The sequence below is a fragment of the Ceratocystis lukuohia genome (assembly GCF_044167205.1).
Source record: "Ceratocystis lukuohia strain C4212 chromosome Unknown Supercontig5_pilon, whole genome shotgun sequence".
Lineage (NCBI taxonomy): Eukaryota > Fungi > Ascomycota > Sordariomycetes > Microascales > Ceratocystidaceae > Ceratocystis > Ceratocystis lukuohia.
The window spans coordinates 2,818,975-2,887,883 of NW_027263524.1; the positions used below are offsets into that span (position 1 = coordinate 2,818,975).

A 68,909-nucleotide genomic window follows, 5' to 3' on the forward strand; every position below is an offset into this window, starting at 1 on the left:
ATAAAAGCATGTGCCACTCATGAAGCCACTAGCATATACATTCAGAATATTAATAGGTGACGCTCTCTTATACCACAATGCTTCAAAGCGTGATGAAACTGCGATGTATTCTAATTCTCTCTTCTTGGTCTTTACCGTTCGGTGACTCGGCCTATCCTATAGCGTAAGCACCGCTTCTTAGAACCCATGGCTAGGGCTATTAGCAGGACCTCTCTATAGAGTACCCTAGTTTCCCGAGAGCTTTTTCCAAGGAGTGGCCAATGTTCGTCTCAGACAAGACCTTCTATTGGCCCTGACCAATGCCTTGTTAATTGTCAAAGTCAAAGAGATATGACCTAAACGTCCTTGTGCTAGCTAAGTAATAAGCACAATACACTCACTGGCTTCGCGCATCCAAGTGTAAGAAATGTTGCAAACGCTGCGCCTAATCCACATAAGAGGACATTGTGATTTTGTAGTAGTATTTAGAAAATTGGGAGCTTCGATTTCTACACCGATAGTCTGCCTTCGCTTGGGCGGTATTTTGGGAAACTGGATATACTAAGGAACAACATCAGCTGAAAGTTCCATCCTGATGACTAAACTCCGGCATCTCCAATTTGAGCTTAAACATCCGAAGCGAAGATTAGTTGAATGACTGAGATGGCACCACCATGTGGACTCGGTAAACATTCTCCCACTGCCGTTGGTAACAATGGAAATATTAGCTTTAAGGCTAGAGATAGCATAACAGATATCAACTAAACAAACACAGCATGACAACTAAGCACAGGATAAAACTATATCTTCATCTCTTTTGCAGTCATTGTGCCTATGCCATTTGGTGAGTTTAACATGCTAAGTTGGAAATCCATCACCAGTTCTTTCAAGTTCAGTTTAGCATCTTGCTACAGCTTTCTGGAGTGTAGCTTGCTAAAAGCAAAGGTCGAACACAAGTCATTCAAAATTTCACCTAAGCATTCCAACAGCTCAACATCAAGCAATTCTTAGATACTGATATGCGTATAGATTTTTAGTAGTATAGCTTAATTCAAATATTTGCCGGAAAGATAGTTTATGAGGTTAGAACTCCTATTCATCACCAAGCTTATCCTTGTCCTGGCTATCTAGTTCTACCAAAGGCTGACTAACTCCTACTGCATGCACCACCCATCAGGAGCCGTGAAAGATACACCATCATCGCCAGTGCAAATACAATCAGAACCTGCGAAAGAGCAGATTATGTCACGTTTAGCAACACCGACATCGCCATCAAGGTTTTTGTTCTCGCCAACATTTTGAACGTTGCCAGAAGGGGCTGCCAGAACACTGGCAGCAAAGGCGAGAAGTAGGGTAATAGTCCAGCGTTGCATGGTTGTTGAGTTGTAGTTTCTGATTGGTGTTTTGTAGAGGGGACTTTGCAATGGCAAAGATATTGTAACAAAATTAAGGATTGAAGAAGAAGAGAGTAGTAAGAAGGGTCAAGAAGAGGTTGTGAGCCAAGTCGAGGTATGAGAAGTATGAAACCGATGTTCTAGAGAAAGCAGAACAGAAGATACAGGTTGCGAGGAGGCACTCTTATGTACTTTTTCGGATGCTTTTCAAGTAGGTCTAAACGCATTCAATTATGCCACTATTTCTACATCTTTAGAGCTACATCGGCATCAAGAATATGTAGCAGCTATGTTCACCTCGGCATCGACGCACAAGATAGCAAAGCTACCATAGCTCCCATATTATCTCTATAAGTCAGGTCTCTGGAATGTTTCCGAGAAAGTAGAAATTCAACTACACTGAACTTCTTTCATAGCTCGGCTTTTAGTCCGGCCAACGGAGGACGACGACTAACCTTGTCTTCTGTAGAAGTCCCTGCACCTATCTACCCTTCCTGTATTCTCTCCTGGCCTGAGAATGAATCTTTTATTTTTCATCATGTTATATCATTATTTTGTCACTCTTAAGCCATCTTCTTCTCCATCCTGATCTTCTCCTCGGCCTTCAACCATCTCTACCTCGCTATTTGCCTGATCGTTGTCCGCGGGTTCTGTTTTTTCCAACACCTCTTGACCAAGACTCCATGGTTCTTTGGATACATCATAATCCTCAGCCTGGCGCAATCCTTTCTCTTGTTTCGGATTTTTGGCTTGCACATTCTCATAGAAATACACTGATTCGGTAACGCCGACTTTCCTAGCATAAACGTCCCACAAGATGTATCAGCCATCAATATTTTCATCATATCACAGTAGCAGGGATTCACTCCCCCTAGGTCCATGTTTAGATGCTGTCGAGTGCCTAGTAGCCTGAAATTCCCATCTTCTGATGTGTTTCGTCCGTGGCTCGGCCCCGAAGGAGAGAAAATGTGGAACTCCCTGTCTACCCAATGTCCTATTGGAGATGTATACCGTCGCCCTCGCGGCTTCACCCCAAAACCTTTCACCAAAGTCGGTTTCCCACAACATCGTCCTGACGGTATCGTTGACTGTTCGGATCGCCCTCTCTGCATTACGATTTTGACTTGACGAATATTTAAGCGTGTAAGTCGGCTTAGTCTCGTTAGCCCTTCTCCAGTTCTCAAAGACTTGCTTCAATTCTGGGGCCTTGTCACCTCTTGTCCTCTTGATGGTTTCACCCATTTTCAGTTCAATGCCGTTTCTCCATTCGTCCTGAGCTCCTTGAACCTCGATCTTCTTCTCTAGTGGCAACAACCGCTTATATCTGGAGAAACAGTCGACAATTATGGCATACCAGCGATGACCGTTCCTCTCAATCTCATGCGAACCGGATACATCTATTCACCCGCTGTCAAGTGGCTCTTCTGCTCCCATAGGAACCGACGAACTCCCATGGCTTCTTGTCATTTTGCCTTTTGAGCAATACTCACACGCGAACTCTCCTGGTCTCCGGGGTGTTTTGTCTTGGCTAATGGCCCTCAGTCACTGACGTGACCAAATCTTCAATGCAAATCGTCGTATGCTAGTAAACATGTGCTCGTGATCGTGTCATCTCTTTTCAATGGAATAACTATCTTGTCCTTTCTGTCGTCAACTATGGCCTTCATGTCTTTGAACAAGACAGATTTTCCTTCCTTTAACAAAGCTATTGCCGATATTAGATTTTCCGCCAATTCTGACACAAATAAAACTTTGGATAATTCGAGTCTTTTAGGACACTTGCTGTATGGCTTGTCTTGGACAGCCTGGTTTGTCTTCTGTTTCTGCTTCTTTTTCTTTGAGATCCTTTCTTGGTGTAGCCTAAGCGGAGGAAAACGGGGTATTAAATATCCGCTGACGGCAACACTTCATCAAGCTATCTGGGTCTACTCAGACGGTTCGCGTGACAGCGACGGGAACACTGGTGCGGGCTGGGCCGTTTACCACGGAGGCAAGACCCTGGCGCAAGGCTCCGGGGCATGCGGGAAATACAGGGAAGTGGCGGACGCGGAAGCGATCGCAGCCCTCAGAGCAGTCAGGATCGCAGCAGAAGTTGCTCCACCACAAGCAGAGGGTCTGAATCTGTGCGTGGACAATCTAGGAGTAGCGAAGCGCATCAGCAAGCGAATGAGGAAGCCAGGCACTTCCCAACTCGAGGTCGACGAGATCCGGCGCATCCTTGCAAAGTGGGAAGGCGGAACGGAATGCCTCTCGCTGGACAAGCCGGTCGGCAGGGTACACTGGGTCCCAGGGCACTGCGAAGTCCCAGGGAACGAAGCAGTGGACCAGCTGGCCAAAGCGGGATGCAAGAGTTCGGATCTGCTGGTTCCAGAGAGGACGATGTCTCTGGCGGCGGCGAGACGCTGGAAGAACGATGCATTCAGGGCCGACTTCAAGGACTGGATGATAGACAACTGCCCAAACACCGACCACCTTGGAGGGGCGCTGGGAATCCCAAGGCCATACAAGCTCGACTGGATGAGAGGGCTGAACCGAGGCACCGTCGCGAGAATCTTGGCGGCGCGCTCCAAACACGGCGACTTTGAGGAGTACCATACCAGGTTCAACCACCAGGACGCCGAGACAAAGTGCCAAGTGCCAAACTGCGGCAAACCGAAGGATTTCAGTCACCCATGGGAGTGCATAGGCAACGCCACGAGACTGGCGGGGAGGTTCGTAAAGAAACTCCTCAGAGAGGATAGGTCCTGTAAGTACCTAGCGGAAAAACTAGACCCTAAATGGAGGGCGTGTCGAGTAGACACATGACAGGGGACGGGCTAGCACGGAGGGAGGAGGGGCGTTTAGACGGGGTTTTCATTTTGTTTTCTGTTTTATGTTTTCTGCTTCCTGTTCTTTTTTTTTTTTTTTTTTTTTTTTTTTTTTCTTTTTCCTTTTTTTTTTTTGTTTCTGACGACTACAGACGGAAGACGAGTAACAAGCTTGCTTGGGAGCATACGAGCTTCTCTCGTCCAAAACCCGTGGTCAGCCCTGCAGAAGGGTTAATTCTGTCCGGTAACCAATCCGGCGTCGTTTGATCTTAGTGATTCCAGTAGACGTTAAATAAATTCAAATTCAAATTCAAACTTCATCAAGCTCCTAGGGAAACTTGATCTTGGCGAGGAGATGATGGAAGACATAGACCAACGCATCCTGCATCTTGAGCTAAAAGCTAGGTCTAGACCATGCACTAATTGCGCAACTCTGTGTTTGTATGCTATATGTTTGCAATATATATGCCACAGCAAACTTGCACGTGCTGCATCATTGCTCACTTGTCCTCTAAGAGGCCTTTGATTTAAAGAGTAACCTAGTTTGTCAACTATAGGCAGCTAAACATACTAATAGATCTTCACCCTTGGCATTCCTACACTACACTGGAGGACACCACAACGGCCTGGACAATGACATAGCGCGGATATCAGTAGAAGAGGCATGTAGAAGCTACAATGTACACGCAGCTTAGGCGCCAGAGCTAGCCTCTTTTTAAGAGGTCCAAAAGGTTGAAAGAGAAATTCAAGGAGAATAACTCCTTGTGTGTTTGATAGGGCAAGGCAGCAAGTAGAGCCTTAGCTGAGGCCTTTCATTGAGCACGTCTATAAAGGCAATGCCCTTCTCACTTTACCTAGGGCAAAAAAAAAGATGGGAAAGCCTTGATGGAATAAAACCACCAAAATCATAGGCTAGATTCATACGCTATCATTCAACAAACATGCTCTTCCATATCCTCGCTGATGGGACCAAGGAGAACAAGAAGCTGGGTGCCAAGGCAATCAACGTCTCTCACCGCACTCACAATGGCGTCTCGAATGCTACAGGCCTCATCCAGCGGCTTCATACCTTCATTTGTACAGAACCTCACCGACAACCTGTGTGACATCAATGAGAACTTGGTTCGTGGGGCTGGGAGGCAGGCCGCCTCATTTCTCCAACAGCTTGAGTGAGTTTTAATGAGTTCATAGTGGCGCTTTCACATGTTATCTATATTAAGCATTTGATTAGTGGGTCAGGAAATCAGCGTCGGCTCCGAGGAGTGAACCCTAACGACAGCGATAAAGATGAGGCGGACGAAGACCTTGCCGAATCTTGCCTGGAAAGCAAGGCATGGAACTCCGTGGTTTATGCCCAAGGAGACAATACTAATGTGTTTGTAGGGTGGCGTTGTCCTGGTGGAGCACCATGATCTGCGGTGGTGTGACCCTATTCCTGACAACTACGATCCCGAGACCACGAGTTTGAACTTGCTAGCATAAACGTCAAGCCCTCGGTTATCTAGTGCCGCTGAGTAGAGCAAATTCTGAATAGGGATTTCTGCTATGCGAAGTACGAGTAGATTTCTGGGTCATTAACAGACAATGACAAAATAAGCTTCCTGTCGAGCACGCCCTAACAGAAAGCACAGAGGCCCTTGGTCACTATGCAGACTAGAATCACACTATGCAGACGTTAACCTTCCCAATAAGCGTATGACAACAGCGTTGAAACAATGAATTGACAGGGTCGAATAACAGTATAACAGTTCAAGACAACGAGATATGAGAACAAATGGCAATTTCACATGAAGACTGCTATGGTATTCGTTTTAGGTGAAAACTGGTGTATTTTGAATCCAGCCTTGCAGACCCCCTTATATTGTTCCTATTCTATCTTTGATCTCGAGAGTTGAAGAACTGTATCATCACATGATTGTATGTTGTGGTGATTTTGCATGAAGAACTTCATTTTAGTCTATCTACATAATTTTCTAGGACTCAATACAACCTGTGAGATGTGGGTCAGCCACATGGCGGTGCCACAGTGTGGCTGATACTACATATCACTATATTTAATTCCAAGTGTTTGTCTATTCCACTCAACACTAATTTTTTGATGTTTTTTTTTAGATGCAAGCCCACAGGAGATCCCCATTATTCAAGCCTAGATGGCTTAGATTAGGCAGATGCAACTGATAGCTGTCTGCTTACAGCCTATGTGATACCCTCTATGACTTGTAACTACAAACCCTCTTGAAACAACTTGGAGGGCTGGGGTCCTGGTCTAGAAAGATGCATTGGCATGTTCTATAGGTAAGAAATGTCCCCCAGCCCCTGTCTACTTTACAGGCTGTTGGCTTGATGGGTCTCACATTTTGTCTTGAATAAATCCAGCTTCTCAATGAAAATCTGTACTGTACCATAACAGTAGATATTAGGAGGACGTACTGAATGTCCTGTGAAGAAGAGGAAGAAGGATAATGAGTGATTGTTGAAGTTGTTCTATGTCTATCCAAGTCTAGTCCGAGAGGCGGATCTCGGCCGGTTTATATATCCATCACTACCATGTTCTCGGTCGAGCACCTGGGCCTTGGAAGACGACCCTTGATGTCTGATGCTAACCCTAACGTTTGCGCGAACTGAGGATTGTAGTTCGACAAGACGCAGCCTACATAAAGCCAATGACAACTAGGTTCTTAGGCTACATAGTTGATGATTAAGCTACCATAGTAGCTTATGGCACACAATAAAATACCATTATAGGCTTCTATAACCAAGTACTTGAGGCAATAAGTGCTAGGTCCGTGTAGACTATCAAGATGATGAAAATGCAGAGAATAATTATGCATAGGAGGAGCTTGTGGAATACAATATCCCAACCACGATCCTAGATGCTCGGGTTGTGATCCGAGAAGTAAACGGCTAAACATATGGGGTCATGGTTCCCCTGATGGAAACTATTTTGCACTGTGGTATGATCCTATTCCTGATAATTATGAGCTTGATCGGACTAACAAGGCTATCAAGCTTCATATCTGTGGGGCCCATCACTGCTAAAAAGCCAAGCAAAAATATCCTGGTAGCAGCAGCCAAAAACCCTCTCTCTACCCCATTGTCCGCAATCTCAAGTTACAGGCCTTTCTTTGTGTCCATGATATGTAGTAGATGAAAGCATGGGCCACTCATGAAGCTAGTAGGATATGCATTCAGTATATTGATAGGTGACGCTCTCTTCTATCACAATGCTTCAAAGCATGATGAAACTGCGATGTGTTCTATTTCTCTCTTCTTGGGCTTCACCTTTCGGTGACTCGGACTATCCTATAGCGTAAGCACCGCTTCTTAGAACCCATGGCTAGGGCCATTAGCAAGACCTCGCTATAGAGTACCCTAGTTTCCCGAGACGCTTTTCCGAGGACCAGTCAATGCTGGTCTGGGATAGGACCTTTTATTGGCCCTGACCAGTGCCTTTCCAAAGTCTAAGAGATATGACCAAAACGTCCTTGTTGTAGGTTTTAGGGTTCAGGGTCACATGACAATCGGACCCTGACCCCGCTCTGAGATAGACTTACGAAGCGCCAGCTTCGGAAGTCTGTCACAGAGTTTGCTTCCTTCTTCATCAAGCTTTTAGAATCAGAGAATCGACCTACATTTTAGGATAGCTATTCATACGAGACTCACGTATTTATACGCATCAACGTGAGTGATTATAGCGCTTGTTTACTGTGGTCAATAGTCGCAGGGTTACAACTGCCGTATCATAGACGCAGGCGTAACACCCACATTGTACTAAGTAACTAGCACAATACCCTGTCTTCTTGCATTCGAGTGTAAGAAATGTTGCAAAATCTGCGCCTAATCCACAAAAGAGGATATCGTGATTTTTTACTCTTTCGAACATTTTGAGCATCTATTCCTACATGGATAGTATGCTGTCGTTTTGGCGGTATTTTGCATTCTTCTCCTTCATCCTTTCTGATGAACACTAAGATTTCTTCAAGATTGAAACACGTCGACCTGGGAGACTGGGCATACAAAGGGGCATCATCGGGTTAAGGTTCCATCCCAAGGATTTAACTCTGGGATCTCTAACTTGAGCTTAAATAACCAAGGTTAAGATTAGTTGAATGATTGAGATGCCACCAACATGTGGACTTGGTAAACAGAAGGAACTAACATTCTCCAACTGTCGTTGTTTACACTAAACATATCAGGATTTAAGGCTTAGAGATAGCATAACAGATATAAACTGAAGAAATACGGGATGCCTACCAAGCATGGGATAAATACTATATCTTGATCTCTATTGCAGCAATTGTGACTATGCAACTTGACGAGATCAACATGCTAAATTGGAAATCGATCACCGGTCCTTTCAAGTTCAGTTTAGCATCTTGCTACAACCTGCTGGACTGTATCTTGCTAAAGGCAATGGTTGAACACAAGCAATTCAAAATTACACCAAATCATTCCAATAGTTCAACATCGAGCAATTCTTGGACAGTTATATATGAATTTATTTTAGTAGCATAGCTTAGCTAAAGTATTTGACGGAAAGATAGCTTAGGAGATTGGGACTGCTAGTCACTGCCAATCTTATCCTGGTTCCAGCTATCTCTATGCAGGGTAGTTCTACCAAAGGCTGGCAAACTCCTACTCTGCGCAGTATTCGTCCTCAACCGCGAAGGGGCCTGTTTCGTCGTCAACGCAAATGCAAACCCAGCCCACGTCATCAAAATGGGCGAACGCACAGCCGACGAGCGCACGTTTAGAAACACCGGCATCGCCATCGACGTTTTTGTTCTCGCCGACATTTTGAAGGTTGCCAGGAGCTGCCAGAGCACTGGCAGCAAACGCGAGAAGTAGGGTAACAGTCCAGCGTTGCATGGTTGTCGAGTAAGAGTTTCTGGTTAATGTTTTGTAGAGGAGGCTTTGCAATGGCAAAGATACTGTAACAAAGGTAAGGATTGAAGAAGAAGAGTGTGGTAGGAAGGGTTGAGAAGAGGATGAGAGAGAAGTCGAGGGATGAGAAGTATAAAACTGATGTTCTGGAGAAAGAAGAAAAGTAGATACATGTTGCCAGGCGAGACACTCTTATATACTCGTCTGGATGCTTCTCAAGTAGGTCTAAACACATGCTATCATGCCACCATTTCTACATCGCTACAGCTACATCGGCATCAAGAATGCGAAGAAGGGTCACTGAATCAAAAATGCCGTACGTCTAAAAACGATATATAGCAGCTATGTTCACCTCGGCATCGAGGCACTCGATAATAGAGTTGCCATGGCTCCCATATTGTCTCTATAAGTCAGTTCTCTGAAATATTTCCGGAAACGTGGAAATACAATTATACCGAACTCCTTTCATAGCTCGGCTTTTAGCCCGGCCAACGGAGGACAATGACTAACCTTGTCTTTTGTAGAAGCCCTTGCATCTACCATTTATGTTTTCTCGTCTGGCCTGAGAATTAATCTTTTTCTTGTTTTTTTCATTATGCTATAAAATTATCACGTTACTCTCAAGCCACCTTCTTCCATAAATATCGTCAACTAATTCTCACACAGCACAGCCCACAGGCGGGCAAACACAGTTCCGGCCCAATGCTTGCCGATGGGTTCTGGTTGGTGTTCTCGAAGGAGACGGACTGATCATCTATACCTTCCACACCGCTCAGTCGAAAGAGGGGGGGGGAGCGTCATGAATGCGGATTTGTGATAAGTGTGACTACAGGTTTTTCAATGGATAGAGCAAGCTTCACGGAACTAGCAAGAGTTTCGCGTTTAGTGCGCCGTCCATTCCACTCCCCGGTGTATTTGCGATGAGTATTGTAGAGTCTAGTAGCTTATCAGATACAGCGTTCTTGGTCTTGATAGGCTGAAGGACTAAAAGTAGCCTAGGCCCTGTAACTGTGATATAAGCTGCTCATGAAGAAAAGCACCCGTATTGAAAGATGGGCTTAGGACAATTATTCTTCTCACTCCTAATTATGCCTATGTATGATTGGGCAAATTGTCAACACAGCATCCCAAGCTAATGGCTAGTATACCTGCAGCAGAAGCCTGTAAGCTTCTTTGATTCCCTTTGATAGCAGTTAGTTGTGCAGTATTCATGAGCTACATTAACAACAATGGCAATTTTCCTAAGACATAAGCATGTGATTCTAGAGGCGCTTCTATACTTGAGTCTGAGCTCCAGCAAATTTGGTGCAGGCTGAAACTCAGGTCTATGTCATGTCCTGGAATAAGGTTGGTTGTGATTGAGGCAGCGCCTGTATGTAGCTTGATTCTAGAGCAAGATGATTTAATGCGACGGGCCTTTCTATGTCGTAGTTCCCTTCTCTTATTCGGGGACGCTTTTCTCAATGCCCGCCCTTAACTTCGAGAGTGCAAGCGCCTTGGCAGCATTCCAAAGGATCAAATAGATCATATCTTCTCGTAGGGTATGGTGATCTTGGAGAAAGAGGGCTAGTCTCAACGGGCTAGGCTAGCATCCGGCTCGCTTGGATGCAAGTTGTTTGTTGGGTTGGAGTTGCATCCCGAATTCCACCTCTAGAAAGGCTCGCAGGCAAGTCATACCGGGTGGGGGAGAGGTGACTTGTTGGACTGGTGAATGCGACATATTACTAATGGTTAATTATATCTCGATTCCCTTGTTCTTCTTACTCAATCCGTAGAGCTCCAAGCTTAGGGAGTCAGCCCCCCCCCCCTTAACAGAACTGCCACATCTAGTAATTATGGATGATAACACGAGACTAAGACACACATCTTCTTGCTATAGCCAGTAATACCACAATGTGCTCAGTGACAGTTGTGTTGACTCGCATTGAGTGCTGCTGTTGTAACGGGCATCATCAGGGTGCATAACATAGTAGGATGGATATATTAACAAAAGGGCCGTGGCAACGGAGGAGATGAAGCATCGCAAATATAAGTGAAGGCCAATAGTTATGGTGTGAGTGAATCCTTCCGCACCGGATTTCAACATACTATGAAGCTGGTGAATAGTTGTTAGGGAGATGTGCAATGCTGCATCCAGGTCCATGTTCCGTTGATTTAGTCTATCTGCTTCCATCTTTGCGATACAGAGCCTTTGATGGGTCTGAGAAGCCATATTGGGGATAGTCATGTAATCACTAGTTCTTATTAATGTGTGTGATAAACGAGCGACGGAGATAAGTGAGCAACGCACTTTCATCAAAACACACAATAGAAACGCCATAATTTGTCGGATCAATTAAAATTAATCACTACTCTATTCTCTGTTGACCTCGATTACCTCGTGACAAGTCCTTGCATTATATCTAGTGTTTCTGTTAATACTACACTGAAACCTTTGCTCCTTGTCACCTTCCACGACCACCTGTCGAGGATTCAACTGCTACCTGCGCATCAATGTCTATCTCATCAACCGCTTGTGATGCTTCCCCTATAGTCCAAGGCTCTTCTTTCTATGCCATAGTCCATTTCCCTCCTTCGTGCTGCCCTAATGTCTGATTCTGTTGTTCAAGTTACTGAACAGTTTCCTGAAGTAAGACCATCTCATGCATATTAACTGTTTTTGCCTACTCATAACGCTTCACCCCTTCATTTATGATTCTTAATCCTTCCGTCATCTTGAAGCTTGATGTGCAGCTACGGACTCCGACGTCTCCCTAGGGGTCACAATACCATCGACCCCTTGGACCGCAAGTTCACGAGGTAATCGAGGTCAACAGAGAATAGAATAGTGATTAATTTTAATTAACCAAACGCATTTTGGTATTTCGATTACGAGTTTTGATCAGAGTGCGTTGCTCACTTATCTCCGTCGCTCGCTTATCACGCACGTTATATACTGGCACATCCATATTATTGCACATGCATAGCAATTCTTACACCCTGCCTGGAATCGGCTAATAAATCCACCGCCAAGTAAGGCGCGTGCTGGCATATCGCGTTAGCTACTTGTCGAATGGATAGCTCAAGAATTACTCATTCAAATTCCCAGTATTGGCTGAGTTGGGATCTTCCCTTTGGCACTACACATACGCCTTATCACACTAGACTACTGACTGGATATTCCTTTAGTCTATCATGTGGCAGAAAGGCGAACAAAAGTCGCATGTAATTCTTAGCTTGGCAATCATGGTTGCACAGTTGATATCAGCGGCACCGTGGGCTCTGACGCAGTGACCTACGTAGTCTTGGACGAAGAGAGCATTGTCTAAACAGGATCAGTATCTCATGTCACAAAATTTACTTCTGCTCCCTAGATATGAAGCCTGACTAATGATATAGCACAAACCTAGCCGAGGAAAAACTCTTCCCCCCAAAGAAACGGAGTTAACAAGGCTTTTCAGACTAGTTACGAAAAGGAATCAATTGGCGAAGACTGCCAATGGCCTACTGCAGGCAGGTCAATGTGCTGTAGAGATTCTAACTCAGAACAACATGAGGTAAACCAGCTCCTGGCCCATATGCATGGTATTTGGTGCATGGGAGATGGTGCATTCTGAGATTTAGAGCTTGATCGTTGATTGATCAATCTACATGTCTATCTTTCCTAGCACCATAAAATAGCCCTAGATTCCAATTGCCCATGTTTTCGACATGGATCAAACTGTTGTACCTGAGCAAGGTTGCTTGGCGATTCTCTAGCGCCATTATCATTTAATCCCAATTTTTGGAGGCGCTAGATTCTATAGTAGCGAATTTAGTTTCGATTGTCTGTTCCTTTTTGACTTGAGAAATGAAAAGGCTTGTTACATGCTTAGTTACGTTCGTATCCTTTACACGATACGCATATCAAGTGTTCATCCAAGTGTTGTAGGGGCATGGATCTAACCTTATCGTCTCATGACTAGCTTTCTGACCCTATACTTCTGCTAGTTCCGTCAGTAGAATTGATGCCTGTTGAATCGGCAGCAAGTTGTGAAATAACATGTGTAAGGGTGCAGCTTTGCTTTCTACAGCAAATTGAGGTCCAATATTCGTTTAACCAAAGTCGATGAGCAAAAGATAATGGCGTATCAAGATTAGCTAATGCGTGACTATGTGCAGTACATGCTATAAAGCTGATGGTCTGCTGCTAAATCCCACATCGCCATTGCGGTTATCATGCATACCACTGCCATCTAGAATGGTTTCTCACTTTCACTTTGTGGTATTTGCCCGTCATGTTGACGTAAAGTCACGCGTGATTCAGTAGTGAGAATGGAGCACAAGCCTGTGCAAACACAGCTAAAATGATACGACTGTTTTCCGACTAGATGCGTTGGTTTGTGGCAATCAGTCGCTTTAACACACAGCTTGTCTAGTCTAGTTATCATCTGCAATGCTCAGAATGTGCTTGTCTTGTTTGATTTCGGTCTTCTCATCCACAGTCTTGCGTCCCTTTTTCTAAGAGAGCCCCAGTACGAAGGACACGACTTTGCATATTGAAGATGAAATAGGCCCTTTGCTCAGGGACTATCTACTTGGTAGAAAAGGATGTGCCAGGGACCGCCTTGCGGGACTTGTCACATTTCTACTTAATGGTGTCTCGAACTCTATGGCTACTAGCCACTGCCAACCACTCATGACGCCCTTCATGCAAAATAGAAGCCTTCGTGGCATCAGCTGTTCCGACGGTCAGTGTTCACGACCATAACATCTGCATTTACAAACGCGCAAGCTTCCACTGCAATTAGACCAGCGGGCAACAAGAGGCATATACACCAACGTAATGGTGCCCGTTGGTCATTCCTTGCAAGACACCGACATATTGCGCCACCGGGCAGCAACATCTATGTACACCGACCAAAAGGTGCCCGTTGGTCATTCTTTGCAAGACACCGAAATACAATGATATTTGGGTACCCTACCGGCGTCGTCCTTCTTTGGCGCGCAGACATGCACCATATAATAATTTACGCCACATCTATTCCCCGATACTAGATTCTACCTGGGCGTCGTCGTTCTCAACGTGGGAATACATCCGAACATAGCAGCGAAATTTATACAAGGAATAGTCTTGTTGACGATCTTGGTTATGGGTGACTGTCGGTAAATATATCGGAAAATGTGACAACGGCGAGATACATAGTTAGACCCGTCCTGATAATAGTAGCCGTGTACCATTAACGACAGTATTCAAGACCGACTTCCAACTCATGCAGTAGCTCCAGCTTCAATCTGTTTGCAAGAGTGTATTCGATGAATATTTTCGGTAGATTTAGCAATCAGCAAGAATCACAACTATCAAAAGTCCCAGACAAACACCCTGTACACAACGTAGTATCCTTCTTTTTGCTTAGATGATATCTGCACGATATGTCAAGAAATTACAATGGTAACCGCCAGCCTTAGTACTGTCAATGAAGTAGAAGCACAATAGTTTTTGTTTCTTTCTGTAGGATCTTGGCCCCAGTGTTGCTGCCAACTGCAGTATATTCTCTCATGTGTTTCCTCCCCTGCTTAAAATCCAATTCATCTGGCAGTTCGCAATATCTTCACTCTCTGTGCCACGATGTGGGCTGGCAAAGGGCGCTGGTGAGAGTGGGCTAAGGACCTATCATGTCAGTGAACTATTCATTGAACACAATACGACAAATTGACTAACGTCAATGATAAGCGAATGCACCAACTATGCGAACGCACCAAAAGTCTTCCAATCTCTCATCTTCGCATCTAATCGACTATTTGTCCACCAAAAAACATTGCGCAACCAAAATATGAGGCTAATATTGTTCTCGCTCTTCGGGCCCTTCAAACTAACCCGGAATTAGGTCTCTGACCTACCGCTAGATTATACCAGGTGGATTATCATGCCCTTCGTCGCCGACAGAATGGAATTCAATGTCGACGCAATACCATCACCAACTCACGCAGACTATCCGATCTAGAAGAGCAGGTCATTGTCAAGTTCATTCTTGACTTGGATTCGCGAGGGTAACCCCCTGCAACTACGTGACGTTGAAGAAATGGCCAACCGACTGCTCGCCGACCGCGACGCGTCACGCGTCGGCAAGCGCTGGGCTTCCAACTTTGTCAAGCGACAGCCAGACCTCAAAGCGCGTTTTAATAGTAGAAACAACTACAAGAGGGCCAAATGCGAAGATCCAGCTATTATTCGCAGTTGGTTCACGCTTGTGGAGAACACAATTGCAAAATACAGTATCGGCCTCACTGATGACTACAACTTTGATGAGACTGGCTTTATGATGGGTGTCATTGCAAGTGGAATTGTCGTCACAGGTGCAGAAAGGCGTGGAAGGGCTAAATCATTGCAGCCTGGAAACTGGGAATGGGTCACAGTTATTCAGGCGATTAATGCTGAAGGCTGGGCGGTCGCACCATTCATCGTGGTTGCGGGCCAATATCACCTCTCCAGCTGGTACTGAGAAAGTAACCTGCCAGGGGATTGGGCTATTGCCACGCTCCAAAATGGGTGGACCGACAATGGCACAGGTCTTAAGTGGCTCAAGCACTTCAATCACCATTCAAGAGCCTGATCAAACAGTCGCTATCGGCTTCTTATCGTTGATGGTCATGAAAGCCACCTCTCAGTAGATTTTGAGAAATATTGTGACGACAACCATATCATGACACTTTGTATGCTCACTTATCTGCGTCGCTCGCTTATCACATACGTTATATCTTCATCTCTTTTGCAGTAACAGTGGCTATGCCACGTGGTGAGATTAACATGCTAAGTTGGAAATCGATCGCCAGATGTCTAAGTTCAGTTCAGGATCTTGCTACAACTTGCTGGACTGTAGCTTGCTCAAAGCGAAGGTCGAACACAAGCCTTTCAAAAATTCACCAAGGCATTCCAACAGTTCATCAGCGAGAAATTCCTAGACACTCATGTACGAATATATTTTTAGTAGTATAGCTTGTCTCAAATATTTGTCGGAAAGATAGTTTAGGAGATTAGGACTGCTATTCATCGCCAATCTTATCCTTGTCCTGGCTATCTCGATGCTGAGGGTAGCTCTACCAAAGGCTGACCAACTCCTACTGCATGCACCACCCATCAGGAACCTTGAAGGATATACCATCATCGCCAGTGCAAACACAAACCCCCTCTTGGAAAGAGCAGTTTATGTCACGTCTAGCAACACCGACATCACCGTCAAGTCTTTTGTTCTCGCCAACAATGTGAACGTCGCTAGGAGGAGCTGCCAGAGCACTGGCAGCAAAGGCGAGAAGTAGGGTAACAGTCCAGCGTTGCATGATTGTCGAGTTATGGTTTCTGGTTGATAATTTGTAGAGGGGGCTTTGCAATGGCAAAGATGTTGGAACAACAAATTTTGGATTGAAGAAAAAGAGAGTAGTAAGAAGGGTCAAGAAGAGGCTGTAAGCGCGGTCGAGGTATGAGAAGTATGAACCCGATGTTCCGGAGAAAAGAAAAACAAGATATATGTTGCGGCAGGGCACTCTTATAGACTTGTCCGGGCGCTGCTCAAGGAGGTCTAAACACGTTCAATTATGCTACCATTTCTACATCGCTAGAACTACATCGGCATCAAGAATGTGAAAGAGGGTCACCAAATCAAGAATGTCGTACATCTCAAAACGACATGTAGCATCTACGCTCACCTGGGCATCGAGGCACACGATAACAGAGTTGCCATAGCCCCCATATTATCTCTATAAGTCAGGTCTCTGAAATGTTTCCGGGAAAGTGGAAATTCAATTATACCGAACTCATTTGATGGTTCAGCTTTTACTCTGGCCAACGCAGGACGATGACTAACCTTGTCTCCTGTAGAAGCCCTTGCATCCACCGTTCATGCTTTCTCGTCTGGCTTGAGAATAAATCTTTTTTTTTTATCATCATGTTATATTATTATTTCGTTAGTCTCAACCCATCTTTTTCCATAGCGTCACCCCATTCTCACATAGCACGGCCCACAGACGGGCAAACGCAATTGCAGGCCCAATGCTTGCCGATGGGTTCTGGTTGGTGTTCTGGAAGGAGACTGATCATCTATACCTTCCACACCGCTCAGTCGAAGCAGGGGGGACTAGGAGCGTCATGAATGCGGATTCCAGATAAGTGTGACTAAAGGTGTTCTAATGGATCCAGCAAAGTTCACAGAGTTTCGCGTTGAGTGCACCATCCCTTCTACTTCCCAATGTATTTGAGATCATTATCGTAGATTTAGTAACTTGTCAGATGCTGTGTTTTTGGTCTTGATAGGCTGAAGGACTCAAAGTATCCTGGGCCCCATAACTGTATCTTCATCTGCTAAATAAGAAAAGCACCGTTATTGAAGGATGAGTTTAGGACAATTATACACAGTGTTATAAGTCACGTTATGGCCATGTGATTCTAGACGTCCTTCTATACTTGAGTGTGAACTTGAGCAGTTTGGCCCACGGTTTAAACTCAGCCATACACACTGGAGCTTACTTGGCAGTACAGTATTTACAGAAAGACCGGATATAATGCAAGCACCTGTCAGGAGGCAAGCGAGGTCAACAGAGAATAGAATAGTGATTAATTTTAATTAACCAGACACCCTGCCTAGAATGGGCTAATGAAACTACCGCCAAGTAAGGCGCGTGCTGGCATATCGCATTATTATTGTCAGTTATCTGTTGAATGGGGAGCTCAAGAATTACTCATTCAAAATCGCAGCATTGGCCAAGTTGGTATTTTCCCTTTAGCACTACACATACACCATATCACACTAGACTACTGACTGGACATTCGTTAAGGCTATCATGTAGCAAAAAGGCGAACAAAAGTCGCATGTAATTCTTAGCTTGGCAATCATGGTTGCACGGTTGATATCAGCGGCACCGTGGGTTATGACGCAGTGACCTACGTAGTCTTGGACGAATAGAACATGGTTTCAACGGGATCGCCGTGTATTTCACGTTGTAAAATCTCCTCCTGCTACCTCGATGTGAAGCCTGACTAATTATGTCGCACAAATCTGGCCGAGGAAAAATGCAGACCCCTGAAGAAACGGAGTTAAAAGGACTTAAGACAAGATACGAAAGGGAATCAATTGGGGAAGACTACCAATGCCCATTGTTTCCAAGCGAAGCCTCTGATGCCTTGGTCCATTATAGTCTGGAGGACCTTCTACTCGAGGGACTGAGGTGTCTAGCCTCTACCTATGCGACAAAACCCAGCGTTCTAGTCATGAGCGTGCATGATCCTAGAATAAGCTGAAAGCTGGATATGTTGAGGATGAATAGAGCTTAAGTTAGAATCCACACACGCCGCTATGCCCTGTGAGACCGGTTTCCCTGGGGCAAGAATTCCTGGCGATTCTCTAGCGCCATTATCATCTAATCCCAATTTCTTGGAGGCACCACAGTCTATAGTACCAGGTTTAGTTTCAAATGCCTATTTCTGTTTGACTTCAGTAAAAAGGGTTGTTCCTTACTTGATTAAGTTCGCATGCTTTACGAGATACGCATGTCATCAAGTGTTTATCTATGTGTTGTAGAGGCATGGATCTAACCTTTTCGTCTCATGACCAGCTTTCTGACCCCTATACTTCTGCTAGTTTCATCAGTAGAATTGATGCCTGTTGAATCGGCTGCAAGTTGTGAAGTAACCTGTGTGAGCTTGCAGCTTTAGTTTCTATAGCATATTGAGGTCCGATGTTCATTTAGGTAAAGTTGATGGGCGAAAGATAATGCTGTGTCAATATTAGCTTATACGTGGATATGGGCAGTATATGCTATAAAGCCGATGGTCTGCTGCTCAATCCCACTTCACTACATTGCCTATTATTAACAGTAAATATTAGGAGGACGTGCTGAATGTCCTGCGAAGAAGAGAAAAAAGGAGAATGAGTGATTATTGATGTTATCCTATGTCTGTCTAAGTCTAGTCCCAGGGACGGATCTCGGCCGGTTTATCTTGATGTCTGATGCTAACCCTAACGTAAGGGCGAACTGGATCAGGGTCAACAATCTTGGTAACCGTGACTTAGGTTACTGACAATTATGCATACCACTGCCGTCTACAATGGCATCGTGTCGCAATTTCAATTTGTGGTATTTCCCCATCATGTTAACGTAAAATCACGCGTGATTCTCTAGTGAAAATGGAGCACAAGCCTGTGCAAACACAGCTATAATGATACGTCTGTTTCCCGACTAGATGCGTTGGTTTGTGGCAATCAGTCGCTTTAACACACAGCTTGTCTAGTCTAGTTATCATCTGGAATACTCAGAAGATGCTTGTTTTGTTTGATTTCAGTCTTCTCATCCACAGTCTTGCGTCCCTTTTTCAACGAGAGCCCCAATCGCTTTGTCTGAAGTGCGTGCTTACATCATACCGCCTACGCACGACGCGACTTTGCATATTGAAGATGAAATAGGCCCTGTCCTAAGTTGCTTATAGTTGTCTATGAATGTACGCAAGATTACCTCCATCTCTTCACACCTTTGACTTTCCAAATATACCTGTATGTTCTAAGTTAGGATGCTAGGCTGAGTTTTACTTGGCCACTTTCCCCTCGCTCCCAGTCCATGATGGCCCTTTCCTGATAGACCTCTTAACGGCTACTGTCTCGTTCGTGAGTTGATTTACGATACCCCCTCAGACCTTGATGCAAATGAATGTAAACCCACCACACACCAGACTCAGACTCTAATATCTTTCATGGAAATAGACATTGGCTTAATTTGCCTGCATAGAGACTATCTACTTGGTAGAAAAGGATGTGCCGGGGACCGCCTTGCGGGACTTGTCACATTTCTACTTAATGGTGTCTCGAACATTATGGCTATCAGCCACTACCGACCACTCATGACGCCCTTCATGCAAAACAGAAGCCTGCCCTCATGGCATCGGCCTTTCCGACGGATAGTGTTAACGGCCATAACATCTGCATTTACAAACGCCCAAGCTTCCACTGCAACTAGGCCACCGGGCAGCAAGAGGCATATACACCAACTAAACGGTGTCCGTTGGTCATTCTTTGCAACACACCGAAATAAAACGATATTTGGGTACCCCACCCGTGTCGTCCTGTCCAGAGGGTGCCGATTTCTTTCCGACTTCCTACGCACTTACGTTATATCCTGTGAAGGAGCACATTGTGTTATAGAAGGTTTCCTAAGCAGCTTGTCCAAAGCCACCAGAGCCGAGAGCTCGTTATCCTGCAACCATCATCTGTTGTTTTAGCTCCTAAAGGTCTTGGGACATCGTATAATTATGAACCTTTAGTTGCAAACTCCTGTCAAATACACTGGTACTAATGTTGTATACACAGCGAATCCCAAACGATGTATATATTCCTCACTACAGTATATAGACCGAACATTGAGCTTTGGCGCAAGCCTTTGGTATTTGCTTAGGACTCCCCTCGTAGATTGGACCAACAGAGAGCGTTGCTCGGGGCAGCCAAATGGAGATGAATTCATGAACCTACTTCATCTGATCAACTGCGCATGTGATTGTATCACACACTAGAAGTTGTTTCACTGTTATTTCTGTACAGTCCTAGTAAGTCCTGTTATTTGCTAGCGGGCAGCTCAGGCTATCTCGACATGGCATCAAACTTTGTCATTTAGGACAGTCACCTACGATGAGTTACTCCTAGTAGCTACTTCACCTCATCAAGTGACTATGCGGACAACTCAGTTTCCATTGCCACAGTTGCTATTTGGAGTTTCAGCAGGTGTGACTATTTGTTGTCGACAAAATCTGTGCCACGCAATCCAAGCAAATAGGCCCTTCAATCCACGCATAGAGACGGATTGACCCATCTAGACATATATGTGTACTGAGCGGATGTACATTAGATTTTTATGCCTCTATGAACCACATAGTGCACTATGGCCAAACGAATTGTGCTCTTTTATCAGGCAGTAAAGGTCCCCTATTACAAATGGGTTTTGGCGCATTAGAATTAACTGCATATTGTTGTGAATTGTTGTGTCACCCAAGTGCCCATCACAAGTTACACAATTACATCTTTTAGGAACACAACACCACAACTCATCAGCATTGTTCTTGTGCGCGATATTTTTCATCGCAATATATAGCATTCCTCTAAATAGATACCACGACAATAAGCAGACATATTAAATGTTTTATTTAGATGATGAATGCTAGGCAAGATGAAACTCTCCTCAAGGTTCGCAGTACAATCTTGACGACAAGGCCATTCGGCTAGGCATCCAATGCAGCAAAGCTTTCAGTATAACATTGACAAAAAAATCCAGCAGATTCTTGTCTTTCACAAGATGAAGAGAAACGAGTCGAAGGGAGTAAACAATAGCGGACGCGTGAAGCTATATGCTTTTTCCAAGCCACTACTCCCAGTCACCAGCATATGGACAGCATGCTGCGCAGCTTATAGCCTAGGTAGTTGTCGAGCGAACTTCTTCCTCATCCGGAGTAAATGAGCAAGGTGCTTCTTTTCAATACACGTTTCTTTTGTTTTGCTACGCAGACTAGGGCTTTCAACCAGAACTGTCTTGCTCTCTACCTCTAGCTTCTGAAGGCACTGATTGGTGTAGCCGACGTGACCACGTCAAATCACTTCTGGACCAGACACTTCTTTTCTCTCTACTCCAGCAACTCCTAAATGTGGCAATTAAATGCTCCTTACACGTTTCTTTAGTCTTAATATATTAAATTTGACTAACAATAGCTCTGGGCGGTATTCTTAGAGACAACCACTCACTGTGGCAGCAGATTCAATAATGTCCCAGAATGATTGAGTGACGATCGCATGAGAAGCCTGCAGATGGTACGGCGAACTAGGAAGTCAGCTGCGAGCCTATCTTTCCAATGTATTGAGCATCATTCTGTGAAACAAGGTGGGCATCTGTCATACTAATACGGCCAGACCATCCAGTGGCTTTTCCACTTCGCATCGTCCAGAAGTTATTGCAGGCCATTCCTTGCCTCACTACAGCAGCATAAACGAGCTACTGTAGAAATTCGTGTCTCCAAGTTAACGGCGGTTTAGTTCACGACACACGTAGATATACGCCTTACATTGGGTCTCCTTAGTCACCCAACCAGAGCGCACCGAATCTTACTTGACAATAGCCACAAAACACTTCGACCGTAGTTTTCGCATGCGTCCAAACTCATATTTCATTCGAGCAAAGTTCCGAGGCCCTGTTGAGCTGGCATAAAACCCGTTATGGGTATCAAAGATAAAACATTCTATTAGCACTGTACCTGCCAGACGCAGGCGGAACAGCAGAACCTCATGAATATAAACTCGATCTTGAAAACGAAAGAGCCCCGGAGGCTCAACAGATAGAATCCATTTTCATAAACCTCCAGCAATGCATTAGTGAAAAGTAAGTTTCTCAGGTTTCATAACCTTTCTAGAAACAGCAGCCAGTCACGATAGGAATCTGTAGTAACTGCAGTAGTTTCAGTTTCAACGGAAGTAATATGCTAAGCGCCCACTCCGCCCCGATAAAGGAGACTTGAGCCCCCCCACCTCGGCTTCTACCTAGGTATTCCTGCCTGCAGCTTTGATAGTTTGATCAAGTTCTCTGATTATCAGTAGCCCTCTGTAGCCTCCTAGACTTCATATTTGAGCTTCCTTATCTGCTGTCTACCCATCCACGTTCTCTTAGAAATGGGCCTTTGCGTATTAGCCGTGGGCCACCTTTGAAAACTAGTAGCCCCTCCTTCTCCTCAATTTTCTAAGAAACGATACTTACAACGCTGAAAGGTGTGTCTATTTTTGCTTCCCCTCTTCCGGTCCAAACATTCATTTTGTTAATAGCCTGTGAAGCCTCGACTCCGCGCCCTCTCAACTTTGAAGGAAATCTCGCCCGACGATTCGCCCTCTTTTCACATCTTTCCCAATTGCCTACCCCTCGTCGCCACAACGATAATCCGGATCAAAACCCTGCCCTCACAGCCAGGGCTGTACTCAAGAGTTTTCTGTCCGCACTCTTCTTTCTTCTTCTTCGTTCTTGATTTGCTGGTACTTTTCTGTCCACTGACAGACTGGTCACTAAAACAGGCCTACCTTGCGTTTCACCCACACTTGACAAAACAATGGTACCAGATGGTGGAGGGAACATGAGCCATTCGAATCTCATACTAAATGGTTTTTTTTTCCGGTTCTCTAGAAGGCTCACACTGTTATTTGAAAATCTCTCTTTTTTTCTTCCTCGTCTTACTAGCCCAAGATACATCAAGGAGGCATCAATAACAATATTAGGGTTATACCAATGTTTAGGCTTAGGGTAGCTAGTAGTTGCTTTTTGTTTTCCTTATGTCATGTCATTTAACGACTGCAGGGTGGGGAGGCGAGTGACAAACTTGTTTACGCGCTTTCCCCCCTTGGAAGCGCTGTTGCCACTTGGATCCTGATCCTTCTAACGTCTTTTGGAAAGTACCTTGGTTGTTGATTACTAATGGTATGACCCACTTACAACAAGACCCAATGATGCAACTTTTCACACCGTCGCATCTGCTAACAGGCAATTCTTTCATCAACCTTGTTTTGCGCCCTTTCCATCACTATCCGCCACTCAGTGAATTTGTTTGCGTTTTGGGGTTGAAAAATTAAATAATACACACATCACACCAACTCTCTCATTCGCCCTCGTGCCATCACTCACTCTCTTACTCTCTCACACATTCATTATGGCCATCACCATTATCAAGCCCCGGCCAGCTGGTGGTAAGCCCAAGCCAATGCCAGTTCGCCGAATAGACCCGGATTCGGACTCGGATGGCGGTGTGGACCTTGAAGGTGACATCTCCATGAATGATCAGACAAGCGAATATGACGAGAGCTCTGTTGCGGAAGATGATGATCACGTAGTTACGCCCGGATACGTCATTACCGACGATACACAATACATGAGGTTTGTCTAGTAGCATGCCCCACTCTCTACTTTCTTTTGCATATGACTCTCATTCTACTCTCGTGTATCCTGACAATCATCCTAATGTAGGGGCCATGGGACATACATCCTACCAGACTCAACCGAGATCATTTCATCGGTAGCAGGCGTTGTCCAGCGCACCAACAAGCTGATATCAGTTCAGCCTCTGCATGCACGTTACACGCCCGAAATTGGTGATCTGGTTGTCGGGCGGATCGTTGAGGTGCAAGGCAAACGCTGGCGCGTTGACGTTGGCTCGTCACAACTAGCTATTTTGCAAATCAGCGCTATCAATCTCCCTGGCGGCATTCTGCGCAAGCGCACTGAGACCGACGAGCTGCAGATCCGCTCCTTTTTTGCTGAGGGTGATCTGCTTGTTGCCGAGGTGCAAATGCTCCACGGCGATGGAGCCGCGTCACTGCACACACGCAGTCTTAAGTACGGCAAACTACGCAATGGCGTATTCCTCTCGCTCACTGGCGTTGGCGGCGGCGGTGGTGTTGTCCGAGCCAAGCGCCAGGTATGGACTATGAACACTGAGAATGGCGGTGGCCGTGTCCACGTGACCCTTGGTGTTAATGGATACATCTGGATCAGCAAGCACAGCGATGCAGCAGCCGATCCCACGGCCGCCGATGAGACCGGCTTCGGCCGCAATGAGGAGATGAGTCAGGCCGTGTACTCGAGCCAAAATGACTACATCGATGTGGCGACTATGCGTGAGATTACGCGCATTCGTGCAGTAGTTCTAGCTCTTGTTGAAAACGGCCTGAAAGTAGACGAGGACTCAGTTATGCGTGGCTACGAGATTGCTGTCGAGATGGGCTGCGAGTCGGAGAACGACGATCTTTATCTCGGTGGTGAACGGGGGCGTCGGTTTGGCGCGGCGATTATGAACAACTAGAGAGAAAAATTCGGGCTAGGGTGATGAATACACAATGATATCGTAGAATGTAGGCTCTAAGGTAGGTAGGGTAGGTGTATGGCGCGGCAGATACTAAACAAAATCGCAGGCCGTCAACCCCACGCCCCTTCCCAAGACTAAGGGGGGGGGGCAGTAGAAACGTTTGACGATTGAGATGCTGCACACCCTAATGATGATACTAACCCTAAGGGGTTAACCGATACCCGGCTTCACGGGTAGAAGCAGCCGACAGCCGCGGTTACTCCATTGCAAAGAGCAAATCACCAATATTTGTAGGAAAACGGAAGCAGCCACATGTTTGAGCGCTTGGAGTGAGGACCATATTGCCACTGGATGCCACGCGCACAGATGTGTGCACGCTTGCTTACATGTAATTAGTACTCTATGAGAACGCCCAAGTCTGACGCATTCAAGCAATAATAATGCTGTACTTGCATGTAGCACTAACTATATCTAGGCCCGTAAAGTGGGGCCAAAACAGGAGCACTACTTATTCCTTTTTATTCGGACTATGAGGCTGTAGGAGGTATTCTTCCCCGCGCTCATGTTGCACGTTGCCTCAGATTATAAATACACATTGTCGTCTTCATACTCTCCTTCACTTTTTCTTTCCTTTCTAATTCCTCGGAAAAAGAAAGTTTCTGTCGGTCTTTTTATGAGCGAAGCAAACAGTATAACTATTCTTCATTCAGTTTCCATCTGTTCTCAATGGCGCCTAAGCTTCCCCCATCCCCCCCGGTGCCCACAGGCCTTCTCACATACACTCCCACGGCCATAGATGAGATCCCTAGCACCGTGGCTAGCGTGCGTCAGGCCTATGACACCCTCAAGACCCACAATGTCGATTTCCGCATCACACAGTTGCGCAAGCTATACTGGGCTATTGAGGACTACTCGGATCTACTGACCAAGGCGCTGTGCCAGGACCTTCGTATGTCTAGCTACGAGGCAGACCTCTTGGAAATTAATATCGTCAGGGGTCTTATTCTGGACACACTAAGTCAGATCCACTCGCACGTTGCGGATGAGAAAGTGCCAAATCTGCCGCTTACCACACTGCCAACTCGCGTGCGCATCCGCAAAGAGCCATTGGGCGTGGTACTGATCATCAGCCCGTACAATTTTCCTGTCCAGCTGTCGCTTTCCCCGGCTATTTCTGCCATTGCTGCTGGCTGCGCATTTGTGTTGAAGCCATCCGAGTCATCCTCTGCCACATCCGCCGTGTTGACACACATAATCACCTCGCGCCTGGATCCAGACGTGTACAGGGTGGTGAATGGAGAAGTAGCGGAAACGACAGCCCTGCTCGATCAAAAATGGGACAAGATCTTTTACACGGGTGGCAACGCGGTAGCTAAGATCATCTGCAAGAAGGCTGCAGAGACCCTAACGCCAGTAGGACTAGAGCTGGGCGGCCTAAACCCGGCCTTTATCACGCCCTCGGCCAACGTAGCCATGGCTGCAAGGCGACTAATGTGGCCTAAGCTCATGAACTGCGGCCAGGTGTGCGTGTCGCAAAACTACGCGCTGGTTGACCGCAAGCTCGTGCCAGAATTTATAGCAGCGTTGAAAAAGGAATATGACCTAATGTTCCCGCAGGGCGCGAAGCAGAGCTCTGATCTCAGCCGTATTATCAACGCCCGCCAATTTGCTCGCATCAAAAGCTACTTAGACCAGACACGCGGCAAGGTTGTGATAGGTGGAGACACAGACGAGACAGAGCTGTTTATTGGGCCAACAGTAGTTCTAGTCGAGGACGAGGATGATATTTTGATCCAGAATGAGACTTTTGGCCCGGTTTGGTCTATTTTGCCAGTCGATTCTACTGACGAGGCCATAGCTATCGCAAATCGCGTGTGCCCAACGACACTTGCAATTTATCCGTTCGGCGATTCCAAGGAGACCGAGAAGAGTAAGCCTCAACCACACTCCCATGAGTCACATCCAACTTTTATTCCATTCATGAGACTAACAAGTGTTGTATAGTTCTTTCACGAGTGACTTCGGGCGGTGCCACCGTCAATGACGGCTTCTTGCACGCGACCATCGAACCCCTGCCGTTTGGTGGTGTGGGACAGAGCGGCACGGGTGCTTTGCACGGCCGAGCCGGCTTTGACGAATTCACACACCGCCGCACCGTCATGATCAACCCCACGTGGACCGATGCGATGTTCCGCGTGCGCTACATGCCCTACAAGTTGGCATATCTGAAGCAATTCCGCTCTATCTCGCCCAAGCCCGACTTTGGCCGTGATAATCAAGATCTCCGAGGCATCATGTACTGGATCAAGCTGGTCCTAGGCCTAGGTCGCGGCTCCTCGACGTCGGGATTTCTTGTGAGACTGGCACTGACAGCGGCTACAGTGTACGTGGCTGTAAACAGCAAAGACACGGATCAAGAGGGCTGGATGGGGTTGGTACGTCGGTACACGCCGGGCTTTCTGCGGGCTTGAAGAGGATCCCAAGGGTGTTGTGGAGTAAATGCTATTAGCTAATTCGAACTAAAACGCTAATAAAAGTTGCTGGCCGCGTTTTATAGCATCACTTTGATTTCATGGCTGTATACGAGTGCTAGTTGGAGAATCCATTGTCACGTAGGGAGAACGCCAAGCTATGAGTGAGAATTTTGTTGCTTTCGCCTTGGATAAAATAATGAAAGCAGCTTACATCTCCAATGAATTCTCTATTACATGTAATACCCGTTGTAGTTACGCATACCTGTCTGCGGCACATGCTTACTATGCTCGTTCTTGCTTCCATATCCTAGTCGCGTATTGCCTCTGTCAGACCTCAACCTGTAGAATGTTACTGGTCTCTTAATAAACAGTTCAAGTTCTAGACCTAGGTCGGCCCGATGCGCTAGCCAAGGATGTAGTAGAGTCTGACATGGTTACTCAAAATCATTGATTGCTAATGCAGGTCCTTGTAAGTACCTATGAGAAGTGAAGATGAACACATATGTTCCAAAATATCAACATACGAACGCCCTCTGACGCTTACCTCTATACATCGTCCTAAGGCCGGTCTATGCACATGGTATTTCTTAGTCAAGTTGGTCGAGCTCTGGTATCCCCCCAGGCTATGGATTTGAAGAAACAAAGTCAACAAACTGTGTGTCGAGAAAATATTAACTCAACCTACCGATATAATTTTTCAGTGCCAAGCTCTCCATCCCGCTCTTCCACGTAACAAAGATGTGTTGGACCCCATGGGCTCCGGGCTAAGAAACGTTCGATTTTCTTGTTCTTTCGCTTAATCTGTTTTGATACTGATGGCTTGTCGACACACAGGCTCAAACGCTTTGTTTGTGGTCCTTACTACTCTGAGATCTACGATCGCTTGCACATTTGTCACCTCTCTATGTCCACCACGTGCGTCGTAGCCCTATGCTAGAGCATTTACTTGACGGTACGCACTCAGCTAGCCCTAAACTCCCTATAGTTGTCCAACAAAGCATTCAAGCACACCCCGGCTATGTCCTGCAATCCCTTGTACAGAGAGCCCAGACTTTACTTCAATATCTGCCTGAAGAGCGATAATTATATCAGTTCCTTTACTTAACTGTGGCATACTTAGTGGTTGAGAAATAGTTGACATGGGGAAATTAAGGGGAGTTACGGGCTTTCTTTTCGACTCCCTATGTTTTCTGACTTCTTATGCACATACGTTATAATAAAGTTTATGGTTCAAAATTTCGTCTTAATCACTTCACTATACGAGGGCCGCATCAGTGCCCTATACCCACTGTTTAGTTCTCCCTTTTGTTGCAGATCCATCACAAGATTGACAATTCTGCCGGCAGGGTATTTCTCTTTATGGATGTCGTTTCTTGTAGATGACAATCTTTGCTCATCATGTCCCAATATGAGACCATCCCACCCTTCAGGCCATTCTCGAGGTTAAATCGAAAATATCGGCTAATATGGATCCACCAGTCTTTGTGGAACAGATCTTGTTGTATAAGGTGCACAAGGCTGTGCATTTCAAGCCACCCAGTGGTGTTGTGTCTGTATAGGAAATCATACCTACCCACCCCTGCAGTATTTCAATAGCATCTTCCATTTCCGCCAGGATAGCCGTCAACTCTCCAGGAGACATTTTCTCAAGCTTTATGAGACCAGTCCTACATTCAATGGGCATCTGGGCAACATAACATGACTAGGGCGCGGGGTGAATAGAATCCGCCCTCCTTCGCTTCGTGGAAGAAAGTGACAATTCCCTCTGCTCGTGGCATTCGGGGGTTGAAGACTTCTATGTCATCAGCGCTGTCGAGGATGAACAGCCAACTTCCAGCCTTTTCTGATTCCAGGTACCACTTCACAAGGATTCTCGGGTCTTTTTCGTCGCCCTCTTGAGTATTCAGCTCCTCTGCAGGCTCACTTGCGTCTTAAGGCTATCTAGGTTTTACCCATACCGCCAAGACCCACAAGTGCGGCTTGCTGAAAGCCGCTCTGGCTCAGGAGCTTTTTACCCAGGGCATCAGGGCCCAACGAAGCAGTAGTTATCAGGAAACGGAAGCACTTCGCTCGTCAAAGCTCTATAGTGAGCCTTGCGGAGGGTTAATTCTGTCCAGTAGCAATTCCAACGTCGTTTGATATCTGTGATTCCCGTCAACGTTTTATACATTCAAGTCAAGTCAAGTTCTCATGACAAGAATCCACTTCTACCACATCATATTACACCTGCAAGTGAAGAAACCTCACAGCTGCCCGTGGAAGCAAGCAGGCACAATGCTACCACTCCAAATAGCCTCTGTATTTCTGCAAGGGAAAGTTGAAATAGGTCATGTGTTGTTTATGTTGGCGTGACAAAGTTTGGGAAGTGCAGAAATCCTGTTGCACACTGAAGGGTTGAAGTCGTGAACGTCAAGATGAAAATTTGAAGTGGAGACCAAACCGTCAATTCACAACAGGCAATGTGGGGAGTTCTGTGACACGTCAATTAGAGGCAACTCTCCCTCTTACAACCCTCGGGGGGGTACCTTTGAGGTCTGGTGCCTCCCCTTCTTTCCGGGCTGCTGGAGGACGACGTCTATGACACTGATAAGCGTCTTTCATTCTTTTCTTCTTCTTTGACTCTGTCATGGATCTTGACAATGAGCTGTGGAGCCTTGAGGCCGCACCTACCCAACTTTGAGGACAACCTCGTCGTCGAATCGCCCCCTTTTTCACGACAACTTTCGCGATCGCCAACTCCTCATCGCCGCAACACCACTCCAACTCAAGGAGTTCATCTTCACGCTCAGGACTGAATTTTGAGAGTTCACACAGTCCGCACCTTTTTCTTTTGTTTTGTTTTCTTTCTTGCGCTCCTCTGTCCTCGGATAGACTGGTGACTGTGGCATGTCACTAGAAAGGGGCCTGTCTGGCGCCTCATCCACACGCGCAAGGCAGCGGCCACCAGAAAAGTGGAAGGATATATCACGAGCCCTCGGATGCTCACACAGTTTGGTTTTTTCTCTCTTTAGGGGGTTTTCCCAGGCTGCACTGGATGCTGCCGTCTTGCTCTCGTGATTTTCACGACTTCAGGAAGCGTGGCAGGTTTTTCAGAGGAACGAATGTTTGTGGGGAAGTTGGGGGTTAGCCCCACTACTTCTGGGCTTAGGGTATATCTGGGGATTTCCTTTTTTTTTTTTTTTTTTTTTCTTTTGTTTCTGACGACTACAGGTGGAAGACGAGTAACAAGCTTGCTTGGGAGCATACGAGCTTCTCTCGCCCAAAACCTGTGGTCAGCCCTGCAGAGGGTTAATTCTGTCCGGTAACCAATCCGGCGTCGTTTGATCTTAGTGATTCCCGTAGACGTTAAATAAATTCAACTCAACTCAACGTCAATTAGAGGTGAAAGCAACCCAGGGTTTTTCTTGAATTCTCTAACCCTAATCGAAGCAACATATTCTTTCATGGAGAATGTATAGTGTAGCGTTTGATTGTCTTCCGGAACCCTTCTTTCCTTTTTATCTCAATTTCAAAGATGACGAAGCAGAATCTACTCAATAATGGTTGGCTTGTCAGGGTGGTGCTTTGGTTGATCCCCCCTATTGGGATGAAATTTTTCAAAACCCACATCTTAAATTAATATATTATTTTCGAATCCGATGTCATAGGCATGTAGTAGCAGTAGATATTAGGAGGACGCACTGAATGTCCTAAAAGGAGGAATATGTGGTTATTGAAGTTGTTCTATCTCTGTCTGTTTCTTGCCTGAAGAGCGGATCTCATCCGATTTATATATCCATCACTGCCATGTCCAGATCAAACACATGGGCCTTTCAAGAAGGCCCTTGATGTCTGATGCTAACCCTAACGCTTGAGGGAAACTAAATCAAGGGCCAGCAAGCCTGATAACCCTAACGCTTGAGCGAACTAAATCAGGGCCAGCAATCCTGATAACCCTAACTTGGGTTACTGACATGTCCTGCGAAATTATGCTACAACGACACATTTATTTACCTTGCCCTTGCATAGATCGGCTTTAGGCTACTCATTAACTATGTTCTCCATCCTTGACAACAACTGTTGGCTGAAGCTAGCTCAATTGACCGTTGGTGTTTCTCTCAAATTTTCACTCACTAATTAATCATGCATTTATAGGGCTTTCCGTCTATGAATTGCAATACAATGCTAAACTATCACGAAAGCACGACCAGCTGTCTGATTCTACTATAGTGGTTGCTGCCTGCTGGAAATATGATTTAGAATCACACAGCGTAAACGTAAACCCAGTAGACTTTGGTCCGCATAGCTCTCTTTGGAGTTCTGCCGCCGGGACCACTGAAAGCGGATGGGGGAAGATGGGAAAATTAGCGCACCAATGGCTGCCTACATGGACAGCGGCTAGGACATTTCGTCTGGTGCTTGTCTTTTAGCATGTCTACCAATTCATCTATTGGCTCCATCACTGTCAGAGAGCTAAAATAGCTACTTGCTGGCTTATGCTATCAAGCCGATTGAGTGGAGTAAGACAAAGGAGTCTCTTGATAAACACATGCAAACATACAAAGCGACTTTGACATCCTTTCGCCCTGCACTTTGCCGGAGATAGAGACGGCGGCCTGGCAACTGACAATCAATCAGTGTGACTTTTTCTTGTCTTGAGCTGTATTGTATCCAAGACCCATGAGTCAAGGGTCTGAATCAGCAAGGCAGTGTAGTGAGGTCTTAGGTGTACACGTTCATGAGAAAGGTTTTACACCGAAGTTTGCAGCGATTTGCTCACCAGTGGGGCTTTGTGCACACACTTCCGAGGCTGAAGCTACATACTTTGAGTTACAGCAGACCCAGCCCCGACTTTGGCGGGTTCGTGCTACTCGTGATTCTCTAGAAAGGTTTCGGTATTATATGAGGCCTGCTTTGGCAAGGGATGCACTTTCCTTTGTAAGCAAGGATGGCACTTCAAGCGCTAATCAGCGTAGTATGTATGATCTAGAAGACATTACGGTCCATGTGATTATGAGCTACTAAAAATTGACTAAGCTTAGGGTTCTTGGTGATAGTGTCCAGAAACAATAGATATTCAAGTAAAGTCCAGGCCTTCTGTACAAGGGATTGCAGGACATAGCCGGGGTGTGCTTGGATGGCTCGTTGGACAGCTATAAGGAGTTTAGGGCTAGCTGAGTGTGTACCGTCAAGTAAATGCTCTAGCATAAGGCTACGACACTCGTAGTAGACATAGAGAGGTGGCAAATGTGCAAGCAACCGTAGATCTCAGAGTAGTAAGGACCACAAACAAAGCGTTTGAGCCTGTGTGTCGACAAGCCATCAGTATTAAAACAGATTAAGCGAAAGAACAAGAAAATGGAACGTTTCTTAGCTCGGAGCCCACGAGATCCAACACATCTTTGTTATGTGAGAAAGTGGGTTGGAGAGCTTGGCACTGAAAATTATATCGGTAGGTTGAGTTAATCTCTTTTCGACACACAGTTTGTTCACTTCGTTTCTTCAAATCCATAGCTTGGGGGGGATACCAGAGCTCGACCAACTTGACTAAGAAATACCATGTGCATAGACCGGCCTTAGAACGATGTATAGAGGGAGCACAATTTCACCGTTCGTATGTTGATTCGGATGGTTATTGTTGAATTTCGGCGCCATAAATGGTATAGAGCTGTCAAAGCCCTGGTAAGATTATGCTCAAACTCCGAACTTGCCATGTCACTTGTCAAACTTTCGGCTTTAAGCACTATCATGAGCGGATGCAAAGCTTGTTGACTTTGATGATCTTGTTAAATAGCCCCCCCTTCTTCCCCAGAAAAACCTATAAGCTGAAGTCGACTTTGTTGATCACCGCTTTTCTTCCACTTGTTCTTACTCATTAACCATGCGTTTCTTCACTATAACTTCTCTTTCCTTTCTGCTTGTCGGGGCAAATGCACATGTCCTAGTGGTAAACGGCTACACTTTCCAGGACCTTGGTGATGGGCTCTGCACTGCTACCTCCATGCAAAACTCCGAAGACAGCGGACTACCGAACAAATTCGAAGTCAACAAGGCAGATAGAACCATGACTATCGAGAACTTAAACATTAACGACGATGACGGTCCTAATAAGCTATTCACTTCCAACACAATGGCTGCTGTCTGCCGGGAATGTGGTTTGGAGCCCAAAAACCTCAATAAGGTGGCCATGACCGTTTCTAAGGATCCTTGTCTCGAAAGTGCCTTGAACACATACCGCTCGATCCACTCCGATATAGAGGAAAATGAAAAGATTGTTGCGACTGTGATTCTCGACGGAACGGGCTCGGACCTGGATAGGCAGGTGTGGTTTTATCTCTTTCATTGCACGTCTTATGAAATCGTGGAACGTATGCTCACGCCCAAGTCAATTCTGAGCAAGGTTTCTATCGAAGAGGGCGATGAGGACTGTTTGATGTCCTACTTTATCGAGTCGCATGATGAGGATGACGAGACGACGATTTACAACGCAGAGGGATATGGAGAGAGATACAGTGACGTTTGGACGTGAAAGAGCTATCTCATCTAGGTAGAGACGGGCATGGTAAATGGAATAATAGACGCTGTTTTGGAATATATGTGTTCATCTTCACTTCTCATAGATACTTACAAGGACCTGCATCGGCAATCAATGGTCTTGAGTAACCATGTCAGGCTCTACTACATCCTTGGCTAGCGCCTCGGGCCGTCCTAGGTCTGGAACTTGAACTGTTTATAAAGAGATCACTAGTAACATGCTACAGGTCCGACATAGACAACGAACGACTAAATCATGGATGCAACACTCAGTTGACAGCATTTGCAATGTACAATAGTAGTCGTGGCCTTCATTTCTGGCTTCGTTAATGTGCTGCCAAGGCACCTTATGGCATCTCAGCCTTAGACACTACCAGCTTGAGACTAACTGCATTTCCAGCCCATGACACCAGAATATTTATCCATCAATCATGAGTTCTACATTAGTGGTATGTCTCCTATTCTCTGGAAGTGCATGTCTGTGTTGCTACTTATATCGTATGGCTGAGAACGAAAGACAATGTTGAAGTTGCGCAGTAGAAAAGATGATGAAGATAGCTTGAACTGTGAGCGTCTCTACACTTTCTCCATGACAGCATAAATCCAGAGTCGCACATCTGAAAAACACCCATATTAAAGAGAAAGGGAAATGCTCTACGATTGAACATGCATGTGTGTAGTAGTGATGGGAGAACAAAGAGTAGTGAAATCAAAGTCTAGGGTGGCATTCCCAATTCTTTGAGCTTATTTCTACACAGACGACCGCTTCTCAGTAAGTCCTCCTATATCTCAACAACATGTCTAAGAAGCCTGATTGCACGTTGATCGTGGCCACCGGCATGATATGCTACTGCAAGGTAATGCTGCGGTGTGAGAAGCGAAGCATCATGAGCCGCTAAGTCTCTTTCTTTCATGGCCGCCACATACTCAAGCATCGAAGTTGCCTTCTAGATTTGGCCATTATTAAGATAGGTGCAGTTTGTTTAAAGCTCGTCCCGGTAGAGAGGAACTTGTTCAGCGTACTGAGGACGAAAAGATAGTATATATATGTAGCCAATTGAAAAAGCAAGCATTGGATAGCAAGTAGCCGCATCACTTAACTATAGGAATAAGCCAGACTTGATTCAAGTAGAAGAATTCAATAACGAATAGCTTCAAGAATAGCAAAAAGCAAGCAAAGGCAAAAGTGCGAGAATATAATATTAACAAGGAAATGAACCAGTGCTTACAAGATATGCATCGGTCGCCCCAGGAGCATTTGTCTCTCGACCCTCACACGCGCTTGCCGCCAAACAATTCGAAAGTTCAACAATGATTAGCCGCGAATAGCTAGTAAAGCAGAATTCACATTTTCTACAGTAAGCGTTATTGATATTCATTGCCACTAGTTACTCCCGAAGCGCTTCTTCCCACTAAGAAGAACTCAGATACCTAGTATAAGCGCAAGGATCGGAAACCGTAGAACAGTGACAGTGTTTCACATCAAAAGGGATCTGCATAACAGTTGGCTCAGTAAGGCGACCCAAATTTGTTTGCGGCCCTGGAACAAATGTAGCTTTCTTTTCAGTTATGACAGCTCATTGTCAGCGGAACCTCGCCCATCCCTCATAATCCAAAACCGAGCCCTTTTCAGTCAGCCGGTATCCCTTGGTTAATTTGCTAGATATCTAAACGAGAGAGCGTCACAGCCAAGACTAAAGTAGGGGCATTCGTACAAGCAAGACGACAGAATTGCGGTATTTAAAGACCCCTGGGCTACATACAGCAGAACCCCATTTTCGACGGGAAGCTCTTGATATAATGTAGCGTGATGCGATGTAATTTATGTGTGTAGTTTCTATTGTACACGAGCAGCCAGCATGAGCGTGCAGCCCACAACTCCTCTGTCTATCTTTGCATCCCCAATAATCCCACACGCCCATGCACATGGGCCTGTCTCCTTCACCGTACAAGAACCGGCTCCCGTTTTGATGTTACTCCCGGTTTAGAGGCGGTCTTGCTTGCAGCGCCAGTCTTCCCAGTAGCTACAAGCGAGGGGCTAATTGAAGCCAGCTCGGGCATCTGAACCTGAACATCAGCCCCCACTTGCGATGGGGCAATGCCGGTAGTTTCTAGCAGGAACTGCTCAATTTTCGCATTACCGTCCACTATCGCACCAGCAACCTCCTTGGAAGCGTCAATCGCAGCTGTCTTTGTACGTTCGGCAGCCAGTTGGGCACGACGTTTCTTGGTAAGCGTCCACTCCTTAGGCCACTTAGGGTTCGACACGTATTTGTGATGGCGCGTGTCAAGCGGTATATCTTCAAAAGTTTCTTTCGGGTCTTTAGCCTCGGCAACTAGCCGGTCAACCTGGTCAGACAGGAAGCGCTTATTCTGTGCCTGATGTGGGTAGCTCTCGCAGCTCATCTTAATCAGATGAGTCTGCGGGTTATAGCGCGGGCCGGCAAGCTTAGCCAGCTTGCTCTGCTGCACAGGGGTCAAGCCCAGATCGGCCGTAGAGAATTCAACAACAACCTTGCTTTGTGCGGGGTGCTCTTCGCCCATGTAGGTTGTGTAACGGAAGCGGAGAACTTGGGAGGGAGAAGGCGGAGTAAATTCCTTGGCAAACTCTATTAGTTGTTGTTAGCAGCTACACCATAGCGAAAAGAGATCCGAAGAGTGGTTCGAAGCCCAATACTTACTCGTCAGCAGAGGCATCTCCCATGCCATTACACGCATGTACTCTCTCTCTTCGCGGAGCTCCTGCAGCTTGGCGTGAGCCAGCGGCGAAATATCATTTTCCTCAAACTTATCACCCTCGATATTATGCGTCAGAGTCTCGGGATCATCGGGGTCAAACCAGTACGAGCGAGGAGTAGGCTTGGGCTCTTGCGGCCGCACAGGATTCTCGATCACGCCATCGCCCAAACGATCCAGGGCACTTGTCAACTCAGACAAGTCCTCATCAGCCAGCCCATTTTCGCCGTTGACAAACGCTGATCGCAGTTCTTCCGGCCACCGTTGCACAGTTTCTTCAGCCGACACTTTCTTATTCACCACATAACGGTCGACTGGCTCAGTCAGCGCACGTTTCTTGGTAGGGCCGCTGCCACCCTCGCTGTCTGCGCTGCGGAATGTCGAGCTAGACAACAATGCACGCTGAGTCAGTGCAATGCCAGATGAAGATGAAGTAGGGGCAAAGCGCAGAAGCGGGCGCAGGGAGCGCGAAGAGACAGCCGAAGCCATAATTAATGGCTTAGAATCGGAGAGCGTAGGTTTGGGTTAAAGGAAAGCGGTGCCGTCAAGTTTCAAAGCCACGGGGGGGGGGGGGGGTGGGCGGGGCAAAATAAATATTTTGTGGGAGGGCCTTAGGACGGTCGTGCTACCACTCGGAGTTTCGTGTTTTATCGTCCCGGCCGGCTATCACCTCGTCGTCATCCGGATCTTCTAAATTTCGTCCTTACGAAGGGCTGAAAACTTTAAGCCTTGCCGATGGTTGCTAGCTGCTGATTGGCTGGAAGCTTGAGACTAAAAATGGTGGGGATAAAGCTGGTTTATCGATAAGAATGACATCAGGGTCTTGTGTAATTGTGGTAACCCTAGGTAAGCTTCGGGGTCGCATCAGCATGCACGATGAAGGACATTTAAACCACCAACAAGAAACACTCAGTCTCACACTCTGACTATATTCACGTCAATATCGCCAGTTCATCGTTAACCTTCTTTTCTCGTTTGCTAACTACAAATTACGATAATGACTGTCTTCCTCCCTGTCCTCCCGACCTCTTACCACAAGCCACCCCGGTCACGACACTGCTTTGTGACTGTGGGCGCAACAGCAACATTTAGTGGCCTCCTCTCAGCAATCCAGAGCGCCGATTTCCTGCTGCAACTAGTGCTTGCGGGCTTCACACACTTGACAGTGCAGGCAGGTCGCGATTATGAGAAATTCCTTAAATTCTCGCAGACCGTTGATAATACTCTCCTCACCATCGAATGCTTCGATTTGAAGCCATCGCTAGCACGAGATATGGCACTGTGTCGTGAAAATGCTGGGGTAGACAAAGACTTAGATGTGCTTTTGAGCCTAAACTTGGGTGCAGGTTCTGGACCTGACGCGCCGTCACCACGTGATCTCGGCGTCGTCATCTCCCATGCTGGCACTGGCTCAGTGCTAGATGCGATGGCAGCACGAGCGCCGATGGTTGTGGTACCCAACGAATCTCTACTGGACAACCACCAACGAGAGTTGGCACAAATGGTGGAAGATCGCAAGTACGGGGTAGTGGGGACATTAACGTAAGTGGATTGCATGTCATTCTTTACCTTGATTTCACTCATTTCTCAAGCCCTACTCACTCATCTTCATTTCTATAGAACCCTCGCTTCCGACATTCGCCGCGCCCAATCTGTTTTAATTGCCCGCGAAAGCCAGATTGCCGAAGCAGTGATATGCAAAATCCCACCCTCCGAGGCTCACAGTCTCTGGGACATTGCACAGGACCTTGTACGGCCTACCAGCACAGCCGGTAAAGAGCGAGAGAGCGACGAAGTACAAAAAGAAGGATAACAAAACAAGAGAGAGGGCGGAATTTTATATAGCTTCAATTACCAGGTCCATTTCCACATGCTTGTTACCCGCCCACCATCCCGTCCGTTCGTTGTAACATGTCTTTCAATTCACAGCTCGAAATTCCACAGCTTTAATGCTGCATCTGCTCCAGATGAAATAATCTTGGAGTCTCCCTCGACCCATGCCACGCCGTGCACGCCGTCTTTGTGAGCATTAGCTGCGCTAATACGGTTGCCTGGCTTCTCCAGCGACCATAGATATACACTTGAGTCGAGTGAGCCTGAAACAGCATGCGAGCTCTCCGCATTCCAAGCAATACTCGTGACACGTGCCGTGTGGGCCGACCAGCGATCCGTAGCCACGGCCCAATCGCCACCAGCCTTGTAGACAATCACCTTGCCCGCTGAATTGCCCGTGGCTAATAGGGTGCCGTCATAGGAGAACGCCAAAACCGATACCGCAGCCGTCGAGTGTGTCAGCTCAATAACCTTGGTTAGCTTGGCCCCCTCTACCTCGTAAACATTAACCTTGGAGCCATCGCCACTGACGGCCAAAGTATTGCCCGCTGCTGCGACAGCTGTTGGCATGTATCCCAGCGGCGCCTCGCCGATAAGCTTGCCGTCTTGGTAGATGGCTAGAGCCTCAGATGCAAGTGCTACATAAACGGCACCATTGGCAGAGTCGGCTGAAAGACCCTGTGGCTGGCCGTTAAGCTTTATAGCCTCGCCGATAAACGTGCCGGCCGCCTCATCCATGCAACGCAGTGTGTCGTCCCAGGCAATCGTGTGGGTCTGACCTAGACGCGATGAGAACGCTGCTACACGGTTCGAGTGACCAGAACCATCGACCACGCGACCAGCGCCCGTTGTCAAGTCCCACTTGCACACACGACCCTCGAAGCTGCCAGTCCACGCTGCTTTATCAGAGGCAGACCCGGCCGTCACGGCTGTCACGCTCTTGTTATGGCCCTGGACAACCTTGACAGGCTCAGCGGTGCCGACCTTTAGATATGTCAGGTCACCACTAAGGCTGAGCGTGATGATAAGCCCATCGGTTCGGCCGTGTGGGAAGACAACTCCCACTTGCTGGTCACTAACGCTAACCGAGCCCTCAGGGCCCAGACGCCAGCTCTGGATCTGGGCGCCCGTATCGGCATCCCACAGACGGACTGTCTGGTCAGCGCTGGATGTGACAAGCTTGGTGCCGTCCTCAGACCATGACACTGCAAAAATGCTGCCAGTGTGGGCGCCCTCTCCAATCACAGTCGTAGGCTCTCCAGTCTTGCCGTCATAAAGCTGAATACGCTTATCAGCGCCAACGGTCACCAGCTTACTGCCATCAGGCGAGAAAGCAGTGGCAAAGACAAAGCCGCGATGCAGGTTGTCAGCTTTGCTGTTGAACTTGAAGGGGACGCCATGCATAAAGCACATGGAACCGTCGTCGGACACAGTGGCAGCACGTAGCGGACGCTGCTGGCGGATCGCCACAGCGTTAACAGTCTTAGAATGGCCGACCAGCTCGCCAACCGAGTTGCCGCTGTCAGCCGTGAAACAGTGGCCAAATCGTTCGCGGCCATCGCCGACAGCAATTATCCGCTGCGAATCGCCGTCCCAGGCAATGTCATTGATGCGGCCAGAAATAATAGAGTATTCGCCTAACATGTTGTTAGCTCTAGCCCCAAAGGGGGAGGGGGGAAGCGAAAGCATCTCAGAGTTCAGGACTACTTGCTACTGCTGCTCACCTTTCGTATTCTCAGCGCCGATGGCATCCCACACACGCACCCTACCAGAAACATCGCCACTGGCAACATAGAAGCCACTAGGCGCAAAGCGTGCGACGGTAGTCTGAGCCGTATGGCCCGTGTATTGCTTGCAGTCGGCAGGGTTATCGATGGAGCGGACAAAGATGCTTTTTCCGGACTGCCGAAGACAGGGGCAGTTAGCGGGGGAGTGTTTAGTGGAGGGGGGACAAGAAGATAACTCACGGCATAAGCAATGCGTTCGCCCTTCTTGTCGACCGAAATGGGCGTAGGCTGGCCCCGGGCTGTCGTTGGCGCAGCAGCAAGAATACGATCGAGCGTGATGGACATGGCAGATGGTAAGTCAACAGCAGCAGTGCTAGTAGTGTTATAATTCGTGGGTGGTATCGTAGACTTGGGCAATCCGGTTGCTGTCAGTGAACGGCGTGAGACAAAAGGCAGGCGAGCAAAAGTAAACAAAAACAAGAATCACAAATTCCAATTGCGAAGTTCTTAGTTTCAACCAAGAAGCCCTCAAAAAAAGAAAAGGATAGCCAAAGCGGAACAGGAGCAGCGTCGTAAACCAATTTGGCACGAGTGTTGCTTCATCTCAGCCCCAAGACGAGCTAGGCCGCAGTCAAGGTAGCCTGCCTAGGGCTGTTCAAAGAGCTCCTCCTATGCTCTAGGATACAACTGTTATACGGGGATGAGTTTCAACTGTATATTCATAGGCACCCAAGCTCCTTCCTCAATGTAGGAGTCCTTATCATTCCAAACCACCCGCAACATGTTGCTTCTGAACCTCAACATGGCTGTTCTCTTTTCTATAATTCCTTCGGCATTATTGCTTACAGCTTAATCAATCTGTTAGTTTATTTCCAACTAATATATATCTGTTCTTCTTGGCAGGGGTTCACGGCCTAGAGCACCCCACTTTCGCCTCTGGAGTAAGTGGTTAGATCTAACTGTCTGCATCTAAACCATCTTAGTGTATCTAGAGGACTACATCCTGTACCGGCTAGCAAAGAGAAACTGAAAACCTGAAAACTCAATATACAAAATTAGAAGGCAAAAGAAAAGCAAGACTAGAAATCAGCATCACAACAAATATACAAAGAGACCAGTAGGGCCTGGGATATTCAACTCAAGAGAACAACATCAACAACATTGGAAGATGATTGTCCTGTGCAGTACGTAGAGACGATTAAGCGACAGATATCTAGATTGGCTGTCCCGTAGCCCCTCCCTCTCTTAGACTGGTGAAGGTGTTTCCACCTCTCTCTTCCGTTCATTTGCAAGTACAAAGAATAGCCAAGACCAACAATAGACGTGGCAACGAAGGCGATGACGATAAAAGGCATTGCAGGGAAATACACCTGTCAATGTCTATCCCGCAGGATTTCCCCTCCGGTGACGTCCACGTACCTCTGATCGCTCTCATAATTCTATACACCAAGGGCCAGGGGCTCTACCTATGGCCCGGAGAGCGAAGCCTCCTCACTATCTCCATCCATAGTCAGCTCAGTGTCGTCTTTCAGAGGCTTTATATATAGTCCATGCATTAAAGCCTCTTGCATATTCTTTCTCTTCTACGGCACTGATTTATAATATCCATCGACTGCAACTAGTCACCATCACATTGATACTTTCTCAACTCACACGAGATACCATTTAAGATAAACGCCAGCTCAGTCAGTAGTCGCTCTACTTCTGCTGCAAGTCATGTTTTAATCAGCACGGACTGATGTGGTTGTCCATGCCATCGCTCATTATATATAATCGGCCGTTAAAATGACAATGACAAACGCTAAACCAAGAAAGAAAAATGCAATCCACAAAACAACCCCAAGCTCAAAATCAACAATGCCGAAATTCTAAACCAATCCCCTACCAATCCCATTTAAAGCAGATGTACATGTATATATGTACACTCATGTCTGTCGCAGAACCCTGCTTCGCTCCCCCTTACCAGACTCTATGTAGAAACACCGCGCAGAACCCGCGCCGGGTTGCCTACTGCCACTGTCATAGGGGGCACATTCCGCGTCACCACCGAGCCAGCACCAACCGTGCTGCCCTTCCCGACAGTCACGCCGGGGAGAATCACAACTCCACCGCCAATGAAACAGTCCGATTCAATAATGATGGGCTTCGCCATTTGCGTACCGCTGGCCCCACCGCGGCGCTTTGGATCCGTCGACACTGTTCCTGTGTACATCTTGACGTTAGGGCCAATATGGCAGTTATCTCCAATCGAGATTGACCCAGCATCTTGCAGTGTACAGTCGCGGCTGATAAGAACGTTTTGTCCAATGGCCACATTATAGCCATAGTCGCACGTGAAAGGCCCTTCAATGACCGATGTATTGCCAAGACGGTTGGGGCTGCTACCAGCCGGGTGCAAAATTTCATGGAACAGCCGGGCCCGCTCTTGGGAAGAGATGCCATTATGAGGCAGGGCCAGGTTGTTAAACCGCCAGCAAGCAGTGCTGCAGCGCTCGCGGTCTTCAACTAGCTCGCGGTCGCGGTAGTAGTAGCTACGGCCAGCCAGCATTTCTTCCTTTTCGGTTCTCTGTGGCGGCAGTTGCTGCTGGGGCTTATGCGACTGATGCTGCAGTTGAGGGGATCCATGGGAAAAAGAACCGTGCGATAGCGCCATTTGCGCCACCTGAGAAGCTGGTGCAGCCATGCCCGGGCTATTAGACCTAGTTGGGTTCAAAATGTTGATTTGCGGCAATGAAGCCCCATTCCCCGAGTGTGCTGTCTCGGGCGCCGATGTCCGTCCGATATCGTGGAGCGGCGGCACACGGCTGTAGTCTTTGTTCAACCGATCAGAAAAGTTGGACAGGGGTGGACCGGGATTAGCGCTGATAGGTGTAGGAAAAGCGTTGGTAGCAAAGCTATGGATAGCTGCGAGCTTGTTCTCGGGGCTTGCAACGGACGCGCCAGTCACTGTCGGCGTGGGACGTTCATCGTCGTTCAATATCGAGCGGTTCTGAGGGGGGTCAATGCGCAGTGCTTGACCGCGGTAGTGTTGTCCTTGATCCCGCTTTACATCCGAAATGGAGCTACTGTAAGAAATGGCATCGTTGTAGCCACCAGCCGCCGGAGGCGAAATATATGTGAACTCCTTGGGCTCCAGGGCAACAGGATTCTTAGCTTCGACTTCAGACCATAGAGGACCATTCTGTTGCTGGTAGCCAGCACAGTGGAATCCGCCTTTGGTGCAATTGGCGCCTATAGCAAAGGCCACGTTAGTTATGAATATCACACAAAGCAGCGAAGATTTACCAAGAAAATTGCCCATCACTCGAATAAGTGGCCGTAAAGTTCTGGATGACGTTCACCAGAGCAAGGTTCCCAACTATCCAAAGGGAATCAAGAGGGGGGGGAAGAATGGCATAAAAAACAAGGTTGTGTAGTGCACAAAATAAAGGGCAGGTCATCACTTACATTCAGGCTTCTTTTCATCACACTTCTTTTTGCGGCGACGGCAAGTTAAGCAGCCAGTCTTGGTTCGGTGGCTAAAGTTGCGTCTCCGACCCTTCTTACCACCTTCCGCATTGGTGACAAGCTTATTCCTTGTTTCATCGGTACTAAAACTATAGGGAGGTGGCTCAATGCCATCGGAGCTATGCTCACCTGTCGCAGATACGCGACGTAAGGCGTCAACTTCTTCGGCCATTGCTTGTGTAGATTGCGAGTCACGCGAAGACTGAGTACGGGGCTGGGAATCACCGGCTTCGTAGTCAGTTCGTGGAGTGCTGTAGACATCACGGCCCAGGGCAGGAAGCATCCGAACATTGGACTCAGGTGAAGAAAGCGCTTGCAGCTTCTGCTCCCGGTGGTTTGGTTGTGAAGGGACCTTTGTGCGGCCATCTGGAGAATTAGACCGCTTGCGCTTGTTACATACCCCAACACCGTCGGGGTAGCTGGTAGGCTTGCGATTCACCTCAACGACATTAGGGTAGCTAGTGGATGTTTTGGCGCCCTCCACAGCAGAATCCCAAGTCTCGGGCCTGCGGTCTGCTATTTGTGGTTGTGAGGATGTTCGTGGCGATGTTTGGAGGACTTCTCTAGGCGGAGTCTCCCGCGCGGTCTCTTGAGGAGCGCGGCGCAACTCGTCAAATGCTGGCTTGTTCATGACCCCTGTTGCTAGCTTATTGAGAGTTGTGAAGGAAGACATTGGCTTGGTGCAGTCACTCAACGGTGTCGTCTCTACCATGGATAGTGCAATCATCCAAATAGTAGTATTCCCAACAGGCTTGGGACCCAACGAAACCGAATAAAGGAAAAAAGAAAAAAAAAAAGAGAGGCGAAAGCTTGAGACACAGGTCCTCACTCTAAACAGATTGTTGGATTTCTGGGGAGAAGAGAACTGGCGTGATTGACTTTCAGTTCCAGACAAGACCCAAGCTGTGATCGGTAAAGCTGAAGACAAGTCAAGACCAAGTCGGGCCGATATAAGCGATTCAGAAGAGCAAAAAAAGAATAACCGATGAGGCTAAGGCTTGTCTATGACCGTTGGTGATACGTATAACAGGCGCGATAGAGCATCAAATCTAGAGTAGGAAGCCAGATGGGCGCAATGCACACTCCTATATGTATGCTATATATGCTGCGGTACAAGGAGGCAGTTGGAACTTGCGCTGTACGTATGTGTGTATAGATATAAGGAAGCGAAGAATAAATGGCAAAGGGAAAAGGAAATAAACTGAACGTATGTGAATGTATTTGAACGTAAGTGTGAGTGTGAATGTGAATGTAAATGCGAACGTAGAGCGGTAAATATGAAGAAGATGAAGTTGAGCGCGCGGCAAGAGTCCAACTAATCAAGAGAGAAGATATACCAGGGAACACTGGAAGGCAGTAAAGGCGTAAAAAGGGAAGCAAGAGAGGAAAGCGAAGTCAGGAAAGGCGGATGTGACATTTAAAAGCGCCAGGTCTTTCTTGTATACTTTATGTGCCTCGGGTCCACAAGTAAAGAAGGACCGTTGAGAATGGAAGAGGCGGCAGTTAGGAGCGTCGACGAGTAGGTCAAGTGGAATTATAGAAGACAAGACAGGGACAGGGAAGCATCGGGGAGTTCAAAGTTCTTGATTGGAAAACATAGGCAAGATCAGAGTCAGCAGAGAGGAGGCTTAATGATAGATGTACCCCTCTATCCTTCCTATTCAAAGTTGACAGGACCAAGGAGGAAGCCTTGAGGAGCTTGCGGAGTGCGAGCGTTGTCGACGTATGGGTATGGGTGTGTGGGCGTATGGGCGTGTGGGCGTGTGGGCGCGGAGGTACTGGCAAGGGTGGTAAGCGTCCAAAAAGGGAGGGCACAAAACCCGCCGAAAGACGAGGGATGCAGAAGGGAGGAAAACAGTAAAGCCACTTTATTCAGTTTAGCGCAAGGACAGGTTTCGGAATGCTAATGATTAGGGTGAAGTTAAAGGCTTGTGTGGTATCGTTGTTTAGATGGGTCGGTGTTTAGAGACGGCGGCTATAAACCCTCGACTTTAGGCGTTAAGATGGGGGCGAAAGAAAATGACAATAATAAGCAACAGGCAGACAAGCAAGACCCGGAAGAGGCAGACGGATGAATAGAAAATCAGAAAAGATGGCTTAGACAGCAGCATCAAGGCCGCAATGTGAGCTAGCCTGTGGTGGCCAGCCAGAGTGTCAAGTGAGCTGCTGGACTGCCTTGCTGTATGTAGGCTATGATTTTGATTGTTGGTTCTTGAGTCAGAACTGTTGGTTGTGGGATGTGACCAAAGTCACAAGCGACAATGGGTGGGTGTGAATTTCAGGCTCCTAGCCTAGGTGAGATCCACCAAGCAGAAGGGTGAAGGGTGGATTTTAGACACAGGCAGCAGCAGCAGCAAGTAGCCTAGAAGCGCCAAGCCGTTCAACGCAAGCTTATTATTAGCAAGGGGGTGTGTGCATAGATGCAAATACCAAGTCATCGCAGTCGCAAGGTTGCCCATGCTCGCGTTCCTCGTACTCTCGTACCAGCAGTTGTGATTTGTGATTACAAGTGTTGAATTTGTCTTGTCTCTACCCTCTATACAGTCAATCTATCTCGCAGCGGAGTAATGGAGAGAGAGAGAGAGAGCAGAGCGCAGGCCGTTCGATTCTGCCGAGCTCTGGCTGCGGACTTGAGCATGGATGCTGACCAAGAGGAGGATCGAAGATGGGATGGGGTGGCGAGTTTGGCGCTTGAGCAGAGCTGCTGCTGTCAGACAGTAATGCTGTGTAGTGGTGGTCTCGATTGAAAATTGTGGTTTCACTAGAGAGCTTAACGAGGCTACCAGACTTCATTGGGGCGGGCTTCCCTTGCAACTTGCAACGGCTCAGTAAGTATTTGCTGCCTTGTCTGTGTTGTCCCGATCTTCCCGTCCCACTCATTTTTGCACTATTCAGAGCTTTAAGCCCTAGGACAGGCTGCACGGAAGGGAAATGTAGGCAGACGCACAAGAAGAGCTGGCCATGGGGAGGAGGCCAGTCGGCCGAGGAGTATAGGGCCAATGGACGCTACAAGGCTTCCGAATTGCGTTGGTAGAAACCAGAAACTCCTGAAAGGGCGGGAATGGAGCGAACGCTGCAAGTATACAAGGTCCAAAATAAAGGCTCTGATTACAATCATTTGATTATTATTAGTGTCATCATTCCTTGGAGCTTATGGAGCTTCACCGCGCTTGAAGGGCAGGACAAGGACAAGAGCGGGCGACTAAAGCCCCGTCTTTCCCTTTCTGCTTCCTTGCCCTGTTTCCTCATCTGCTCTCTTCTCTTACTTTTGCTCTGTTTTGGCGCGCGATTGGGCTTGGACACTGCGGCAAGCAGCCAGACACCCCCGCCTTTTCCCTCTTGTGTCTAGTAGTGTTAAGTTAGTGGGACAACTAATTAAATAGCCCGGCTGCAGCGGAGTTTTCTAAAATCCGAAGACAGCAAGGGAACATAAGGTGGGCCATCAGGTAGACGCCATGAAGCACGGGGCTAATGAAGGATAAACACAGGGCTTGTAGACACAGGCAGCGAGGAGAGGGCGGACTGTCGTACTGCTCCTGTTTAACCGCCGGCATTTGATCCATTGTACAGTACACGCTATGCACAAAGCCTCTGAAATTCGCAGCCTCGTGGCCGCCATCCCAAGCTCCCAGCTCTCCCTCCCTCACTCACTCACTATCAAAAGCACAAAATAACAAGGAGGCAAAAGTGCAGCCTGCCTTGCTCTCGAACTCGAACTCGAAACAGGCCGGCCTGATGGCACAGGCTCAGTGGACGAGATAAATCCGTGGGATCTGCCCCAGTGAAATTTGCAAAGTCCGCTAGACAACCGGGAAGTGGGCTGGGATAACGTGGAGCTAAAACGAAAGGCCGCCACAAGCTAGGCGTAGCATATGGCATGGCCGTAGGCTGCTTATAAAGACCGTGTGCGGGTCTTGTAGCGCACCGTGTGTCTTTTTCCCTGCTCCCTGCTTTTCACCCGACTGACACTAGAATTTGACGCGCCAGCAAGGCCAATAAGGACAAACAGAAACTCCGTTTCTTCCTTGTGGCCTTGAACCTTGTGGCAGCACCCCTTCTTTCCCCATTCCTCCTTTCTCGGTTTCTCTCTCCTGCTGACAAACAAGAGAGGAAAAGCCGTCTCACGGAGTTAAAGACGCTAACTGCGGAGGCATGGCCGCAGTATTGTAGTGGTGCTGCTGCCTAGTACATAGTACATAGTTCTTGCTGCTATGGACGCAACAATGGACGCAAGAGCCAGCCCCAATCAGAGCATATGGCAGACGTGAATGTAACTTGCGGATTACTAAGGCCTCCAAGTACCCATAATATTATTGCTACCCGCGCTTCCCGCAAGCCTGCGGCAACACGAGCCAAAATGGAAGGAAGTAAGATAGATTGTCGTATGACGCTTGGATTGGCACAGTGCAGACTTCTGCTGTGTAATTCTTTTCCCACTAGGACAGCACAAGGAGAAAGATCATACAAATTAAACGCGCTAAGTTAAAAGCGAAAGTCGGTAAGGCATACGAGAAGCCGAGCAAGAGCGCAAGGAAAAGAAAAAAAAACCGGGGGAAACTTTTCTCCTTTCTTTCCGCCCCAAAATCATCACCGGAAAGAATCAATGCCGACGGTCGTAAAAATGCAATTACTGTTTTTTTTTTCCGTTTTTCGCTTTGGTTTTAATCGGTCATTGCCCTGACTTGAGCTCAACCAGCCTGCTGACTAACTAACGACGAACTTGTACCTCACAATCAGGCATTTGGTAATAAGGGCATAATCAAGAGGGGTATAGGTTGGTAATCAACGAGAGAAAAATAAATGGTCATGATCATGGCCTATCCACAATGAAAGAGATGAAAATGAAGAAAAAAAAATAGTAGAGATAGAGTTGGCGGGGCGGCCTGGCGTCTCCCGTCACATCCGCTGTATTACTTTTTTACGCCCAGCCCAATGTCGCCTGACCCCAAGCTAAGATAAGATAAGTTGCTGATTCTCTCCCCAATCGTTGTTGTCTCGCATCTCCAGGGCCCCTCCGCCCAATGTTCACTTGGGACCGAATTTGACGCACTTTCTGGGATTTCTGTTTCTGGACTTTGGTCTTTTTTCCCTTGTCTGTTTCTTTTATCCGCTTTTCGGACTTTACCACAGACAAAAAAAGCCTCCTCCTTGTCCAGTCCTCCCCTTTCCCTAAGGAGAAGTTTTACCTTCTAGTTTTAGTTTGACAGCATTTAGGCTTAGCAGCCACCAAGGTCGAAAACCCCAAAGGCCACCTCTTATCGACTCCCTGATTGTCTTGCACCCGAGATGGTGCTGTGCCTCTTTAGCGTCAGTGCCAGCGTCTGTACGGATATTTCGGATCCTTTAACCCCGACATCTCGTAGTCCACATACACCCGAATTTGGCTTTTCTGGACTTAACAGTTTAGCTCAAACCCAAGCTCTTTCGGGCTCTGTTTCTCCTGTAACACCTGGTGGTTCTCCGCCACACCCAGCGAAGGGGGGGAATAAACTGGAAATTTTGGCAGGAAAGCCTGAGGGTTTCCAGCGCCCGTCCCCTGACTGGCCATGACCAATCCTCTGGGCAGTGATTTGTAAAAAAACTAAATCTCCGCACCTCAGCCTTCCCACTTCTACCCAAATATAAATATATTCACAACGGGTCCGATCGGGCCGGTAAGTGCAGTAGGCTAAGACATGACCTTTCGGCCAGCAACCCTTTTTTTTCTTAAGCCCTTAGTTCGTCCGCCAGTTCAAGCTCAATGTATAATTGGTGAAAGTCCACAAAAATGGCTGCTGTCCTATTATATCGGGCGTACCTAAAACAATAAACAAGAGAAGGAGAAAAACCATGCCGCCCGCTCAAAAGGAAAAAAACTATCGCCGACTAGTTGGTCCGCTAGTTCGTCCGCTCATACTCAACCCTAACCACTAACACCGATCTTTGGCCCCCAAAACCTGCTTATGTTCTCTCTCCCATATTCAGACCTCCTGATTTTTTTGTCTTACATTCTTACATTTGCTCTTATGCATATGCGCTGACACGACCAAGCTAGGTTTGAAAATCGAGAGTAATCCGAGCATCTTGATTTTCTTTCTTATTTTATTCGTTCCTTTGTTGCAGAAAAGCCCAAGGTAGCTTTTCCCTTCGTTCTCTCGGCAAACCTAGCCTTTTAATTGGCTAAATCGAGGGCTTGTTGCGTAAGCGCCTACGCTGCCCGTCTTTGTATTTCCTTTTTTATTTTCTGCTGGCTTTGTTATCCATGGTTGCAACCCTTACCAGAAGCAAGCGCCAAGCGGCTTTGTCTCTTGTTGTTTTCCCTTCTTCCTCCTTGGCTTGCTTGGCTGAATGACACTTAGGGTTATTTAAACGCCGGCCTATTAGGCGATTGACACTGTTGTGCAGGCGGAAATCCACTTTTAACGTGTAGGATAAGCGTAAGCAAAGGAGAAAACAAAGGAGAAAACAACATTAAATTAAGCAAATAAATTCTTAGTATTCAGGAGATTTTGCGCTGAGAACAGCAAGAGCGTAAAGCCACCGAATGATTTACAATGCGCTGTCTCCATTCTGTCCATGATTTCTGCTTACATAATATACGGAGGACAATTATAGCCCGGCCGGTCGCATTGGGTGGTTTTCTTTCTAAGCAAGCTCCGAGCTTTTTTATATTCTATACTCTGTTCGTTATCTCCCATATTTCCGTGTCGTGTCTTGATGATTTACTGGCTTATCTAACGCCTCACTTCATCTCAGTGTTCTTGCCTCTCGGCTCACTCGAGGTGCTCCGTCGTTTTGCCTGATGCCTGATAATTTCTTGGATTTCCCTACACATGGGCGCTTATTCTCATGAGAAGTGTGTATAAGCCCCATAACACAGCTTGCATATTCGTCCAATTTGGTCTTTCTTTTATTAAATTATTTTAATTTTTTTTTTGCTTCTATGCTTCTATGCTCCTTCTCTTGTTGCTTGCTGCCCTTCTCTTTTTCCACTTCTTAACGCCAGAGAAGTAGGAATAATTGGATACCGGGAAACGATAGCGGGTGAAATAAATACGGTATGAATAATTAAGTTGCCAGTATTACATATACCACCAAGATCATTGACCTTTCCCTGGCTCTTGGTGCACAAAAGACGCAGGACCGGAGGAATCCAAGGACCCTGGGAGGCTGTCTCTCATGATTTTCCTCCTGCCCGACTCACTGGCTAGGTGTCTAAAAGTTATATAATTAGCATCCGTAGACGATGGACGAACACCTGCATCTCACCGCGTTCGGCAATAAATACACCGTAAAAGCAACCGGTGATTCGGCTACTTCATTTGGGTTCCTCTGTAAATGACTCCGCAGTAAATTCCATGCTCAAACCAACAATTCTCTAAATATAGAAATCAAGGACATAAATCGGCAGCCTTCTTGCCTAGGCAAATGTCCGTCATTTGCCGCCTGCTACACTGCAAAAAGATGCATGCGAACCCGCTGGCGGGGCAGATAGGATGTGTCAGTACGGGGATGGAGGTGTGTGATTGAGCATACATGCATGGCATGCACATAGTTGCGTAGTGGCGCTTTAGAGGAAAAAAAAAAAAAAAAAGTTGTTTTGACATGAGAAGATGGTATGCAAGCAGATCGTGTCTTTCCACCTGTTTGTTATTTTTGGACGGAAGGGGGAGGGGTTCAAGGAAGCTTCGTCGAGAACGGGATTCTTGTCCTTAGTTGCATTGTATCTTTTTTTTTTTTTTTTTTCGTAACTACACTCCCCATTAGCCAGGACACATACATACACATCGGCGCACATACACACACACCCTCTCGTTTATCCTTCTACTACTTTCTTTGCCTCTTTGTGGCTTTATCGCTTGTCGAGCTGAACACACTCGCGCTGCGCTTGTGCTGCCCATCACCCTCGCTAGTCGACCTTGACTCGCGTTCCTCATCTGTCTCTGACTCTTCAGCTGACGTCATATCCATGGCATCGTTTTCGTTCTTGCCACTGTGGCCCTGCTCAGCATCCGATGCTGTTCGAGGCGCATTGTCAGTACTCGGGGCCTCACCCTCGTCTCCACCCTCACCTCCACCACTTGTGGCGACAGCATCCGTAGCAGCAATGGCTTTCTCCAGCTCAGCCTTCTTAGCCATCTCCAGCTTAATCTCCGCTTCCAGCTTATCTGTGACCTTACGGCAATCAAGCAGACCATTCACGCTATGCAGCAGCTTTTCGAAGGCTATTGAGACGTTTGCCGTCGGCATAGTCAGCCGGGGCGGAATCTCGAGCTCCGTAAGAACGTTGGTGATACGGATCTGTTGCTGATTGGACTTGCTAGCGAACAGCTTGTTGGTGCGTTCCGTGCGGAATGATGCGCCTGAGTTGAGTCGGTCGTGATGCGAGACGCCATATATAGCCATCTCCTGCTCACTTAGCTTCTTGCGCTCAAGAAGCGGGTGTGCGCCCTTTTTGGCTGTTGCTGACATGGGTGTGGCGACTGTCATTGACTCTCGTCTGCTGTGGCCTGAGGTGTGGTGCGCCGAGGTTGGTGTGGCCACTACCGTGGCGGAAGAAGCCGCGGGTGCAGGGATAGTGACAATTGTGGAGGAATGTAAGGGCGAAGAGGCAGCTTCCTGGTTTATGGGTGTTTGTTCCTGTACTGGCGTAGAAGCAGTAGCAGCACTGGTAGATGCGGTCCCGGAAGCATTGGCCGCACTACCAGCTGCAACAGATGACCCTGAAATGGCGGACCCAGGAGCAGCTATCCCCTCCCCGGGACCAACAAGAGATTTGCGCTTTTTAGTCTTGTCGGTCGACATGAGAGTCTGAAGCAAGTTTTGCAGACCAGCACTGGTCTTGAGGCTAGTTATGTCGTGTTGATCTGCCTTGGGGTAGTCTAAGCGCTGATAGAGCTCCCTTCTCTCTTCGTTGAAGCGCTCATTGCGCCCCAAGACACGTTTGATCTCGACTAGCAACAGCTCCTCCTCGCGGGCCTCCTCTTTAGATCGTGATAATGAGTTGGCGACAAATTCTTTTCGTATTCGTTCTTGCGTAGGGTTGTAATTTAACATTATCTCGTAGAGAGTCTTTTCTGACTGGGTCATATATTGGACCGGCTTTTCAGAGGCCATTATCTTGGCAGCTACTTCGTAGTATCTCGTCTTCAAGTCCTCCATGGTACGGGCCATTGATGCTGGCACAATGGCCTTGGACTCTTCATCTGGGGAAACCTCGCCATCTGTGGCCCGTGGCGCATAATCGTAGCGGTCCCAGATCAAGGGCCAGCGCAGATCGAAGTCGGATATTAGCTGAAGGAGATAATCTGTTTCTTCCTTTGACCAGTTTTCGTGGTGAAGGTGTGTGTGGTACTGCTCGTCGGTATATTGTGGGATGTGCACTTTGGCATTGTATTTGGCAAAAATTGAGTCTTCGGCTTCGCAGGGTGGCAGTTCCTCACCGTGTGGTCCTAGTGTGAGGGCATCTTTTCGCTTCCAGTGCTTCAAGACTAGTGTTGGGTCGTCGCGGGCTGAGTTTGTGAATGGCCGCTTCTCCCACTTCGCAGCGGGCTTTCTGCTGGCGAAGCGCTTTCTTTTGAAGGCAAGTTGCTGCTGCACGATGGCGATGGGTGTGTCCCCGCCGAGGCTCTGAACTTCGCGGGCAAGGCCTTTGAGGTTGGAGCGCGGGCCATAGGGCCGCCCTTTTTTGCCAATACGAGCGGAGTTGGTGTGCGATTCGGCCGGGAGATTGAGGACGTCGCGGAGATCTGAAGAAGCCATGATGTGTGTGAAGGTGTGTGCGTGTAGTAAGTAGTTGGTGTTGTGTCGCGGCTATAGATAATGTAAATTTTCTTCAAGAGGGGAGGCCCAAGATAGCGGCCACGAGGCTGTGGCAATAGGAAAGTGGTGGCTGTATAAAATGTTGGCAGAAAAAAAGCGCATTGAAACGCAGGGTTGATAATAGATGACCGTCGCACTGAGAAGCGATGCAATGGATAAACTGTAGGGCCGGCAAGATGCTTGATGATAATGGTGATGGGAGGTTCAAAGCGCGCGATCAATATTTTTGTGGGTCCTTGAAAGGCTGAGGAAAAGGCTGAAGACAAGGCTGAAAAAAGGAAAGGGTTAGGGGTCTTAAGCTGTGAGCCTTGAGCGATTTCTAATTCTCAATTTATACAGTGAGTGAGCTATACTCTACTATGTTTTTGTATTTTTGTATTCAATTAGCAATTCAATTCATCATCACATAAAAAAAAAAGAGTAAGAGTAAACACAAGCCTCTGTCATTAAATTCCGTAGATATATATATATTTTTTTCACTCCTTACATATGTGTAGTCTTGCCGCAATGGGCATAACACCGAAGATCTGCCGCAGCCCTCCGCCCGCCGCTTTCCTAACCGATTTGCTTGTCAATATCCTTGTGGGATAGAATACCTAGCTCGCCTCTTATACGCCGCGCTCACTCTTCCCGTAGGCGTCCTTTTTTTTTTTCTCTCCAGCGTTTATTCAGTGCTTCATTTGCTGTCCGGAGCGACTTCACCTCTGCTCTCAACAAGGTGGCTGCATTGTTGTGTACTCTTCGAAGTTTGATCGACTGCATCGTGGATTGGTGCTGGTGATCTTCATTGGCGACAAATGGTTCTATTTTATACACGCTCCGACTATGATAGAGCTTCGATGGACTTGTGTGGTGTCAAAGAAATCCGAGTGCGGCCTGGGACAGGGGGAGGGTCTCTTCAGTATTGGTGTGGTGTAACTTGATGTCTAGCTTTGACAAGGCAGCACCAAGATCGAAAGGGATAACTACTGGTGCGAGATGCAGTATGTTTGTAAAAACTCCGTATCTGTAAGAGGGCTCGTTCTGTGAGTGATGTCATGCATGATACCACGATATATGCGTACCATAGGTGAACTAGATCATTTGTACATGCAAGTCTTCATTCATGGATCTATTATATTAGGTGCTTTCAAGTTTAACTTAACTACTAGATCACCCTATCTTACATGCCTTTTCTAGGTTACTATCCTAGTGTCAGGACTATATGCCGTGAGTTCCCTATTGTTAGAGTGCGGCCCTGGGGTTAAAGTCCCTGTTAGAGTGACCGTTCATCCAAATTAGGAGGTGGACTACTATAAGCGGGATCAGAGCCATGGTCGGCGATCTGAGGTGATCCATCATCGTCAATAGGCAGACCACTTTCAAGGCCACTCTCGTATTCGATGACGTGGTCGCTGTCGATGTCTTCTTGGTCATCATAAACCATTCCCCATTCCATGCCGAGCACGCGATTAAGGTAGTAGATCCAGGCTGGAACAGAAGATCTCCAACCGTGCACGTAAACAGTGACATCAGGAAGTGTAGGGAAGTCTTGAGGATCGTTAACGTTGTCAAGGAGGTCTTCTCTGTAAGGAGCTTGATAAAAAATCAAACTTTCTAAGTCATCAGGCAGTTTAACCTCAAGATCTGGAAGAGCGATGGCTTCAGCACTCGGGGCTGTGATATATCCAGGTTACTCAGGTAACTGGGAGGCAGAAAGAGGCCGAGGCTGCGGTGGAGCGGCAGCGTCAACTTTACGCCCGACAACAGGAACCCCTTGATGCTGCGTAGTAGTCACATCAACATCCCGGAGCATGAACATCTTACGGGCGGGGATATTTATAGGTACGCCATACCGATACACTACGGCATCAGGTAGCTTTAAGATGTCTTCTTTGGTTTTAGCTTGCTTAATGAGGTGTGTCGGATAGCTGGCATTGTACCAGGGAATTTTGCCAATGCGAGCAGGCAAAGGATCTTCAATGGTAGGAGAGTAACGAAAAAACTGAGGCAAGCCTGCAAACCGGTTGGCATAAAGGCCCCATGGGCTAACCACAACCCTAGACCCATTGCTGAAGAAAACCACTTTCGGAAGGCCACCAAAATCCTGTGGAGTCTTGACATTATCATCAAGATTCTCTGGATAATCCGCCTTGTAGAGAGGGATGTTGTTTAGGTTAACGGGCAAACCATCTTCCCCAAAGGTAAGAGTTGAACCAACAGCTGGGGAGACTGGATGGGAGGGCGAGTCTTCCTCTTTAACATGATGATAGTCGGCGAAGGTAGGCAGTTCCTTGAAGCGGCGGGAGTAGTAAATCCAAGGGTCTGCCTCGGCCTTGGCACCATAGATATAGAGTGTTACTCTTGGCAGGGCCTCTAGATCCTTGGGTGTCTTGACGTTTTTCAGAAGCTCCTTGGGGTAGGGGACTATAAAAATAGGAATATAAGGCAGAAGAGCGGGTATGCCAGCAGAAAGTGAATCGGTAGAAGCGGGGGCGGTAGAAGCCTCATCTATAGCATACGGGGCAAATGCAGGCACGTCTTTAAAACGAGAAGAGTAGTAGAACCGGGGGTTTGCGCTGACCTTAGAGCCGTGCAGATAGAAAACAACTGGCGGCAAAGCCTTGAAGTCTTCCGGAGTCTTGACATTGTCAAGCAGATGCTCTGCATAAGGGACTTTGTAGATGGGGATATCGGCCAGGTTGGAAGGCAGGGTAGGATCCTGCGCATCGGTACGTGTTAGAAGTGTTGTATCAGCGGATGCATCTGGGACAATGGGGATATGTCTCGCTATAACCAAGACAAAGTAAGAAACAAAAAGCAAAGAAGGTCTCATTTTGAATGAGGCTAAAGCAGAAACAGCAGAAGAATTGAATTTGAAGCCAGTATGAGTCGACCAAGACCAACGGTTACACAAAGCCACCGAATTGTCATGTCTTTTCAATCATTCATTTTTCTAGCACAGGCCAACGAAATTTGTCCAGGCGAAGCCTAAGTATCACTGGTAGGGACCTCTCGATCTCTTCCTGGTCTCTCTTCGCTTTTCCCCCCTTACGAAGCCACGTTTGCGGCAGCATGCTGGGGTTGGCCTCAGCTGGGTGTTTCTCTGCATCTGCACCGGCTAAAGTTTGAGTAGTCTTTCTACCACTGGATTGAGTCGTGGACTTCTCGGAATGTGTCTATTATCTCGTGTGTGTCAGCGTATAGTCTTCCTTCTTTTCTTGTCATCCAGAAGAAGCTCGAATGTCGGGACACTTACTGCGTGGTGCATGCACTCTGCTGATGTTGCGTCGTGTATAAGCGAAGTTGCTCCTGGGCATTTTGTAAGCGGGATGCTTAGCTTGTCTGTTGCCTGATTAGTCGTCTCAAGGTGTTTTGTTCGGGTAGCGCGCACCCCGCTAACATGCTTTTGGTATCCGCATCTTTGTCGCAGCTAGTTGGAGTTAAGTATCTCAAGCTATGTGCCACTAAGTTGGTGTCTGCTGGCTGCTGTGCTATGTGTTTGTCAAAAGGGGGTTCATCATGTAGGTGTAGTCCTAGTCATCGCATTGAAGTCTTGGACAGTGGTGTTTGTGCGTGCTTAGATCTTGCACAGCAACAAATGGACTTCCTGCAACTTTCATTCTTTGCCTCCTGTGCGGGAGTGTTGGCCTTGCCTTGATATGCTTTTAATCTATTGAGTGTGGCCCAGTCTACCGGTATTGCCTCCCGAATCTTGGCGAGCTGCTAGGGGGGTGGTTCTGTGAAGAGCATGGCACTAGTGAGATTGGTTAGCGCTGTGGGAGAGGGTTTCTTACGGGAGTTGTGGGGGTGACTTCTGCGTGTGTACTCGCTTTGAGGTTGCAATATATGAAAAGTAGTCACGAGGGAAAAATGAGACGCCGGTGGTTTCTACTTGGCGCCGTCCCTGCGGTCCGAGTACTTGCAACGGAGCCGAAGAAATACTGCCGACGGAAGCCGAATTTTTACAGTTCCTTCACTGTCTTTAGAGCTGTAGGCTAGTCTATGATGTTACACAGGCAAGCTTGATTTCGCCCATCAACTTGAGAATCATGCTGCTATTCTTTTAGTGCAGCCATATAGCAATCATTGGCAAACTTATAATTAATCTTTACTGTGGAAGTGCCAATGTGCAAGTGCCTGTATTAATAGGAAAGCCTCGATTCTTGCATGTATATAGCAGTACCAGTGTTTCAAATACCGACACTTGGATCTTATTTGGCCCCTCCAAGTTGGGCCACAGTTGTCTATGATATAGGTGCAGATAGTTGGAATAAAGAAGCAACCTATCAGTCGAGAAGAAAGGTGTAGCCATGGGGGTTTCTCTAAACTAGTGCTATCTATCAGCCGATACTTTGACATTGAGCAGGGGGGGGTATAGGCTGTCCGTATTAAACACGTTAAACACTCTGCTGTCCAAGGAAGAAATTAACTTTTTTCTAAAATGCTACCATGCGGCTACAATGTCTCGAGAGCCTAAGCTAGAATCCCTTGCAAGGCATGGGGGATCCTATCCAGCTTGGCTACAGACTTTTGCCGTCTACGAAGGCACACAACAGTGGTTTTGACATGCTCTGCAACGTGCTTTTGAGGCTATGCACATCAGACCTAGAAAACACCTGTTATGCCCTACTATCTATGGCCGAAATAGCGTTGGCCCTGAAAGGGACAGGGCCCGGGCTTCTGGCCTGGGCTATATCGCCACATATACCTCCATAAACGTGTGAAAAATGCAGGGCACTAAAAGGGAATGAAAGAAAAATCTATTGTTTGCAAGATTATTGCATCAATTACGAAGAATGATGTGAACAGTGCTCCAGCCAAAAGCACAGGAATTGCACCCAACCAACTAGTGCAGGCGCAAGTGTTTTTTTCTTTGGCGTTTTTCCGTACCTCCAACTCCATTTCTCTCATTTTCTAGCCGTAGGTTGAGCGCCAGACCCTGGTATCTGCCGTTTACTAGATATCGTCGGAGAGACCCATCTTGAAAGCCTAGAGCCAGTCCTCTTGTGAAGGCTTCTTCTCAACGTCTGTAGTAGGGACATTGACGGAGGATGAAGTAGTAGAGGTTTTAGTTACTGTGGCTAGCGTGGTAGGATGATGATTCTCTTGAAACTCAGCGTGCAAATGGTGCTTTCCAGCGACATGATTCGAGACCTTCTCCAATAGTTCGAGAATTGCGTCTTCGTCAGTACTGAGGCTCACGTCAAACACCAAATCATTCTTCTTGCCATCTACCAGGCCCCTTTTACGAACGTTCATCCCGTCCTCGTCCTGTGGCATTGAGGCATCAGTGGTGGGAGGAGCGCCAGCAGTATCAAAGAAGGAATCAGGCATGCGATTATGGCTACCGCCTAGATTGATGGCAACCGAGTCCCCCACTGTTTCTGGGGCGGCAGTGGGGACGGGGGGGGCTACATCCGGTTGCTTGGAGTCCAACTGAAGGCTCTCGATCGTGATGGTGAACTCAGGACCACTAGGGTTTGTCCCCTTTTCAAGGTCAGATTTCAGCCTGGCGTCACTCCCCTGGCTTGACCATGAGAGCCACGACGGCCACATTGCTGAGGCAGTCGAGGCACTAAGCAACAAAACGATAGAGGGCTTCATGGGAAGGAGTGACGGGGGTGAAAGAGGGAAGGTGAAAAGAGCAGCAAAGAACAACGCAGACACTGAAAACAAAGTGATGAGAGGAGAGATGAAGAAAATAAGAAGGGGAAACGGGTATTGGCAGTCTGAATCATTTTATATTACATCACTAAGAATACTGACTAGACTGATTACGCGCAGACCGACGATTGTGCTCCGGCGAGATCCACCTAATCGAGAAAAATACCGATAACCTAGCTAGCCTGCACAGGCACCCCCAGATCTAGCCAAATGTGTCCAGAAGTGCATTTCAGAATATGTCTACGCGTTCAATCATAGATGCGCTTTCATTTGATCGTACGCTTGCATGGGTCTGTGTCCTGCGCTTACATGTACCCACTTGCACACATGCATAGGCACTTTGCATCCATTCATGCTTATGGCGAAAGCTTCAATGTTGATACTTTTATATAAATCAAAACTCAAACCCAACACGCGCAATCCGAGCTGATGAGATTGACTTGTGTTAAAAAGCCCCTAGTCCTGCCCATGAGCGAGCGGAGATCTGACTAGTTACTAAGACCAACAAGCACAGACCAGGCTGGACATAGCACTACGACGGGCTGTCAGGATGAGGGGCTATGATGGGGGAAAGATCTTTTGCTATGGGGGAAAAAGGAAAAAAAACAAAGAAAGAGATAGTGGCTTAGAGGCAAGCTATAGTTATTGTTGACGAGTAGAATCTGAAGGGCTAGCCTCCACTTTGTTCGCAGTGTCGTTTTAGTCCAACTCCTCAGCAGCAGAGGTGAATGTCGACTGGCGGCCTTCCGTGTCTTCAGAGCTACTGGCATTGTCGTAATCCTACCCAAAGCTCAGGCTGTTGGCAGGGCCATTGCTGCCCAAGCTGAGCGTCGCATCATCCGTGCAAGCGGCCTGGGAAGGGCTGGGAGAGCCGACACCGCCTCTCTCGTCCGCCTTTTCAAAACCAGAGGGTAGCCCTTGCTTCGCCTCCGTACGCTACTTCTCATGTCAACCAATTCGGGATAGTTATCAAAACTAGCAATTTCGAAAATCGAGGCTAAGAGCTCTCTGAGCTAACGAGAATTGTTGTTTGGAGGCACGTATCGTGGTCTGTGTTGTTCCTCTTATGCCAGTTATTTGACTCTGGAGACATAAGCGCTATCGAGATTGCGAGAAAAGAATGCAGAGAGGCAGAGACGGAGGGAGACGTACACCATGAGAAATGCTAGAACCTTATTTAAGAGGGTAGGGGAATAAAATCACGGATTATAATTACATGGGATGACAAGTCTGGCAACGTGGAGGATAAGAACTTGGGGCTGAGTGAGTAAGTGCTACTTTTTAACACTGCTTCTCCAAACTCTATCTGGCTCAGCGCAAATGACAATGACATTCAATCACAACTTCAGCACACGTATGGGACATGGTGGCTGTCTAGCCCGAGACTGCACTTGAACACAGCAACAGTCAGCAGTTAAAGCATATGCGGTTGTTGCGATGAAAATAAAAAAGCTGATTGCATGAAATGGATTGGAGGTAACTAGTTAAAAGAAGGGCGTAAGAATCAGTCGGCAAATTAAAATGACAGTAATTAGTATAAAAAATGCTTCACAGCAAAGGCTACGAATAAACGACGTATGCGACAGCGCAGAAGCCCCCGTAGAAATAAGCAAACAGGCGTTTAGAGAGGACACGGAACAACAATGTCCCAGCGGAGTTACAGTGCTGTAGTTAAAAATAGCACTAAAAAAACCGACCGCTTTGTGTAGCACAAGCAAGCGTCACAACAGCATCCTTCCTTCATGTTCCGCCGATCCGCCGCTATTAAACAGTAGGGAGAGTTCCTATATCAGGGCATCCCTGGCCCTAGTCGTCCTGAACATAATTGCAAATCATGCTGGAGACTAGAAAGAAAGCAGCTTGAAGAGCAATAAATAGGCCGGGCCTCCCTCTTAGTATTCACTAGAAGTATCGGCAACAGCTTTGGACACAGGTCCTACGCGCTTTTCAGTCACCTAGCCTAGAGTATTCTAGGTAGTCTGAGACTTGAGATGGGCCAGGCTTTGTTTTTGCCATTCTTGCTAGCTTCAGCATCGCAGAGGCCATCCTCGTGGTTGCTGATATTCACAGAGGCGATGCTCCCTGAAGCTTAGCTTAAAAATTCAAGTATAACCTAGGACTAGATTCGGAACTGCCATCATCCCCGTTCATATCCCCGGTCTTAAGATTTAGATAATCGCTGAAGGCATTGATGAAGGAATTATCGTCATCACAAATGTCATCCGGAACATCCGAAACAGTCAAAGCGCCCAAAGCAAACGCTCAGGAATGCGCCAACGTCATCGCTATGGATGGGGATGTCGGTAGTCGGAGCATCAGAGGCGGCGGCAGCAGTGGTGAATTTGCTGGGGCTATTGCAGTGAGGAAATAAGTTGCTAGGAACAGGGGATTGGATAGTGGTAGGCTCTGGTATATGCTTCCGAGTAGACGCGTAACTAGACTCTTGGACTTGCTCTTTAGTAGGCGCGTGAATCAGTTCTTCGATAGGCTGCCGGGTAGATTTCTGAGTGTGATCCTTTCGAACAGGCCCTGAGGTAGACTTGTAGGCAAGCTCTGACATCCTAGGTCTTGCTAGACTCTGGAGCCCCGTGGATTTCCCCGATAGGCTCTAGGCACTAGCCAAACGTCTTTGACTTGGCAGGCTTCAAAGCCTGGCTCATGCTGCCGTTTCATTCAACGTCGGCATCATCCCAATCCTCCCTAAACTGCTATTCAAAAGGGAAACATGCCCCATCCCCGCGTCCCCACGAAAGAAGGTCAACTAAAGTAGAGTTATGAAGAGGTATAAGAGAACATTGTGAGCGGGCAAATGGGCTTCCCAAGATTCTTCAACTACAGATCAATGTTGTTGAGGGGGAGAGCTGGGTATCTACAGACTCAGTTATTCCTCTAGAAGATTGCTCAAAAACGTTGACACTTTCATGGAAATTAAAAAGTAAACTCAGCGCACACAGTCCGCGCTAATCAAATTAATAAATGTTACAAACTATCTTATGGATTATTCAAGTGCTGAAATCTATTTGACAACAAAAGCTACTAAGCACAGGGATAACTGGCCCAGCATCATGAAAAAACACACCAACGCACTATCAAAAGCAATGAAGAGTGAAAGACTTTTCGCTATGAGGAAGAAAAAGAAGAAAAAAAGGAAATATTGATAGCAATGTACAGCCTTTGTGCAAAGGTAGAATGTGAATAGACAGCCTCCACTTCAGCGGCAACGTCATTTTGGCCCATCTCAGCATTCGAGCCGAATGCTGTCTAGCATTGGTATTGGTTTTCAGTGTTCTTACAGCCACTAGCATCGTCAAAGTCCTCCCCAAAGGTTTGGCTGCTAGCAGAATCACCGTTGCCCATGCCGGGGTCAGTGGTCTGAGGGAGGATAGGAAAGCTAAATTCCTCCTCATCAGGGATCTCATCCTTTACCTCACTATTATCAGGCACTCCCTCAGGGTTATTAAGTTTCCGGGCCTTTTCGATTAAGGCTTGCATTCTGGCGCCGCTGTCTTTGAACCCCTGAATAATATTTTCAAGTCTGAGGTTAGTGGCGTCAAGCTTTGAATTTGTTTCTTTCGCGATCCGCTTGAGCTCACTGTCGGGGTCAACAACAGGGTTAGAGTTGGAGTCAGAGCCAGGGCCAGAGTCAGAGTCAGATTCGGAGTCAGAGTCAAGCAAGCCGTCTGCTTCTTCGTTGTCGGAGATATGAACGGACTCAGGATAGATACTTTGAGAGACCTCAGTCGGGGAAACAGTGATTCCTGCATCAATCGGCGGATCAGCCTCGAAAGTCAGGTCTTCGTTGTCGGGGATATGAACGGACTCAGGAGGGACACTTTCCGGGTAAACAGTGATTCCTGCATCAGTCACCGGATCAACCTCGAAAGTCAGGTCTTCATCGATCGGGATAGACCCAGCATCGGAACTCTTAGTGGGTATAATACTGGTGGATAAAGTAGTTGGCTCTCTGTAAATAGAGGAGGCAGGGTAAATCCCACTCAAGCCAAGCTCTGTGGAGGTAGGAGCTGGGATGTTGGTAGCAGCAATAGTGGTGGTAGTAGTGGTGACAGTAGTCGTAGTTTGTGGCTGATCAGGACTAGGGAAACCACCACAACACCAGTTTGGAAACCACGTGGCAGACACAGTGGACGCACCAGTGAGGATAATGAGAGAAGCTTTCATGGCTGCTGGTAATCGGAGAAAAAGGGCTGTGAAGTTAGAAAGAGACAAGAAGAAAAGCAACCTGTACGAGGGTAGGTCCCTGCAGATGATCTAGAGATGATGGGTGAGATGAAGGGAGCAAGACTTTTCAACACTAATGCCAGGCTATGCCCACCTTTTATGGTCTTGATGAAGATACGATTCTTGAGCCATCGCTACCAGTTTCCAGGTCAATTGTATGGTCTATACGCTAGGGCTACAAAGGCCAGAGCGTAAAGATTGGACAAAATCCACAGCTGAGGAACAAGAAAGTCATCCCAGTATAGTACCAACAGATCATGTGAAATTTCTCATAAAAGAGTGGAATAACTCTGAGCTCCGAACTCTATAAGCTAGTTAGTGAAACAGACAGAAAATTTCATAAGATGGCAGGTCCAAGCCCATCCAGCATAGTGGTCCTGGAGCACGGATTGGGGTCTGTGTTGCTCTGCCTGTGCCAGCTATTGCACTTCAGCCTCTTTCTCCTACATCGTGCCGGCTCAAGCACGGAGGAAAACCATCTATAAAACGAAGATTATACACCAATGTTGAGATTATGAAGAAGCAGAAAAACGGAGCGATAAGGGGAGACCTTACGAAGAGATGGCAGAACCTTAATTAAGAGGGCAGAGGAAGACAGAAGACTTCCATGGCATGACATGTCCGACAACGTGGAGAGGGAGGGGCAAAAGTGACTGCACACTGCTATGTAATATTGCTTTTATAGTGCTAATCAACCGCAATGTAAAACAGGCACAGGACCTGATAGTGGTCTAACCCGAGACAACCCTAGTTGAGCGCCCACAAAAACAATAACCAACCGTTAAAGCCCTCATGGTGTTGAGATTATCAAAATGAAAAAAAAATAATTTCATAGCTTGGACCAGAAAGAGCCAGAGGAAGAAAATTAAATTTCAACTGCCCAAAACGGCAACTACCAGTAAAGAAGATGTTTCGTAACAAAAACGACCAATAAAACGAACCAGAATATGCGGCAATTTGGAAAACCCCTGCAGAGGTAAGCAAAAAGGCTTCTAGAAAAGACACAGAACAAAAATTCCCCGGCAGAACTACAGTGCTGTGGCTAAAAGTAGCACTAAAATTATCTGCTTAGTGTAGCACAAATAAGCGTTACATTAAGACCCATCTCGATAGTGTCCTCTCTTCATGTCTCACCGATCCGCCGCCATTGAACAGTGACATCTAGCCAAAGGTGATAGGGAGAGTCCCTATATCAAGGCATCCCCGGCCCTGATTGTACTGGACATAATTGTAAATTATGCTGGGGACTAGGAAAAGAGCAGCTTGAAGAGCAATAAATAGGCCAGGCCTCCCTCTAAGTGGAGGAGAGGATAACAATCCTTCATCCCTGAACCTTATCTTAAAAGTTCAAGTATAACCTGGGACTGTACTCGGAACTACTGTCATCCCCATCCATACCCCCAGTCTTGAGATTCATACAATCGTTGCAGGCATTGATGAAGGAATTATCGTCATCACCAATGTCACCCCATCCACGCCTCGCCCAAGAAAGAAGGTCGACTAAAGTAGAGTTATAAATAGATGTAGAAGAACTCTGTGAGCAGGGAAATGGGCATCCCAAGATTCTTCAACTACAGATCAATGGTCCTAGGTGGCAGGGGAGCTGGCTGTCTACAGACTCAGATACTCCTCTAGAAAATTCCTCAAAAACATCGACACTTTCATACAAATTAAAAATCAAACTCGGCACAACCAACCTGCGCTAATCAAGTTAATGAGTGTTAAATCTATCTTGCAACTTAGTCCATGGGCGAGAGGACGACTTTATCCTAAATTATTGCTTTCTTTCTCTACAACTACATTCAAAACAAATCAAGTCGTCTTCAATTGAACCAAGGATATTGCTACATTTTCAAGCTATAAAACAAGGCCTTAAAATAAGCACTGGAGCAGCAGAAAATCTACGTCATGTTTCAAGGGCCATTCTCGTTTATAGAATGAACGGCCGACGTGCTTGATAAGATGCCCGCGTAAATTCACTGAAAATTGACGGAGCTAGAAGAGAAGACTCTTCTTGAGCACATCATTAACTTGGAATTCCGAGGATCTCTACCCTGGGTTATTGATCTGGAAGATATGGCGAATATACTTCTGGCCGAACGCGCTTCAGGACGCGCCGGAAAGCTTTGGCCTTCGAACTTCGTGAAACGACAACTAGAGCTCCAGACGCGTTTTAATCGTATACGACTACTAAAGAGACCTTTGTGAAGAAACCGACAAAATAAACGCGTGGTTCGCGCTTGTCCACAGCATGAGGACGACTAGATACAGTATCTAGGATGTGGATTTGTACAACTTTGATGACACTGGCTTTGCAATGGTCATGATTACTTCATCCATGGTTGTTATACACCCTGAAAGAGGTGGCAGGAAAAAGACAGTCTAGCATGGCAATCGAGAATGGGCAACAGTGATTCAAGGAGTGGATGCTAAGAGTTGGTGCATTCCACTGTTTATTGTTCAAGGGGACCTACTATCCTGCCAACCGGTGCACTGAGTGCAACATTCCGCACGTCTGGGTGATAAAACCGAGTGAGAATGGATGGAGCGACGACAAGGCAGGCCTGGTCTGGATCTGGCATTTCGATACATGTACTACCCTTCGTGCAACCAGCGTATATCGCATGTTAGTGATTGGCGGCCGTGAAAGCCATCGGTCAGCCCAGTTTAATGCATTCTGCAAGGAGAAGAATATAATCATTATCTCTATACCACTGCACTCATCACACCTGCTTCGGCCTTTGGATTTTGTTAGTCCATCAAGCAAGCGTATGGGCGAGAGATTGAGCTGCTTATGAGGTCACACATTAACCATGTCACCAAGCTGGAGTTTTCATCGCCTTCAAGTCTGCCTTCCACACTGTTCTTATAGAAGAAAATATTAAGGCCGGATTTAGAGGAGCAGGATTGGTTCCTTTTCATCCCGAGACTGTCTTGTTGAAGCTAAATTTAAAGTTAAAGTTGCAGACTCCAACACCAACTAGCCCTCCTCAACCCAACGACGACCCCTTCTAAGGTCTGAGAACAAGATGCTTCGGGAGCCCAATCATGCTTTAAGCGAATGACGAAGGCCCATAAAAACATTTCTCCGGAAAGGAGGAAGCCTTAACATAAAGGATGGACGTAATTTACTAGGCCCAAGAGTTGTGGATGAGCAGATAGAGCAAGAGAGGCGCGAGAATGGCAGCGGCGAGCACGGGTCCGTAGTGGCTGTTCGGCACTGTAGTATTTATGGCAAGACCGGACACGACGCGCGGAACTGTGAGAATGATTCAATAGTAGTGGCAGGATTTAGTTCCGAGTAGTTTGAATTTATTCCTTTCGTTGTGGTGGTGTATTAGATACAGCCTTTCTGGTTGCAGGTGTGCGGGAGGTGGTCCGCTCGCCTATGGACTACGTTAGATTATTTAAGTGCCGAAATCTATAACTGGGCACAGAATTATGAAAGAATACCCCGAGGAACTACCAAAAAAGGGGGCTATGAATAATGAAAGACATTTCGCTATGAGGAAGAAAATAGAAGAAGAAAAAGGAAATATTGATAGCATTGTACAGCCATTGTTTAACGTAGGCAACCCCCACTTTAGCAGCAACTTCGTTTTAGCCTATCTTAGCACTCAAGCCGAATGCTGGCTAGCGTTTATCTTGGTCCTCAGTGTACTTGGAGCCACTAGCATCGTCAGAATCTTTTCCAAAGATTTGGCTGCTAGCAGAATCACCGTTGCCCATGCGAGGCGTAGTAGCATCGGGGTCAGTGGCCTGGGGGAGGGTAGGAAAGTCAAATCCCTTCTCATTGGAGATCTCGTCCCCTACCTCACTATTTTTGGGCACATCTTCGGCGGCTTGAAGTTTCTGGGGCCTTTCGGCTAAGCCCTTCAACCTGGCGAGAGTTGCCTTAAGTTCCTGAATTACAATGCCGTATTTGATTCTAGCTTCTTCAGTTATTGAATCTGTTTCTCCCGCTATCTGCTTGGAATCGCTGTCGGAGTCAACATCAGAGTCAGAGCGGAGCAAGTCGGCTAGTCCTTTGTAGGAGCCAACATCAGAGTCAGAGCGGAGCAAGTCGGCTAGTCCTTTGTAGGAGTCAACATCAGAGTCAGAGTCAGAGTCGGAGCGGAGCAAGTCGGCTAGTCCTTTGTAGGAGCCAACATCAGAGTCAGAGCGGAGCAAGTCGGTTAGTCCTTTGTAGGAGTCAACATCAGAGTCAGAGTCAGAGTCAGAGCGGAGCAAGTCGCCTAGTTCCTCGTCGTCAGAGAAATGAAATGACTCGGCATAGGCATTTTCAGGGGCCTCAGTCGGATAAACAGTGATTTCTACGTCAGTTGTTGGGTCAATCACAAGAGCCAGGCCTTCATCGATCGGGATAGACCCAGCATCAGCACTTTTAGTGGCTACAATACTGGTGGACAGAGTAGTTGGCTCTCTGTCAATAGAAGAGGCTGGGTAAATTCCGTCCAAGCCAAGCTCCGTAGAGGTAGGAGCTGGGATGTTGGTAACAGCAGTAGCGGTGGTAGTAGTGGTGGCAGTAGTCGTAGTTTGTGGCTCATCAGGACTAGGGAAACCAGCACAACAGAAGGGTGGAAACCACGTGGCAGACACAGTGGACGCACCAGTGAGGATAATGAGAGAAGCTTTCATGGCTACTGGTAATCGGAGAAAAAGGGCTGTGAAGATAGAAAGAGACAAGAAGAAAAGCAACCTGTGTGAGCGTAGATCCCTGCAAATGACCCAGAGATGATAGGTGAAGGGAACAGGATTTTGCAACACTAATGCCAGGCTATGGCCAGCTTTTATGGTCTTGATGAAGATACGATTCTTGAGCCATCACTACCAGTTTATGTGTCAATCACATGGCCTATACGTTAGGCTAGGGCTACGAAGGCCAGGGCGTTAATATAGGATAAAATCCACAGCTGCGGATCAAGAAGGCCATCCCAGCATAATACTAACAGATCATGTAGAATTTCCTATATAAGATGAATAGAATCACTCCAAGGTCCGGATTTTGTAAGCTAGTCGGTCAAACAGACAGCAAATTTCGCAAGACGGCAGGTCCATGCCCATCTAGCATTGTCGTCCTGGAGCACGGATTGGGGTCTGTGTTGTTCTGCCTATGCCAGTTATTACAATTCAGCCTCTTTCTCCTACATCACGCCGGCTCAAGCACCGAGGAAAGTCACGTACAAGACGAATATTAGAATATTATACGCCAATGCTGAGAATACAAAGAAGCAGAAAAATAGAGTGACAATGGAAGACTTTATGGAGAGATGGCAGAGCCTTATTTAAGAGGGCAGAGGAAGACAGAAGACTTCCATGGCATGGCATGTCCGACAATGTGGAGAGGGAGGGGCAAAACTGACAAGCGTTAAGGGTCAAGTGACTACACAGTGCGATGTAATATTCCTCTTATAAACTTTATTTGACTCAACATAAATGACAGCGTCAATTATCTGCAATGTAAGCGTAGGCATAGGACATATGATAGCTACCTAACCCTAGACAACCCTAATTCGGCGCCCACAAAAACAATAATCAACGCTAAAGCC

The 68,909-nt window shown here is 47.1% G+C and overlaps 17 protein-coding genes across 17 annotated transcripts; 6 read left to right on the forward strand and 11 right to left on the reverse strand.

Annotated features, from left to right (window-relative positions):
* Nucleotides 1-1,133: 1,133 nt before the first annotated feature.
* Nucleotides 1,134-1,352, reverse strand: HOO65_050593 (uncharacterized protein; the record flags this gene model as incomplete). The annotated part of the gene is made up of 1 exon (XM_071000956.1): nt 1,134-1,352. The coding sequence occupies one exon, from the start codon at nt 1,350-1,352 to the stop codon at nt 1,134-1,136; it is 219 nt and encodes a 72-aa protein (XP_070858652.1).
* A 2,157-nt stretch (nt 1,353-3,509) lies between these two features.
* Nucleotides 3,510-4,230, reverse strand: HOO65_050594 (putative double-stranded RNA/RNA-DNA hybrid binding protein; the record flags this gene model as incomplete). Its single annotated transcript, XM_071003516.1, has 2 exons — nt 3,510-4,117; nt 4,197-4,230. The coding sequence occupies 2 exons, from the start codon at nt 4,228-4,230 to the stop codon at nt 3,510-3,512; spliced, it is 642 nt and encodes a 213-aa protein (XP_070858653.1).
* Nucleotides 4,231-5,206: 976 nt separating this feature from the next.
* Nucleotides 5,207-5,662, forward strand: HOO65_050595 (putative peptidase C1-like protein L477; the record flags this gene model as incomplete). Its single annotated transcript, XM_071003556.1, has 3 exons — nt 5,207-5,349; nt 5,412-5,526; nt 5,564-5,662. The coding sequence occupies 3 exons, from the start codon at nt 5,207-5,209 to the stop codon at nt 5,660-5,662; spliced, it is 357 nt and encodes a 118-aa protein (XP_070858654.1).
* Nucleotides 5,663-8,815: 3,153 nt separating this feature from the next.
* HOO65_050596 (uncharacterized protein) lies at nt 8,816-9,049 on the reverse strand (the record flags this gene model as incomplete). Its single annotated transcript, XM_071000957.1, has 1 exon — nt 8,816-9,049. The coding sequence occupies one exon, from the start codon at nt 9,047-9,049 to the stop codon at nt 8,816-8,818; it is 234 nt and encodes a 77-aa protein (XP_070858655.1).
* A 6,056-nt stretch (nt 9,050-15,105) lies between these two features.
* HOO65_050597 (uncharacterized protein) lies at nt 15,106-15,525 on the forward strand (the record flags this gene model as incomplete). Its single annotated transcript, XM_071000958.1, has 1 exon — nt 15,106-15,525. The coding sequence occupies one exon, from the start codon at nt 15,106-15,108 to the stop codon at nt 15,523-15,525; it is 420 nt and encodes a 139-aa protein (XP_070858656.1).
* An 8,207-nt stretch (nt 15,526-23,732) lies between these two features.
* Nucleotides 23,733-24,881, forward strand: HOO65_050598 (Exosome complex component rrp4; the record flags this gene model as incomplete). The annotated part of the gene is made up of 2 exons (XM_071003449.1): nt 23,733-23,956; nt 24,047-24,881. The coding sequence occupies 2 exons, from the start codon at nt 23,733-23,735 to the stop codon at nt 24,879-24,881; spliced, it is 1,059 nt and encodes a 352-aa protein (XP_070858657.1).
* Nucleotides 24,882-25,610: 729 nt separating this feature from the next.
* On the forward strand, nt 25,611-27,383 carry HOO65_050599 (aldehyde dehydrogenase; the record flags this gene model as incomplete). Its single annotated transcript, XM_071003297.1, has 3 exons — nt 25,611-26,814; nt 26,889-27,238; nt 27,291-27,383. The coding sequence occupies 3 exons, from the start codon at nt 25,611-25,613 to the stop codon at nt 27,381-27,383; spliced, it is 1,647 nt and encodes a 548-aa protein (XP_070858658.1).
* A 5,835-nt stretch (nt 27,384-33,218) lies between these two features.
* HOO65_050600 (uncharacterized protein) lies at nt 33,219-33,866 on the forward strand (the record flags this gene model as incomplete). Its single annotated transcript, XM_071000959.1, has 1 exon — nt 33,219-33,866. The coding sequence occupies one exon, from the start codon at nt 33,219-33,221 to the stop codon at nt 33,864-33,866; it is 648 nt and encodes a 215-aa protein (XP_070858659.1).
* A 1,946-nt stretch (nt 33,867-35,812) lies between these two features.
* Nucleotides 35,813-37,096, reverse strand: HOO65_050601 (mitochondrial 37S ribosomal protein mS35; the record flags this gene model as incomplete). Its single annotated transcript, XM_071003404.1, has 2 exons — nt 35,813-36,480; nt 36,553-37,096. 2 exons carry the CDS (start codon nt 37,094-37,096, stop codon nt 35,813-35,815), a joined length of 1,212 nt encoding a protein of 403 aa, XP_070858660.1.
* A 508-nt stretch (nt 37,097-37,604) lies between these two features.
* Nucleotides 37,605-38,420, forward strand: HOO65_050602 (UDP-N-acetylglucosamine transferase subunit alg13; the record flags this gene model as incomplete). The annotated part of the gene is made up of 2 exons (XM_071003504.1): nt 37,605-38,149; nt 38,228-38,420. 2 exons carry the CDS (start codon nt 37,605-37,607, stop codon nt 38,418-38,420), a joined length of 738 nt encoding a protein of 245 aa, XP_070858661.1.
* Nucleotides 38,421-38,530: 110 nt separating this feature from the next.
* On the reverse strand, nt 38,531-40,512 carry HOO65_050603 (putative WD repeat-containing protein C9G1.05; the record flags this gene model as incomplete). Its single annotated transcript, XM_071003265.1, has 3 exons — nt 38,531-40,077; nt 40,165-40,342; nt 40,408-40,512. 3 exons carry the CDS (start codon nt 40,510-40,512, stop codon nt 38,531-38,533), a joined length of 1,830 nt encoding a protein of 609 aa, XP_070858662.1.
* A 1,624-nt stretch (nt 40,513-42,136) lies between these two features.
* Nucleotides 42,137-44,347, reverse strand: HOO65_050604 (bacterial transferase hexapeptide; the record flags this gene model as incomplete). The annotated part of the gene is made up of 2 exons (XM_071003235.1): nt 42,137-43,398; nt 43,615-44,347. 2 exons carry the CDS (start codon nt 44,345-44,347, stop codon nt 42,137-42,139), a joined length of 1,995 nt encoding a protein of 664 aa, XP_070858663.1.
* Nucleotides 44,348-51,480: 7,133 nt separating this feature from the next.
* On the reverse strand, nt 51,481-53,415 carry HOO65_050605 (SWR1-complex protein 4; the record flags this gene model as incomplete). The annotated part of the gene is made up of 1 exon (XM_071000960.1): nt 51,481-53,415. One exon carries the CDS (start codon nt 53,413-53,415, stop codon nt 51,481-51,483), a length of 1,935 nt encoding a protein of 644 aa, XP_070858664.1.
* A 1,315-nt stretch (nt 53,416-54,730) lies between these two features.
* On the reverse strand, nt 54,731-56,290 carry HOO65_050606 (uncharacterized protein; the record flags this gene model as incomplete). Its single annotated transcript, XM_071003341.1, has 2 exons — nt 54,731-55,131; nt 55,282-56,290. 2 exons carry the CDS (start codon nt 56,288-56,290, stop codon nt 54,731-54,733), a joined length of 1,410 nt encoding a protein of 469 aa, XP_070858665.1.
* A 2,156-nt stretch (nt 56,291-58,446) lies between these two features.
* HOO65_050607 (uncharacterized protein) lies at nt 58,447-59,013 on the reverse strand (the record flags this gene model as incomplete). Its single annotated transcript, XM_071000961.1, has 1 exon — nt 58,447-59,013. One exon carries the CDS (start codon nt 59,011-59,013, stop codon nt 58,447-58,449), a length of 567 nt encoding a protein of 188 aa, XP_070858666.1.
* Nucleotides 59,014-62,382: 3,369 nt separating this feature from the next.
* On the reverse strand, nt 62,383-63,300 carry HOO65_050608 (LisH domain-containing protein; the record flags this gene model as incomplete). Its single annotated transcript, XM_071000962.1, has 1 exon — nt 62,383-63,300. The coding sequence occupies one exon, from the start codon at nt 63,298-63,300 to the stop codon at nt 62,383-62,385; it is 918 nt and encodes a 305-aa protein (XP_070858667.1).
* A 3,693-nt stretch (nt 63,301-66,993) lies between these two features.
* HOO65_050609 (LisH domain-containing protein) lies at nt 66,994-67,998 on the reverse strand (the record flags this gene model as incomplete). The annotated part of the gene is made up of 1 exon (XM_071000963.1): nt 66,994-67,998. The coding sequence occupies one exon, from the start codon at nt 67,996-67,998 to the stop codon at nt 66,994-66,996; it is 1,005 nt and encodes a 334-aa protein (XP_070858668.1).
* Between the last annotated feature and the right edge of the window lie 911 nt (nt 67,999-68,909).